This window comes from Mytilus galloprovincialis, chromosome 3 (assembly GCF_965363235.1).
Source record: "Mytilus galloprovincialis chromosome 3, xbMytGall1.hap1.1, whole genome shotgun sequence".
Classification (NCBI taxonomy): Eukaryota; Metazoa; Mollusca; class Bivalvia; order Mytilida; family Mytilidae; genus Mytilus; species Mytilus galloprovincialis.
The window spans coordinates 47,611,921-47,680,008 of NC_134840.1; the positions used below are offsets into that span (position 1 = coordinate 47,611,921).

The 68,088-nt window shown below is 32.9% G+C and overlaps 1 protein-coding gene across 1 annotated transcript; it reads right to left on the reverse strand.

Annotated features, from left to right (window-relative positions):
* Positions 1 to 21,815: 21,815 nt before the first annotated feature.
* Positions 21,816 to 43,024, reverse strand: LOC143066443 (uncharacterized). Its single transcript, XM_076239368.1, has 6 exons — positions 42,890 to 43,024; positions 27,912 to 27,982; positions 26,955 to 27,063; positions 24,529 to 24,611; positions 22,894 to 22,995; positions 21,816 to 22,449 (listed from the first exon to the last, which is right to left on the reverse strand). Exons 1-6 carry the CDS (start codon positions 43,009 to 43,011, stop codon positions 21,941 to 21,943), a joined length of 996 nt encoding a protein of 331 aa, XP_076095483.1. The 5' UTR covers positions 43,012 to 43,024; the 3' UTR covers positions 21,816 to 21,940.
* Between the last annotated feature and the right edge of the window lie 25,064 nt (positions 43,025 to 68,088).

Below are 68,088 nucleotides of genomic sequence, written 5' to 3' on the forward strand. Positions count from 1 at the left end.
ACATTGGTCTGACCAATTCCGAGAAATAGCATGGACAAAATGTGTGGAAGAATAAAAATAATAAAAAGAAAAAAAAGAAACGTAGAATAACAATATGTCACCCCAACTCCGTTGAGGGTGCCATAACAAAGAAACATAAGAAAAGCAATATGTCACCCGACATTGTCGATCGGGTGACATAACTAATGTCAAGCACAACTTCTACAATTAGAGATACCACATACTTATTTGTGTATATCGGGGACAGACGGACACCAAAGTAAGGTGATCTATAAGCTTTTGACAAGTAACTAAATTTGCGCTGAATTTCCACCTTTTTATTTCAAGTATAATATGTTGTACTCTTTGAGAATTTTTCGCCTTCAAAGTTTTTAGACTACACGTGTAAGTACAAAATGTCGATAAAATACATTTATAGCACTCAAACTATGAATATGCTTATTGACCTGCATAAACTTCTGACCAGCAATATTAATCTATTCATGTATTTAAGGCTTAGCCTGCAAAATCCAAAGAGTTTAACAGTGCTGACACTTTCTATACCTGAATATATGTTATTCAATAAAGTTGAAGGCAAAGCAAATAAACAAACAAAATATGGGTAGAAAATAGCGGCTACAGTTCACTTCGAATGTCTTATATGATAGCAAGAAAGTACAAACCAAATACAGTATGACCCGGCGTCAATACAGAAAAGGATAATAACCCCTTAATCTTTTGTAACCCGCCAAACATTTTTGACTGTGACTAATCATGCTATTTTAATGTATCATGTAAACATTAATTTCAAGATAAATGTTCATAGTCAAAATTAAAGTTTTATGCATTCCTGGACGACAAACTAATAACGCATATTGACAGTTCTATTTTCACTTTGCTGGTATCTCAATATCCTGTTAATAGTACTAGCCATTCACTAAAATTATCAATAACATAGAGTCCTCGAAAATATGATCCAACAAGCAAATCCATCGGGTTATCTCGTCATCTATTTAGTCCAATAGCATTATGAATCCGGTTTTTTTCTGAAAGCCTGAAAATTTTTTAAAGCATACAAAATAAATTGTTTGTAGATTGCGAAGATGTTGAAACTTCAATGATATACAAGAATAGCTTGTTTAATATAAGACTGATGAATCACAGGATGTTTATAAGTTACTTGTTGAATGATGTAATAGTTTTTAACGAAAAATTAATGAAATATCTTTGAAATGTTGACAAAATAGTTTTACATTAATATATTTGTGTGTAGATGCATAAAACGTTGTTTTGTGAATTGACTGATACATCAAGTCGAATATCAATCTGCTAATTCAATCATTCTCTCTTCATTTGATATGTTGTTATTGTGCTATTGCAAACTTCAAATCCCCATTGGTGGGTCCATATTTGCTTTATATTAGGTAAGAACAGTTCGATTAATGAATAAATAGTTTCATAGATTACTTTACACTGTTTCAACACCAAAAAGTATCAATTGATGGACAGATAAAATTACGCTCTACGCTTGAGTCATGCAGAGGGGAACTTTCATATATACAATTTCATGTACGCGCAAAAGTGGTTATATCTTATAGTCGAGCCCAAACTGCCAAAGGCAGCTCGAATAAACTACCTAGCAAGAAATATAGTTAATTCAAAATACAAATGTTTGACTTCATTATTGTGAAGTTTTCGTGTGGGAAAATCAATCGAATTAATCAATGTGTTTTCTATTTATCATCTTGTTAAGAGGTACTAGCTGTCAAATTCATGTTCACCGCGATATGACTCAAATTCTCAAATCTCATTTATAACCATGTAAAACATTTATCTAAATTATAAAAAGTCTAAAATAAACAATTTATAGGCCATGGGCTCGATAATATGTAACTTCAATTCCTGTGTTTTTTTAGTCTTGACTATCGAGTTGACCCCCGAAGACCTCTGATGGTCAAATAGAGAATCAAACATAAATAGAAATAGAAATAAAAAGCAAACTGATGTCATAATTTTGTTTTCTATGGTTGTTTAATTTTATACTAAACATTAAAAATATATATTAATCATCGGGTTAACCTGTATAAGTATGATTTTTGTGGATCGAATTAGTCACAATCAAATGATTGTTATTCTCGTGGTGATTGGTCTGTTTCTGTGTGTGTTGCGTTTCGATGTTGTGTCGTTGTTCTCCTCTTATATTTAATGCGTTTCGCTCGGTTTTGGTTTGTTACCCCGATTTTGTTTTTTGTCCATGGATTTATGAGTTTTGAACAGCGGTATACTACTGTTGCCTTTATTTATTCATCTTTGTTTCACTTTCAATGTTGACATTTAATATCTTTAAATACTCGAACACGCACAATACATACGTTATTCATCTCTAGCTAAGGGGTTTAATTGAAGTTCACATGAATACGGATTCAATGAGGTCGAGTTATTCTCTTGCAAGTGAATAATTCATCATCAATTTTTCTCAACTTACTTTGACAATATGGAACCATACTGGCTGCGTAAAATCGAATTAATATTTCACTATTTCCCTTGTTTTAATGATTGAACAAAAAAAATAATACTTTAAGTGTTTAAGATATATTTCTCGTAGCTAGTGTCCTTTAAGAATATTTCTATCAAACATTCAAATACGATTTTCGTATCATTAAACCTTACATCGATTTCTGTATGACCAGTATATCTATGAATTCTTTGTGCGAATTATCAATATAGCTCACATTCTTTGGTCTATGACTGGGATTTGTTATTCGCTTCATCGATTTATAACTATTGAACAGCGGTATACTACCGTTGCCTTTATCTTTCCTGATAGGATTTAACGTTTCATTAAAATGTTTTGGAAGTTATTGGAAGCAGTATCTTGTATTTCAAGTTTTTGTAGTGTATAAATAAACACATGATTTTATTATTGATTGATGATGTTTAGAATAACAATGCAAAAATAAAGACAGGAAAAAAACCTGATTAAGAAATAGATAAAAAAAAAACACTTTAAAACCGGAAATTTTTCCATTTAAACTTTTGTATTGTTTGCTTCTTGTTTTCTTCAATTATTTACAGCAAACTAATTGATATAAAATTACTTATGATATGTTCTACTATTTTATGTACACATGATATTTGATTTGCCTTTTAAATAAGTCTTCAATAGGGTAATGCGTTTCCTAGCACTTCGGTACTTAACCTGGCATAGTATATACCTTGCTCAATTCAAACTTGAATGTAGTTTTCTGTTATGATTAGCTTAGTTTTTGTTTGTTTTGTTTTTTGTTTTGTTTTTGGTTTCTGCTTGTGACGCATACACTCTAAATCATTCTAGTCTTGTAATATTTTGTATTAATAATAACCGCTGTTATTGCAAATGTGGTGTTTTTTTTACTAAATTAAATATTTTTTTGTCAATCATAACTAGTTATCTGTTGTTATTTTATCACATGTAGAATTAATACTTTATTTGCAAGAAACATACACATGATATGGCAAACGAAAATATTGTGACAAATCTGTACTGATAATTGTTATTATTTAACCTATTATTTATTGTATATTACATATATCTATTTGAATATTGCCGGGTGGTCAACTTCCCGAGAGTGCACAAACACTGATAAATGCATTGACTTTCATACTCATGATTTAAACTATTTGTACTTTGCAAGCGATAAGGGCCAGTTTTATATGTATATCTTGGTAATGTTTACCTACGAAATACTTTGATTATCCAGTCATATAGTGATTTATTTTGACAAATATCGTCGTGAGATTCAACTTGTTTACATCTGCCATGACACCGTTCTGTACTTTCACTTTGCGATCTTAATATCATTATTTGTTTAAGTTAACACTTTATCAATGCAGATAAAGTGCGTATTTATTATGTTTGTGCCTCCTTTTTAATTAACATTGTGTTTATTTATGATAGAACAGGGTTTTCATTGATCTCATTTAAGCATTATATCTTATGCGTAAGGTTATGTAAATTACACCCAAGTTCATACGCCGTATCGAGAAAGGAATTTACTGTCCGTTTAAGGTAAGTAAGTAAGTAAGTAATTTTTATTGGTTTAAAATCCAAAATTACAGGATTGATACCAAGACAATACAAATTTGTTATACACAAACATACAAACATATATATATCATACCAATTTCATAAACATTATATGAGGAGGTGGTACCACAAAGTTGATTAGTGCTTAATAAAGCATTTCTAGAAATGTACATGTCGCTTATAAATTTAACAATAATTCTAATTATATCAGTCTCAACACACGTATATAAAAATTTAAATCTTGCTTCATTAGTCATATTTAAAAAAGAGGGAACTATTTCACTAATTTTGGAAAACAGTTGGTCTCTAATTATATTTAGTTTTGTACATTCTAAAGTGAAATGAAATTCATCTTCAACTTCTAAGAGGCACAAAGGACAGATTCTTTCTTCTACAGGGGTTTTAGTGTGACGCCCTTGTTCAATTCTAAGAACACTATTACTAATACGAATTTTAGCAAAATGCCCTATTACTTTTCTGTCTATATTTAACAACAAATAGTTTTCCAATTTATAATTTTCTTTAAGCTGTCTATATGTTCTCAGCTTATTACCATGTATTGATTTATTATCACAAAATATATTTTCTTTCCAATAATTAAGATATCTATCATTAAGTTTGGTATGAATTGCATATAATAAACGCCTTTTTGAAATAGTATCATGATTTTTCCAAACATGTGAAAAATTTAATGTAGCAAGTAACTGTTCAATCTTTTTAGCAAATCCATTGGTTAATTGCAGGTTGGAACAATATACATCTTTTAGTAAACAATTGTTATCAGATTTGATCACATGCAACCAGAAGCCAATTGACAGTTTTAAAGCTTCTATAAAAACTGGATACATACCAAGTTCAGCTAGTACTGCTAAATTGACAGCTGATTTATTTACTCCAATTAAAGTTTTTGCAAATTTAATTTGGACTTTGATGGTAGCCAATGACCAATATTTTGACTCTAGATTTGTAATATCTTTTATCATATATAGAGACCAAACTTCACTACAGTAAAGAAGTATAGGTTTAACACAAGCATCAAAAAGCTTTAAGTGAGGTAATACATTGATATCTTCAAAAAATAACAGTTTTCTAATACAAAATATAGCTTTTGAGGCTTTTTTACAAAGAAGTCTCACTGCTTCTGTAAAACTACCAGATGGTTTAAACAGTATACCCAAATGTAATTATATTCTGTACAGTGTTCCAAAATATTGTCACTAAAAACAAACTTGTCTTTTGTAAGTTTTTTACCTGATTTGTTAAAAATCATAACTTTCGTTTTGTCAAGATTTACTGTTAAATCCCAACTAGTGCAATATAAACTAAGCTTGTCAAGGCATTTTTGTAAGCCATTAGCCGATTCAGAAATAAGGACTAAATCATCAGCGTATAACAGACATGATATATCACTATCATTTAACTTGGGTGGTTCACATGTTGAGTCAAAAATAGATGGTAAATCATTAATATATAAAGAAAATAATATAGGACTTAAAATACACCCTTGTTTTACCCCAACTGAGGAATTAAAATAATCAGTGATACTTTCCGAGATCTTTACCGAGTACAAAACCTCTTTATACATATCTTTCATTATACTAAAAAAGGGACCATCTATGTTGTAATAAGACAATTTGTAAAGGAGGGCATCTCTGTTAATAGTATCAAATGCCTTCCTGAAATCAATGAAACAGGCATATATCTTTTTTGATGATTTAAATGCTTTATCAATTATAGTTTTTAGAGTTAAAATATGATCACTTGTTCGACTTCCCTTTCTGAATCCAATTTACTCACGACAAATAAGTTCATTTCCTTCAAGATACTTTTCTAATCTGTTATGTAAAACTTTTAGAAATTTTTTCCTAAACAACTTGAAAGGGCTATACCTCGGTAATTAGATGGATCATTAAAACACCCACCCTTGAAAATGGGCTTAATAAAGAATTTTCTCCATAAAGTTGGGTAGATACCAGACTTAAGTATAAGATTAAACAATTTTACATAAACATCAATATTCATATAACAAGATATTTGTAACATTTCATTTGTAATACAATCTGAACCACTTGCTTTATTATTCTTTAAAGATTTTGCTGCAATAACCACCTCCTCAGTTGTAATAGAACTGTTTAACATCTTAGTACATGTGTTACAATCTTTAAAAGTAGTATACTCTTTCTTATCATTACAAACATTTTTATCATAATCAGTATTCATTAATTTATTAAAATATTTAAACCATTCTTTAGGTTGTATGTTAGAACTAGGATCCTTGAAGTTCTCCTTTTTTAGTTTCTAAATTGTTTTCCAAAAATCATTTGGACAACTGTTATTTGAATCTATAATCTTTTTTATCATTTTATGTCTAAATTGTCTATATTTTTTCCTTATAAGTTTATACAGTTCCTTTTTATTATATAATACTTTGTGTCTAAGACTGTCATTCCAGGGCTCAGTACATAATTTTCTAGTCAGACTCTTTAGGGACCTATATTTAAATTCACATTCATTATCATAATATGGCTTTTTTATTTTTCTTCGTTTACTTCTCTTGGTTTTACCAGGGGTCTTATTAGTATTACTTAAAAAAGCAGCATTGTATAATATTGATGATATACTAGAGACTGTATCATTAACACTTTGAGTTACATTGGAATTACATGTATTATTCGCCTCTTTTTTTTGGGTTAAATTATCTACATCAGAATTAATAGTTCCAAAGTTCACTTTCAACATATTGGACTTAAAAATTTCTTCTCGTTTAGTAGTCCATTTAACTCTTCTAAGAGTTGGCTTAACATAATTATCACATGACTTATTTACTAATTGAGAATGTATAGTTATTGAAATTGAACAGTGATCAGATATTGTTGGTTCAAATTGTCCTACACTAAAATTGACAATATTTGGTAAAAATTCAGATGAACATAAACAATAGTCATCAATTGACACAGCATTATGATTATAGAAAGTGATTTTACCTTTTGAATCACCGAGAGTTCTTCCATTAAGAATTCTTAATTGAGATTCTTTGCATAAGTCAAGTATTAATTTTCCATAGTTATTAGTTTTTTTGTGTACTTGAGTATTTCTAAATTTGTATACACTATCTGCAACATAATTAGTGGGAAGAAAGTTGTCCAAACTGTCATCTACTTCATTTGTTATGAAATCTAACTCTTTACAGTTTATATGTGCATTTAGGTCTCCCATAAGGATTACATCCCCTGATATACTATATTTCGCAATATCTGCTTCAAGTTTCTCAAAAATTTGTTTATCAAAATTTGTTCTTAATGTGTAAGATGAGTTTGAAGGAGGAATATATAAAAAACATAAAAATACATTTCTATCAAAACTTAAAAATGTCTTGTCTAGTTTAAACCACATTATATCATCCATTGTTTTATCCATCAACTTTACACCTGATAATATTTCCTTCTTAAAAAATGTAGCTAAACCACCTCTTACTTTATTTGAATCAGATGATCTACAGTTTACAAAACATTTATTACCATCATAGTTTAAAATCTCATTGGTGGGGATATGCGTTTCTGAAAGACCAACAATATCTGCAGTCATAATTTGACAAATATTATCATCATCTAGTTTACAAACTCTGTTACCACTTATTCTTTTAAATAATCCATTAACATTCCAAGAGCTAATAGATAATTGCTTTGAAACTTTTATACACATGATCAAAATCTAAATTTGAATTAACCATTCAAAATGCACAGGGGTCGGTGAACTGTAAAACAGATAGAGAGAGAAATTAAATATAGCATTATGTAGAAATGTCCTTTTAGTTTCATTAGCTTTTAAACATAATTCGGACAAGAAGGGCAAAGGGAGGACAACTTGATAATGTTTCTTTATCTAAGAATAACGAAATCTGATTGTCTTCTCGAACGTTTCAAGCCAAAAGACGTAAGAAACGTTGCTTTTGATTGGACGATTAGATGTTTACTCTAACGTCATAGTAAGTGCCAAAAGACATAAATAGGAGCCTGTAGACAAACATGTCATTCTGAATCAATCTCTTGAACCGTCAACTACTTTTTATATATTGACCACCCGATTTATTGCTTTATCTGTTGAATGATGAATGGGTATTTGATGTTTATTATATTGAAAGAAGAAGTCAAAATACTGTTGAAATAAATATCATTGTTATGTTTATTACAAATCTGTTTCTCCACACTGCCGTCGATTCCACTCCTCCTGAATGATGGTTAAACAGTTTATAGTAACCCTAGGTTTGTTACAGTTTGGTGTCAGAAGTGGGATGACAAAAATAATTGTCATCCAGTGATCGAAAACCTCGCCTGTGATTTATATGTTTGAATTAAGAATCTTATTTTTTCAACGCATTTAGTGAACTGGTTATAATTTTCAATGTCTGATGAATCTGATTCAGAAATTGAGTTTAATATGGATAAAAGTGAAACAGTCGAGAAAAATAATGAAGCAAAGCAGGGACAAGGTGATATTGAAAGTGCATTTAATAACAACGTACGAGACGACATGGATAGACAGAGAAATACAGTAGAGATGGAAAGGAATTTTGAAGGTGAACCAGGTGTTTCGTATTTTGAAAATAATAGCGGTCATGAACGAAAAGGAGGAAATGCATCATGATTTTGCGGTGAACAGTTGCCGATTGTTGGACATCCTGCTACAATTCGTCCAGATGCTTATAGTGGATCAGATGGTTGGGAAGAATATTTTTCGCATTTTCAAGATTGTGCAGAACTCGGCAGATGGAGTACGGAAGATCGAGTATTGACACTTGCTGCAGGTTTAAAGGGCCCTGCACGAACTTTTTATACGAGTCTTCCTACACATGAACGCCGACCTTATAGTATACTTGTGCAACGCTTAGAAGAAAGATTCGGAAGTGCCCGTCAACAAAACCGATGGTTATCACGTTTTGAAATGAGAACGCAAAATTCGGTTGAAACAGTTGCTGCTCTCGGTGATGACCTCCGCCAGATGGTACAAAAAGCTTATTGTAATTTAGATTCATTGGCACAAGAAGTGTTAGCGCTCAATCAGTTATACAAGTCGATTCCTATAGAAATGAAATGTCGATGCGTAGATCGAGAATGTAAAACGGTCGCTGACGCTGTGGATATAATTGGAAGATATGAGGCTGTTTTAGGGGAGTCAAGTCAAAAGAAAACTAGTGTCCGCTAAGTTTCTTCTGAAAATTGTAGTGAAAATAAATTAGATATGGAATGGCAAAATAATGGTGACCCAAATGTCAGATTGATTTCCCAACAGCCAAATAATGATAGTACAATTCAAATGCTTTTAAGTAGAATGGATAAGTTAAAAATCGAATATGAACAACCGAGTTAACTTTAGATTTTGTCACAAAAATTGCCAAAAACCGGAGTAATACACAGAATCAAAGGACCTGCTTCATTTGTGACTCGCCTGATCATTTTTATAGACAATGTTCTATGTCTAATGGTCATGAATTTAGGGAGAATAAACCCCCGAATTCATAGAATTTTAGAAATGTCAGACCAAATACAACTATGGAAACGGTTCAGTGAGACAACCGTCCGTTTATTCAATAGGTCGGGAGTTGACGGTTACAGAAGTCGTATTTTATGTTAATTAAATGATTTTAAATATGTTGGAAATGAAATTCAGACTGCAATTATAAATAGCAGAATAAATCAAATAGGGGGTCAAGAAAAATAACAGATAATGGATTTTATATGCATGGTTCAGTTTATGGACAAACATAAGAGAACTCTGGCAAAAATATGTTTTATGAAAATAATGTGGTTATTTGTGATATTACCTTGGTAAAATTTTAGAACAAGATTTATTATTTAATTTCGTGCAGTACCAATAAATTACGGAATATTGAAGTGACAAAGAAAGCAGGAAAAGTATTTCACATAGATAGACTCGCAGAATATAATGGAAACGATATCACAAAATGGTTTAAAGTGATAAAAGAAAGTGTCTCATAATCTAGCAAGAAGTAAAGTTAAAACCAAAGAAGAGGACAAGACGCCATTCAAAATTTATTGTGCTTATGTGTTTAAATGTGTATCACTCGTTATTTTTATTTTTTTATGAATAAGATTATTCATGTGTTGAGATATAGTGTATATGAAGAAGTATTGGTGCAGTGTTGTGAATGCATTCAGTAGTTATGTGATATTTCTAGAAACGCAGCCCAGATTTGCCTAAAGGGACTGATCACCCCAGAGTTGGTTGAAAAGAGGGAGTTTACTAGAAAATTTGGTGGAATATTGTGATATTTCCAAGGTAGTTAATAATTATAGTTGCAGCGTCAACAGAAGTTATTATTTGATGTTAAAGTGATACTGTGTTTTTGTAGATAAGTTGAAGAAATTCGTGAATGTTTCTAGTGTTTCTCTATGGTTTTTAAAATGTGTCCGATGTCTTATCAGAAATTGCTATGAGTGTAATAGTGAAAATTATCTACAGATGACAGAAATATGATTTCCCTGAAGACACAGACGTGTGGATGATATATTAAACAGTGTGAATATATTCCATTAAAGACTAAAGAACACAGAGACTAAGTAAACAAAAATAAAAGTACTGGTATACTGTTACCTCCAGAAAATACAGGAGTATTTTAAGACTTGGGTGGGGGAAATTGTGACAAATCTGGACTGATAATTGTTATTATTTAACCTATTAATTATTGTATATTACATATATCTATTTGAATATTGCCGGGTGGTCAACTTCTCGAAAGTGCACAAACACTGATAAATGCATTGACTTTCATACTCATGATTTAAACTATTTGTACTTTGCAAGCGATAAGGGCCAGTTTTATATGTACATCTTGGTAATGTTTACCTACGAAATACTTTAATTATCCCGTCATATAGTGATTTATTTTGACAAATATCGTCGTGAGATTCAACTTGTTTACATCTGCCATGACACCGTTCTGTACTTTCACTTTGCGATCTCAATATCATTATTTGTTTAAGTTAACACTTTATCAATGCAGATAAAGTGCGTATTTATTATGTTTGTGCCTCCTTTTTAATTAACATTGTGTTTATTTATGATAGAACAGGGTTTTCATTGATCTCATTTAAGCATTATATCTTATGCGTAAGGATATGAAAATTACACCCAAGTTCATACGCCGTATCGAGAAAGGAATTTACTGTCCGTTTAAATATAGCATTATGTAGAAATGTCCTTTTAGTTTCATTTGCTTTTAAACATAATTCGGACAAGAAGGACAAAGGGAGGACAACTTGATAATGTTTCTTTATCTAAGAATAACGAAATCCGATTGTCTTCTTGAACGTTTCAAGCCAAAAGACGTAAGAAACGTTGCTTTTGATTGGACGATTAGATGTTTACTCTAACGTCATAGTAAGTGCCAAAAGACATAAATAGGAGCCTGTAGACAAACATGTCATTCTGAATCAATCTCTTGAACCGTCAACTACCTTTTGTATTGACCACCCGATTTATTGCTTTATCTGTTGAATGTGTATTTGATGTTCATTATATTGCAAGAAGAAGTCAAAATACTGTTGAAATAAATATCATTGTTATGTTTATTACAAATCTGTTTCTTCACACTGCCGTCGATTCCACTCCTCCTGAATGATGGTTAAACAGTTTATAGTAACCCTAGGTTTGTTACAATATATACAATATATGACAAACAAAAGACAGCAGAGAACATTAGTTACAGAGTATACAATATTGTCTTACCTCTTATACATTTCTAGGAATGTGATTGGTTAAAAGCGTTCGCGGGAAGACCGTGTATATTTGATATTAGGTTAGTAGGGAGGCGGGGCTTATTTCATACACGGTTAGTAGTGGAGTTACGTCCTTTATATTCCATATTAGGTAGTAGGGAGGCTGAGCTTATTTCATACACGGTTGGTAGTGGTGTTACGTCCCTTCATAAAAACAAAACGGAATAGAGAAAAATCTTAAAGGTTTCAACAGACGGAGAAATTGATGATTAAGATTGAAATAAATTCATTAAACACATTTAAACCTAACAAGTTGTTATAGTTGGCTATTCTTATAGGATCAATGGAAGTAGTTTCTTAATGCTAACAGTATTGAAGACTGGCTTGCTCATTTTGATAGATCACAAGTTTAAATTTTACACGTTAAGATAGTCGGTAAAATACATTCGTTACATAGTGTGCTAGTGACGTAATACGGTATATATGGGTATGTAAATTCCATATGAGGATTCGAGCTTCGCTCTCATCCCATATGGAATTTAATGACCCCATATATACCGTATTAGGTCACTAGCACACTATGTAACTAATAATATTATGACAATATATGTGATCTAATTTTCCAAGCTGCATTTAAAAAATTGCATAGTTTTACTGTCAGAGATTTAGAATGAGCTTGTAATAAATGATCTAACTTGTGCCGATTTTGCCAAGAACAATAGAATAAAGGTTTAAATATCTATACGCTGGACATGATAAAACAAAATGATATTCGTCCTCTAAAACATTCATATTGCAATATATACAAATTATATTTTCTCTTTGAGTATTTAGATAACGACTAACTTCAACATCTAATCTAAGTGTGCCGCTACGCGATTTTGTTGATGTAGATACATTACAACGAAAATGTAAGTATTTTTCAAAACCAAATACTAGTTTATATCGTTTATAAATACAAAGTTTGTTTCATTCTTCTAAAGTTGTATTCCAGCTTTGTAAAAATTGATCTTTAACACGTGTTTTATACAATCAAATGATAATTTACTAGTATCTTGTGAAATCCATACATCATAAAAATCCATTAGTCCATTGCCTGGCATAATCCTCGACTGAATCCATCAACATTTTTAAGTTGTATTTCCAATTGATGGGTTAATGCTCACGTTATTTCGGACCTTTCGATAACACACTTCGCAGGGAAGTGTTATTGACAATGTTGAGGTCACCGGTAATAACATGGCTAGCCGAATTATATGTGAATTGGAAACTAGCACAAGTGCAATCAGGAGGTGTATACTTGAAGTCGTCAATATTGAGATCCTGCAAAACGTGTTTGTAATTGAAAATTTAGTTGCAATAGGTTTGGTATAGGTATAAGAAATGATTGGTACAGACTGATCTTTGAAATAAGGAGGTATTTTCGACTGAACTCATTTATGATGAAGGATGTTGCCTAAGTTGACGCCATCGAGACCTTTGTTGGCAAAGGAAAGATTAAGAAAAGATCTTTTCTATTTTTCATCTTTTCCAATGCGAACTGGTTTGAAAAGACTGTGACTTGCAATATATCCGAAATGAGAGCTGTAAGTTTGTATTGGTTTGAATAAGGGTTTGTAACAGAGGTTTCCAAACACAAATTGAACAGAGAATGAAGTTTTGAAAGGGGTAATGAATAAAGTTTCGTGCGAATGTGATGAATAGCTAACGGCTTTTGTATAAATGGCAGCAAGTCATCATGCAGAGTAGGTGATGTATAATGACGATGGCCATGACTGCGTCTATGTCGAGGAGAAGATTTGAATTTTATTCATCACATTAACCGAGCTACACGAAGGACTAGATATAATACCTATACCATCAATTTTGTCATTGCAACCATATGGTGTCGCAGTTTCCAATTGTCTAATCCAGTAATCCTCTTTTTGTCTACGGTGAGGCGTTGTAAGACGAGGATTGTTAGTGCTGTGGTATATTTTTCGATAATGCGAACTGTCATAGAAACGATGGAATGCTCAGGGCGGATAAAAATGCTGGTTAAGAATGTCATTAGCATTGAGGTTAACGTCTGATATATGTCCGCACATACGTTTGTTTATCTTTCCTTTCGTTTCACCGACGTATACCAATCCGCAAAGGTTACACTCTAATCCGTAGACGACATTTATCGGTTTACAATTCAGATCATCGTAACTTCTGGTAAAATATGACTTCTTAGTTAAATTGCTCGTGAATTGATCATCTGTTATTGAAATTTTATTATTAAACGTTTTGCAGCCTTTGGTCTCGCATTTCGAAATGCGACAGTGTTTTTCTGAGTCATAAAAATCCAAAATGTCTTTAAGGAGAACTGAACATGGCTGTATATGTGTAATATTGATAGTGTCACTAGTATGATGATCTGTATGAGTCATGTTTGAGATATTTGTTATGTCTGGTGATGAGGGGACATCTGCCGTATTAGACGACACCGTGTCCATGGTGACGTCTGTTTCGGATCTTTTTATACTGGGCGACGTCCGAGTCAGTATCCTGTTTGATCTTCGTAAATTCATGCAGTTTTGCTACTGGTCGGATGATGTACTTGGGGACTAAATGTCTTCATATACAATATGAGGTTTATTAGTTACAATATGAATCCAATATTTCAGGATTTTATATTTTCTCGAAATATGCAATGGCAAGTGTCCAAGTTTACCATATAAAAAATGTGTAAGGACTTCTTTACCAAGTTTCAAAATAAGTCTACAAAATCTTTTATATATAAGCTATATCACCAGCACGATGAAAACCCCATTTTCAGACCCATAATTTAAAACGGATCCAACCACACTATCGAATAGAAAAAAAATTGTTGTTCAGTATTCACATATATTTGTTTCAGTGAATTTATTAGTGAAGATAACGCCCTTGATCCTTGTTGAGAGAAACGCTTTTGAGTTTGCAAAAATTTTCCATTATAGTGGAGCAACACACTGAGGTATACATATCAATTCACAATTTACAATTCTCTGTCATTGTAATAACAACGGTTTAAAAAAGGCCTCCATCCATTTCGAAAAACAACAACTTTTGTTATCTTCGTTTTTACTTCTATGTTCCTTTTATTACAATATAATAATAATTTATTCAGTAAATGCTGCAACACATTCGTCGATTTTCCAAAAGGTACAGTATCACAGAAAAAAGGCAATTAGAAACATGAATACTTAACAAGAACGATTGTTCGCATTGTTTTATTAATTTTTACTAGTTTACACGTGATTCATTCTTAATTTTAATATTCAAAAAGAACTTCTAACGTTTTACAGATTCCCCCAAGGCATAAATGATTTTAGTTAAGTTTTGTTAGTTTAAGTTGGTGTCAATAAGGTTCATGATTTGGACTTTTAATGGTTTTTTTTTTTTTAGAAAGGATTGAATCATTAACCGACTCTACCTAAAAATCTGACCTATACGTATGGCTGACATGAAAGTCTTCTTTGCGAAATTAATTTCATTTTTTTTTAAATTTCTTATTATGAAATGTATTTTTGCACTTATATTTAATGGAGTCATTCATAGGCGAGTGACATTGTCGGAAAAGACGCTTAGTTTTTTTTTACTTTAATGCAACCACCTAAGACACAGCTGATTTTTTTTTAACAAGTTATGAGCTGATGCGTCAGGCATTTTACTTTGATTTGCTATTCTATTCTCTTGCGGGTTAAATGTGAAATTTAACGGATTTGGGGCCATGGTCCTGCGAAGATAGCTCAAAGCTACCAAATGAAACACGCAATCAAGACATCAACTTATTTTAGTATATCTTCTATTTCTACTTATACTTCTTAGTAAACAACTTCATAAGGTGACCATCCTGTCAGTGTTTGGTGTGCGCTTGCATCCAATCTCCTAGAGGTCTTTGGTAAATGAACGCATTTATGATGCTGGTCTTGCAAGGTTGTATACAAAATAAATCATCAGCTATTAGGCTTTTACAACTGTGAATTTAAGCATAGAAGCATTTAGTGTGTTCCTCATTACAGAATCATACGTATTTTGGAAGTCTGTTCAAGCTCATTTTTTTTTATGATTCAATATTGATTCAAAATAAAATTGGTGGAAGTATCTAGTAGATAAGGATCTATCTGCAAAATAAACACATAATTGAAACTTTTGTCTAGATTTGTGTACCCTCGCGTTAGAGACAAAACTTCCTCTTCTTTTAAAATATATACATGTACCATTAAGCAGCTCGATGATAAGTTACTGTTACATATATTACAAAACATAATCAATATAGTGAGGTAAAGCAGCTTATATGCACCTGTACTTGATGGTTGTTATTTTTTTTAGCTAATCAGTTTTGTACTTTATTTGTCTTTTGTTCTATTTTGTTTAGAGTGTCATTCATGAGTAACTTGGAGACAAAAAGCGCGTCTGACGCACACAATTCTAAGTCTGAGCTCTCAGTCATACATTTAACTTACAACTCGGAGTACAAAATTTGTTCTCGAAACACCGAGGCAACAGAGGGGCGAAAGACACCAGAGGAACAGTCACACTCATAAATCGAAAATAAACTGACAACGCCAAGGCTAAAAATTAAAAGTCAAACAGACAAATAATAGTACACAAGACACAAAATAGAAACTAAACACGAACCCAACCAAACACTGGGGGTGATCGCAGGTGCTCCGGAAGGGCAAGCAGATCCTGCTTCACATGTGACACCCATAATGTTGCTTATGTTATTACAAGCCCGGTAAATAGTCTAATACTGTAGGTCATAATCGTGGTGAAAAGGGAAGTAAATTGTAGTTACGACAAAAGGAGCATATCCGATATCATCTGTGAAACGGTTATTCATAACGGTCAACCAACTCATGATGGCGTCTGTAAAATTAACGAATTAACGAAGTGATGATTTCAACTTCACTATTTGGAACTCTTAGTTTAATAGCATCTTATGAGCAGCAACCCTCTATCAAAGAAATCATGAAAGAAAATACAGGCCCGGTATATTGTATCAATTAGGAGATATACTCCGTATGCAGGCGCTGCTGGAGTGTTGCTACATAATAGTTATCAAAGGTACCAGGATTATATTTTACCAATATACAGCAATATACCAGCTTCACCTGCATATGGAATATACATTTCCCAACTTATTCGGTATTCAAGAGCTTGCAGCTCCTACTCAGACTTTGTAAAACGTCACCAATGTCTGAGCAGAAAGTTGATGAACCAGGGGTATGTCAAAGAACGTCTCGTCCTTTTTCTAAAAAAGTTCATCGGAAGGTACCCAGAACTTGTTGATAAATATTCCGTATCATCTTTACAAATAATACACAATGGTCTTGAAGTATAGATTTTGAGTACTGACGGTGTTTATCATCCTAATAACGTGTTATATTATTCTTTTATTTGTCTTTATTAATATTACTTTTACTGTTAAGTCTGTTTTTGAGATATCCTTTTTGACGTAACTCTGTGCTTATGTATCCCATCATACTTCGAACGACAAAATTATTGTATGATGTGACTCTGTACCTATGTATCTTGTCATACTTTGAATGACAAATTTTTTTAATTTATTAATAGTACTTTTACTGTTAACCAACTTTTTTTGTGATATACATTTGACGTGACTCTGTGCTTATGTATCCCGTCATACTTTGAACCACACTACTATTTTATTTATTATTACTTTATACCGTTTAGTCAGTTTTTGTTATATCTATTTTGCGTGACCGTATTTATGCATCCTGTCATACTTTGAACGACAAAATTATTTCATGTCTACCTGTGCGAATTTCAAACGCGCAATTTTACACCAGTACTCAAAACCCTCCTTCCTTGATGGGTGCATTTTACATAGACAAATAAAATCGTTTAATATAATCAAAATGAGGATGTTAATTTGATGTATGCCATTTTGTGCTTCTTCGTTACATTTGTTGTTTTTAAAGTGATTAAGATGATAACACAATGTTGACTGATGTACCCCTATTTTTGACATTTTTAACTATTGTGTCTGTTTGTTTTGTTCACGCATCGGTGACAATATAATGGAATGTGATACGACTGTCATACAAGTGAGAGGTTTAGCTAGCTATAAAACCAGGTTCAATCCACCATTTTCTACATTTGAAAATGCCTGTACCAAGTCAGGAATATTACAGTTCTTGTCCATTCGTTTTTTATGCGTTTGTTATTTGATTTTGCCATGTGATTATGAACTTTCCGAATTGATTTTCCTCTGAGTTCAGTATTTTTGTGATTTTACTTTTTAGTACGCCAGACGCGCGTTTCGTCTACATAAGACTCATCAGTGACGCTCATATCAAAATAGTTATAAACCAAACAAAAACAAAGTTGAAGAGCATTGAGGATCCAAAATTCCAAAAAGTTGTGCCAAATACGGCTAAGGTTATCTATGCCTGGGATAAGAAAATCCTTAGTTTTTCGAAAAATTCAAAGTTTTGTAAACAGGAAATTTATAAAAATGACCACATAATTGATATTCATGTCAACACCGAAGTGCTGACTACTGGGCTGGTGATACCCTCGGGGACGAAACGTCCACCAGCAGAGGCATAGACACAGTGGTGTAAATAGTTATCAAAGGTACCAGGATTATAATTTAGTACGCCAGAAAAAAAGAATAAAATACAGTTGTGAAGCTGAAATCATCTCTTTTGTCGTATAGTTTTGTTTTCAACCTACCCTCATTGTCAATTTCTAGATGTAAGTCAAGATATGGGGCAGACTTAACTGTATCTGTTGTATCCTTTATCTCTAATTCGATCGAATAGTTGCGTTTAACATAGTCAACAAATTTTGAATTATTTAGTGAGATAACATCATCTATATAGCGGAAAGTAAAGTGAAAGGATATTGCTAACTTCTGATCTTTTTTCCTAAGAAGTTCCTGTATGAAGTCAGCTTCGTAATAATGAAGAAACAAGTCGGCAGGAAGAGGGGCACAATTGGTTCCCATTGAAATGCCTAAAGTCTATTGAAAAACATGACCTCCAAGTGTAACAAATAGGTTGTCAATCAAGAAATATAGCATATTGATAATGTCAGATTCAGAGATTTTTTAGTTTGAAACAGAGTGATTCTCTACAAAGTAGGAGTTATCCCCCCCCCCCCCCAAAGACAAGATACTTGTTTCTAGGTTGTCTTCTTTTTTATAAAACAAAGCAATACCAACTCTTTCAATTTGTCTTTAAGCTTGGATTGGGGAATCCTTGTGTAAATTGAAGAAAAGTCAAATGTTTTAAAACTATTTCAAGATAAGAGAGTCTTAGATTGTATGAACTCTGAAAGATCTTTGGAACTTTTTAGTATCCACATCTGATTAACGCCACCTTTAGAATAGGCAGTTTCACAATAACTTTGAAGCACGGCTTTGATTGCTGATAAAATTTAGAAAGTGGTCTGTGAAGCACTTTGAAGACCCAGCAATATGCCGTTGTTTGTAAGACACTTATGTAGTTTATGTATCCGATACAGTGATGGAGGATCCAGTTCTTCATCTTTGGTTGAAATTCCAAATGAACATAGAACAGACCTATCCAGGATTTCCTCATTGGTAAGTGTCGTGAGGGTATATGTTGAGTTTCCAAGTGAATTGTCAATACCTAATTCATTTATCAAGCAGTTTATGTAATGAGATTTACCAACAAAAACTATGTTGTTTGGGGCTTTATCTGCGGGGGCAACAACATATTTGTCATGGAGGTAGGACAGGTGTTTTGCAATATTTTGGTCTTTAAAGATTAACGTAGCATGGGTATTGATAGACTAAGTTTCTTAATACTGATTTGTATCAACGGCCTCACAGCCTCAATCCATTCGGAAAGAGTATATACATCTGCTTTCTCGCGTTCAGCCCATTGCCTATCAAAATCCAACAGTATTAAGAAGATGTATTTCCAATTGATGGATTTAGGCTCACGATATTTTGGACCTTTGGATAACACATTTCGTACGAGAAAGTAATTGACAATATTGTGGTCTTCCTTCGGTAATAACGTGGCCAGCCGGATAATATGTGAATTGGGAACTAGTACAGGTGCAATCAGGAGATTTAGATTTAAGTCGTCAATATTGAGATCTTGCAAAAAGTGTTTGTAACTGAATATTTTAGTTGCAATCGGTCGAGTAAAGGTTTTAGGAATTATTTGAACAGATTGATCTTTAAAATAAGGAGGTATTTTCGACTGAACTAATTTGTGATAAAGGATATTGACTAAGTTGGCGCCATCGAGACCTTTGTTGGCAAAGAAAAGTTTTAGAAAAGATCTGTTCTCTCTTTTATTGTTTCCAATGCAAATCGATTTGAAAGAAAATTCTGTGACTTACAACATCCGAAATGATAGCTGTAAGTTTGTATTGGTTTGAATGAAGGTTTGTAACAGTGGTTTCCAAATATAAATTGAAAAGAGAAGTTTTGAAAGGGGTAATTTTTCGTGCGAATGAGATGAATACCTAACGGACTTTGTATAAATGGCATTGACAGAAACATCATGCAGAGTGTTTTGTTCTGATTGGTTAATTTTCCAAGCTTGAGTACTGGATTGGATAATTCGACCACAGTACAGAAATATCATTAGCAAGAACAAATTTCCTCAAGTTTCTGTCTCTTGTAGATAAATAATATATGATGGTCACTAAACCAAGGGCAAGCAAAAAATACTGTCTTACCCTGCATAATGCAATTTTAGCGTTTGTTTTTTTTTTCTCTAAAAATGCAAGTTGACCGTCAGCGTGGAAAGCTATTTTACATAAAACCCTATGAAAAAGACATAAATAGATGTTAAACCTGGTATTTTTTGTTAGCTATTATTTGTGTGTTTCTCTGTCCTATATGTTCTCTCGTTTATTTGTATTGTAGTCCTGTCATGTAATGTTGTCATTTTAATGTTATATTTAACATTGACATAAAAGCGGGAGGTTTGGCATGCAACAAAACCAGGTTCAACCCACATTTTCATGTTGTGTTTCTGTTGTGTCGTTGTTCTCCTCTTATATTTGATACGTTTTCCTAAGTTTTAGTTTGTAAACCGGATTTTTTTTCTCCATCGATTTATTAGTTTCGAACAGCAGTATACTACTGTTGCCTTCATGTGTTACTACTATTATCCACAATGAACTATGACTACACTTGTTTTTTTTTTAAATAAATATCTAGACCAGTCAGGTTCCTCCTGCAGTTCTACTTCTATCATTCTTCATACATAATTTTAGAACATGTCTGACTGAAAAAACTGGGGGAATTAAAATCAGCAGTTTAAACGTTAAACAAAGAATCAAAGTTTTCCGAAGAAATAGACTTTTACTACTTTTACTCTTGAAGGGGCACAAGCTGTCAAATTCATGTCCACTGATTTGACTCAAATTCTCATATTTGATTTATAACATACTAAAACGTATATCAAAATTACAATAAGTCTAAAATAAACAGTTAGCAAAGCATGTATTCAATAATATATATCAGAATTTCATGTGTATTTTAGTCTCGACACCATCTAATTAACAATCGAGATTACCAGTGAATATTAACGACGATCACATAAACAAATATACACATAAACAAAAATTTAAATGATGGCGACCTCGTGCAATTGGATTTTTAAAGGTCTGTTTGATTTCATGTTATAGGTTTTTAAAAAAAAATAATTGACGTTTTTACCTGAAGAAGAATGATTTTGTTGATTGAATCAGTCAACGAAATGGTTCAACTTTGTTTCACTTTCAATGTTGACATTCTTTTCTTTTTTATGGTTGAACACGAATTATGAATGCGTTACCAATCTATAGCTAATGGGTTAAATTGAAGGTCTCATGAATACGAATTCAATGAGGTCGAATTATACACTTGCAAGTGAATAATTCATCAGCGATATTTCTTTGCTAATTTTGACAAAATTGAACTCAATTGATTGCTAAAAACGAAATCTTATTTTTTTGTTTTATCTTTATAAATGATGCATCCAAACGAAGTAATATTTTTTCATATCTCGTAGCTAGTTCCCCTTTGATAGACTTCCTACACTGTGTTTGTAATGATATACGATGTTTAAAATCACTAACAACTTTCTGTTTAAATAAGAAGATTTAATAGTTGTTCTAATCTGTAAAAATATGCCACAAAGTATAAATGTGTTTAGTTGGTATATGAACATGCATTTTCATTGTCAACTTGTAATGTCGTGTATGGATGAAGATAATCTTCATTTTTGTTTGCAATACATTCACCAAAAGACTCCTGGCTATCGTCGGATAGAGAATCGGCGTATTCTAAGTCTGCATCTTTTTGAGTGGACACACTAGCTCCACAAATGGAATTGTTTTCCGTGTTCGAGTTGTTAAGAGACTTTTCGCTGTCGTCTGTCACACTCAAGTAAGACGGTGAATGGCCAGCTGAAGACGGAATGTCTTCTATTTCGTCGTCTATTTCATTGTAGATACTTTCATTGTAGATACTTTCATTGGGTAGCACTGGAAGTGACATTTCAACAGCGCTTACTTCAGTCGGAGATGAAAGCAGTTGACGAGATGGTCTTTCTCGCTTAATCTTCTTACAAACTAATCTCAACGCCGCGAAACAAAATACAAGCCAACCAACTAAACCACCTGCTATCACCAGATAATACATAAATTTTGTGTTTGCATCTGAAAGAAGAGGCAATTATATTCAGTATTCATGTATCATTGACCATATATCTCGTAAAAGATAATAATTATAAAAGTACCCATGTCAAGTAAATATGTTCGAAATGTCCTACTTTGTTAATCTGCATTTGTCTGTATACCCATAAATAAAAAAAGCAAATATGTTAACATTCTTCCCTTCGACAAAATAGAAATGAAAAGATGTGGTCTGATTGACTCATAGATAATTTCCCAACAGACACCAAATGACGTAAACTATAGCAACTATATGTCATTATACAGCCTTCAACAATGACCAATAACATTTTCGCATAGTAAGCTATACAAACCCCCGATATGGGAAATGTAAATTAATTTATACGAGAAACCGTAACTGCTTTTTAATTAATAAGAATTAACACAACTTAATTATATATTCTACCTAATAATATATATAGCAATAACCTGTATGTTTCGTTGTGTCCTCTGTTTCTTTTTGTTCTGTAGAGAAAGGAAATGCGGTACTGCTTTCACTCTTTTTGAATCCACGGTAAGTTGCACTAAAGTCTACAATGATGCAAATAAAAATTGATAGCGTTTGGTATAAAAATATAAAAAAATGAAAAGAACTTCGCTGTTATAATGTGTCAATCGAACATTTATGTCGTAATACTTTTTGCTATCGAAATCATCAAGATAATATCGAAGAAAATAAATATTGGGTCAATTAAAAAATTAAAAGTCAATGATTTTACTCTATTGATAATTTCAAGCTACATGAAGCAGTCATGAACTTTGCCAGAGGGGCATATGCAACATAAATAATATGCCTCAAGCCTTATTTTCCAAGTTTGGTCCATAAATTAATGGCCCTGTGGTTTCAGAGGTGAAAATATTAAGAAAATAGAAATAAAATGGACTGATTTAAACTTAAAACAATAAAATAAATAATAAAAAAATGCAGAAAGCAACTCATGAAAACATTTGACTACAGTATTAACACATAAAAATTCGGTGGACTTCGTTCGAAATTTCAACCTTAAACTTGATTAGTAGTGTAACAGTGCAACATGGCTTGACACCGCCGATCGCACAAGCAAAGTTAGAATTAAAAAAAGAAAATGATACATTTTATGTTAAGTGCGTCCGGATCGACGATCAAGCCAAACAAAATCTTAGGTTGTTTAAATAACATATTGAATACTTGAAAATACTGTATGGCCAAAATTGACCTAAAATAAATACTAAATCCATCTAATGTGCATGAGGAGATAAGATCCTTAGTTTCTTTACAATGTCTATATTTATGAACGAAGGACTATAGAAAGGTATGTTAGCATGTCAAAGCAAATAATAATTGCTTATCATTGACTTGCAAGGAATAACAACCTTATTTGCGTCCGTATTCCAACAGCCTTCTGTTTAGACTCGGAACGATTTGGTGCTTGACATTGCCTATGACGCACATATCTATTGTCGAAAACTAAACTTATATGTTTTTGGTTTATATAAGTATTTGTATATGTATGTGTCTGTGTACGTCGACAATATAAATTCTGGATTTTAACTCAACGGAGAAAGAGCATCCATTGACGTGTTGGAGAGCTGTTTGAAAGCTATCATCTGACTTTGTGCACCCATATACAACGAATGACATAAACCAAGTAAGACTTGGCACTATAAATAAAAATAGAAAGGAACCAGTCACAAAAAAAGTTCTCCAAGTTATAATTAGACAACGTGCAGCCCAGAAGAACAAGCCAGCGGCTAGTATTTCTGTACAAGGGGATTAACGGTTTGGTCCTAGTTACTAGTATAAGACTTCGTTAAAAGTAAACAAAAAGGATTAGCCAATATAGTGAACAATTTAGTGAAGAACAATTCAAATGCAATGAATAAAACTCAATACAAATCTGATCAATTCAAGACTGTAATCCATTGAAACCAGCTGAAGGAAGACATATAAGTGCTGCATCATACTATAGTCCTATATGCCATTGCTGATCTTACCGAAGTGTCTTTCTACCATCTTTTGATAAAAGATGTGTTGTACATTGTTGTCGCATATACAGTTACAAAAGTTTTGATCGCTCAACTTACTTTGAATATAACTTTCTTCCTCTGTATTTGGTCTTATTGTCACAGCTGAAGAAACGTCGATGCAGCCAAACTGACGATTACATCTAAATAAGTAGATAATTATGTATCGTTAAATTTTTTTTTAAAATTATAAGAAACGTTTAAAAAATATTTGGTATTGGTAAGGCATAGAAAGGAGGTACTAGGGAAGTTTTCATAGGAGAAAAATAAAAAGTACAATGTATTCATTGTAGTATGGTTGGTTGTATTTTTCAATAATTTTTGAATATGTAAAAGGTTGCACATTTCTATTTTGGTTACTTTAGTTCAAATGCATTTCATGAAATTAAATGTAATTCCCTTTTATGAGAAATGAATTAAAGGAAAAGGTTTAAACAATTATTAATACTCACACTTTAAATTGGTCAGTGAAAAATGTAAAATCAGATCAGCTAGCTTTATTATCCGAAACGTGTTCTTGACAAGGGAAATAAAAGAAGTAGAAGAGGGGACAGGAATTGGGTCAAGTTGAAAAAAGAGTACTTGATAAAACAATGAAAGATTTGATCTTATTTAACAACAAACCATTGGAAAACATGCTGTGGTAATGCAGTTTTTATTCAAGATTCAGCTTAGGGGTTACAAAAGTTACGGATCTTTCTCGGGAAAACAATTAGCTGTGTCTTAGATTCAAAACATACAATTAAAGAATATTTTTATATGTTTTATGATAATAAGAAATGCGCTATATTTCGGCATCTGTATATAGTGTAAAGTAAAATAACAAAACAATAAAACGAACTCCGAGGAGAATTCAAAATGGATAGTCACTAATCACAATTTTTAATGATAAACCAAAACGCTCAAAAACATCAAACGAGTGGATGAAAACTGTCATATTCCTGACTTGGTACATGCGTTAGAAAACATCTTTATACTTTCAATATTTACGATAGTATCTCAAACCTATTATTCATTGAATGGTTTACAAATAAGATATACTGAGCGTCAATAGAAACGCAACCATCACATGTATTTTTAATAAGTTTAAAAATTTAAATCGATTACGAGTATCTTCTTTGGAAGTTGACCAATTGATTCTTGGATTTTGAGGATTACTAAAAATTTGGATTCAGAACAATTCTAACTTTTTTTTTAGAGATTTTTTGATTTTCATGTTTTAACGTTTATAATTTACACAAAAAGGAAATTTGCATGTTGAATGACAAATTTTCACCATAACGATCAACATGCCATCCAGATTAACAGTTGCCATTGCATTTGGTCAAGTGTGGTCACATTTGGACAAAAAAAATATGAGATTAGATTTTTACCCCTATTGGCCCGAGACAACAGTTGTTTCGTAGTGGATTTCGTTTAAGACAAAAATTAGAATTAAAAACATCGCACCTGCGCTTTTACAGTGTGGTTCGCTACTTTTTAGACAAATTATATCAAATTTAAAGAAAACTTCATCAACTCCAACTCAAATAAAGGCAACAGTTGTAAACCGTTGTTCAAAAGATTTTAATCGTTGAGAGAATACAAATCCAGGTTACAAACTAAAACCGAGGGAAACACATCATCTACATCTATTAGAGGAAAACAAAAGAACAACAAAAACACTGAAGTGAAACAAAAAAAACCTACTAAACAACATACATAGAAACGAACTTTTAGATAATAACTGCCATATTCCTGACTTGGCAAAGGACATTTTAAGAAAAAATGGTGGGTTGAAAATATGGACCATTTTGTGTTAAGTTAGAAAGGAATATGAAAAAAAATTGCAAGTAACAAACTGTCCACACCAGGGAATTTGTAGACAACGAAAATCAAAGGACACTGTCTCTGTTTCCAGACCTATTCAGAATGCACTTGTGTAAAATTAAAAAAAAAAATATGAATTTAAAACTGATACGATATGTCTAAATGTCATGTACATCATAAAATACCATGTGTACGGCAATAATAAACTTAAAAGCTCAAAACCGTATTTTCGCTTCATAGATGTAAGAAATCGTATGAGTGTCAATTAATGAGACAACTCTGTATCCAAGTCATAATTTGTAAAAGTAAAACCATTATAGGTCAAAGAACGATCTTCAACACGGAGCCTTAATTGGCTCACACCGAACAGTAAGCTATAAATGGCCCTAAAAACGACTATAATGTAAAACCATTCAAACGGGAAACCCAACGGTCTAATCTATATATTAAAGACTTAGAAACAAAAAACACTTATCGACAAAGAACAACTAATAATAGCAGGGTCCTGACTTAGGACAGGTGCAAACAAATACTTTAACATGTATAGTTAGTCAAGGAATTGTATCTTGATTTAGATACTCCACAGTCATGTGATTTCTGTCAGTAACAACATTTGTCATGTATAATTCTCATAAATTACTCAACTGTATATAAATCTAAAGCGAAAGAGAACTTACTTTTGTTTCAAACTGCAAATGCATTTATGTTTACATATTTCTCCGTATGTGTTCGGTGGACAAGGAACACATGTTACGCTATCTAAAGTTATACTTCCTGGACTACATGCTGAAATTATATTATAAGATAAGTTCATTTAAGAATTGAATGCTTCTTTTTGTAAATTCAATGGGGTGTTAAAGCGTTGGCCAGAGTATATTTTGTATGATGCGCGGAAGCGCCTCTTCTAAAAATGAACGCACGATCAACGCTTTAACAACCCTATGAAATTACCAAAAGAAGCATACAATACTTATAATCATTTTTTTCCGCTGTAATCATAAAAACACGATCACTATCGAGTTATTTTTTTATTTACCTGCATTTGCACTTTATTGTGGAAACGTGCGTCATCATGTATGTTACTATTCATCCAATTCATTTTTAAATGAAGAATGGCGCGATATGGCTGTTAGCCAATCAAATTAACGTATAATAATGAAACACTAATCAAATGTGCACTAACACATTAACAGTGGAAAAATTGCTATATACCAACAAGCACTCGTTCAATTGTATATTATTGGGTACATTGAATTTGTTTATCACATTTTACAAGTGAGAGGTTTGGTTATAAAACCAGATGTAAACTACTATTTTCTGCGTAAGGACATGTCTGTACCAATTGAGGAATATGGTAGTTTTCCGTATGTTTGATGTGTTTGAGCTTTTGATTTTGCCATTAGTTAAAGGACTTTCCGTTTTGAATTTTCCTTGTGGTTTGTTTTTTTGGTTGTTTTACTTTTAAAGTAGCAAAGAATGCAAATTTTGGAATATTAAATTTGTTTAAAATACACTATAAAATCTAATTAAACAAATAAATTTTAATGCTAGTATTCATAGATTGTTTTATAAAAATTTTGATTATTGTTATTTTTTCGTTAGTGGGTGCATATTTGATAAATCTATAACATTACCTTTACATTTGCCTTTGTCATAGTAATAATTCAGACAGCAGTATTGAATTTTCTGTTTATTTATCGTCTTCCTATAGTTAGGAAAAATGTCTTAATGTAATAATTTAAAATTGTGTTGAACAATAACCTTCAAAAGTTAAAAATTATGATACGATTTTAATCTGCATATTATATCCTCGAATCAAACTGTGAAAAGGGTAAAAAGTCCATTCAGTCAATTTTGATACGAAAAGTAAAATACTTCTATTATGGCTCTTAGAACTCAAATGTTGGAGAACCATTTTTATCGAAAAAGATTATGTAGTACTTTTAAACAAATGAAGGCACCAGCCCAGTAGTCAGCATTTCGATGTTAACATGAATATCAAATATATGGTCATCTATTTTAATATAAATTAACTGTTTGCAAAAGTAAGAATTATTCGAAATACTAAGGTTTTTCTTATTCCAGGTATAGGTTACCTTAGCCGTATTTGGTACAACTTTTTGAATTTTGGTCCTCAATGCTCTTCAACTTTATACTTAGGTGTATCAAAATTATAAGACTGGTACCTATGATGACTGTATGATATGATCTTATTCATTTAGTAAATATTTATATTGTCTTCATTTTTTTTTTATCTCTAACCAAACTAATGTTAACTCAACTCTACATTACCATCTATAATTACTTTTTTTCATTTTGCATAAAAATCTCTAAACCTTTAGTTATATTGTTTTTGGAGTTTTAGAGTATAAAGTACTTGTACAATTAGCAGAAGTAATCATATGGTCTAGATACACATAGAGACTGAAGGTATCTTTGAGAACTTCCGCCTATCATTTAGCTTGGGCTTGATTTTTTATTTGTAAGTGTCGAGATACCATATAATCGCGAAAATATGCATGCTTAACAGAGTTGTTTTCATGTTGACTTCTGGAACTTCTAAAAGGGGCACTAGCTGTCAAATTCATGCAAACCGATTTGACTAAAATCCTTATATTTGATTTATAACAATGTAAACCATTTATCTAAAATATAAAAAGTCTAAAATAAACAATTAACAGGGCAAGGGCTCGTGACTATAAAAATTCGTTTCGTGTGTATTATAGTCTAGATGTCATCTAATTAACTATCAAGTTGACCTCCGAAGACCTCTGATGGTCATATAACCGATATAAACATAAAAATAGATAGAAAAAGGAAGTGGACTCGTGCAATTGAATTTTTCTACGTCTGTTTAATTTCATATTTTAGATTAAAAATATATGTGAATCATCGTTTTTAGCTTTATATGAAAGATTTTTGTGGATCAAATCAGTCAATCAAATTATTTACCTTTGTTTCCCTTTCAGTGTTGACATTATTTCCTTTGAATAACTTAACACGCACAATGCATGCGTTATCAATCTAAATTGAAGTTAACATGAATACGGGTTCAATGGGGTCGAATTATTCACTTGCAAGTGAATCATTCATCATCAATGTTTCTTAGCTTGTTTTGACAAAATTGAACCACATTGGCCGCTAAAAGCGAACTATTATTTCACTATTTCACTTTCATTCATGTCATATGAAACGAGTGACAGGTGAAAAATAATGTTTATCCAATTCTTGAACCAATGCATGTTTTTATCATAAAGTTAGTCCTATGTGCAATATTTTATAATTTTTTAGGCATCAATATCGTATAATCGTTAAACAATTCTCTTGGTCTGTTATGATGTGAAAATATGACAGCTAATTAATTGTCGTGTTTTGAACTCTAAATTTATCGATTGTCACCTTTGTAAACAATCAACAAAGAAGCATGGATGTTGATGACATGTACAATAAGATACTAGTTTTAACCAGTTAAAAAACATATTTCAAGGACAGATCCATGCGTAATGCAATCACCGGATTTTTACGAGAAAAGTCACGCTAAGTTCGCTGCATACAGAACAAATATAAAATAATTGTATACTGGAAGCAAACAGTTAAAAAAAAGTTAATTTCTTCATGATTTGGAAAAAATATAGAATTTTCTTGATTCTCTTTTATAATAAAAACTAGCCATTTAGTTTTAAAAAAAACATACGCATAATTTTTTTTAATTTTAAGTTTCATATGACTTTAATGATTGAAAACAAATCATATTTTAAATTTTTATATACTTCGTAGCTAGTGCCTCTTTAATTAAAGGGCACTAGCTGTCAAATTCATGTTCATCGATTTTAATCAAATTCTCCTATTTTATTGATAACAATGTAAAACATTTATTCAAACTATTAAAAGTCTAAAATAAATAATAAACAGGGCACGAGCATGAAAATACGTAGCTTCTTTTCGTGTGTATTTGAGTCCAGACGCCATCTAATTTATTATTAAGTTGACCTCTAAAGTCATGCAATGTCCATATAAGCGATGTAAACATAAATATAGATATAAATAGATTAAGCAAACTCGTGCTGTTGGATTATTCTAGGTCTATTTAATTTCATATTATAGATGAAAAATACATGTTTATCATCGTTTTAACCTGTATAAGAAAGATCTTTTGTGGATCGAATCAGTCAATCAAATGATTTATCTTTGTTTCACTTTTAATGTTGACATTCTTTTCCTTTTAACAACTTTACACATATAATTCACGTGTTATCCATCTCAAGCTAAGGGGTTAAATTGAAGTTCACATGAATACGGAATCAATGAGGTCGAATCATTCACTTGCAAGTGAGTGAATAATTCATAATCAAAGGTTTTTTTTAGCTTATTTTGACAAAATTAAACCATACTGGCTGCTAAAAGCTAATTATTATTTCACTATTTGCATTTCATTATTGATTGAGCAAAAAAAATGATATTATTTTTTTACAAATGTCAACGCTAGTGCCCCTTTAAGAAATGTTAAATTAGTTTGAAGAACAGTGGGTAAACTATTTACTAGTATGTTATGTGCAAAAGGCGGCTTCTTTAATACGGTAAAATCGTCAATGAAAAAACAAACATATTATTAATTGTTTTATGCTTTTGAAAACTAGCGGTCATGCAGTAACTGTGTGTCCTCTCAAATCAAACTTTCTTGTTTATATGACCTGTTGATACTATTAGTAATACACACATTTTGTTATTTAATATTTACTTATTCAGGGTTCAACTTATATCTTGTCTACATACCAGCTTTGGTAAGTGTTTGGTTGGTATAATAACTATTATCAATTTTCACTACTTCGTTTTATGATCAACAATAGTATTTATTTTCCATTTGAAGTGTAACAACATTTACCTGTGTGATATTATTACAAATGGCGGATTTTTGTTCAAGCTTATTTTTTGTTTTTCTGTTATTGTTTCACATTTCACAGCGGTAAAATACTGTAACTTTAATTATTCATCCCTTATTTTGTTGATTTTGTATTTACATTGTATCATAGATCTAATGTATTCGTTCAATGTTTGTCCACTTGTGTTAACACTTACCAAAAAAAAAGCCCCGCGGCAAACATTTCACCATGCAAATGAAGGTTGCGGCAAGCTTGATGCAAACATAACTATGCAAATTAGATTTGCCACAAGCTTGCGGCAATTGTTTGCTGCAAGCTTGCGACAATTGTTTGAGCCAAACTTGCGACAAACTTGCAGGTACTACACATATACCAATATCATGTGCATATTCAATTTATCTTTTTCAAATTACACAGCAACAATCAATTCAAAAGTCAATTCCTGTCTGTATACAAACAGGCATTGAAAGAATTCTTGCAAACTTATGAGATTGAAAGAAATACAAACATGCATTTGAGTTTTGAAAAAGGGAGCAGGGGTCATTCTCAAATGACATCATATACCTGTATTAAGAAATGAAAAAGGGTAAATCTCAAATGTATTGAGTATAAAGCTAGGTAATAATTGCATTACAGAATTGAACTTAATTTTAATAAACATGGTACAGTACATCAGTTACAAAATCCAAACTTTTAATAGCTAAAGATTTTCAAACACACATACATGTATATATAGTTGCTTACTTAATTATGTATGGTGAAGACATTAATTATTTTATCAAAACATGCAGTTCTATGAATTATTTGTACTTGCAAAATTACATACTGAATATCCTATATTATTGAACCAAATCTGGTAAATGCCTCCGTTATCCGAAGAACCATTCGAAAGCTGCGAGAATACAGTGGCATCCATGTACACTCCCTATCGGGATTAATGAAGATGTGTCAATAACGTATAATTATACGACAATTATTTTTACAAGGACGATCAATCCACACCCAACACAAAGGGAATGCTAGGACACCGGGAAGTCTGTTATAATGGTTGAGGAAGCCGAAGTACTCGGTGAGAACCACCGTGTCACTCGGCGGGAACAGACAAACCAGGGAGATATCAGAAGATTGATCTCCAGGTCAAAGAAGGGAACAACTTTGACCAACCGAGGCCCCAAAGTACCCATTCTAATTTAAACTCCTGTCTGGGTACCAGAGATGTGTGTGAGAGGGTGAACATTACCCTTCTGATGTACTGATATTTTTAACACCCAGAGTGAGAATCGAACTCGGGACCTTCAGCACTGTAGCCATCGGTCTTAACCAATTAACCGCGAACTCACACAGTATGGGTCTTGTGATTGAGTTAAACCATTTCCATTGATATTTTATAGTGTGTCTTTCTATGTTGTGATGTTACACTATTGTTTCAGCTAGATAAGGGTGAAGGTTTGGTATCATCAAAACATTTAAACCCTCTGCAATTATTTCCACCTGTCCTAAGTCAGGAATCTGATGTTCAGTAGTTGTGTTTCTCGTTTCTTGTTTTTTTATATAGATTAGATCGTTGGTTTAGACGTAAGTTAGACATCACGTGACTATTGTGACGTATACTAGCTGCCATTTTTTTTTATATTGCCCCATATAAAATGCATAGGTGCTTCAATAAAATAACATTCCATCGATTCTCAATCCATTCAATCCATCAGTCACGTCTCAGTCATTACAGCTGAACGGACGTGCTGGGCCAGCTCCCCTTTACCCGCTATCTTCGATGAGGGTTTACTTTTTGATGCTCAACGACTTGCTACTTTAGATGACATAAACCAATCCAACGCTGTACATTAAACGTTGTAGTTGGCGTATTCCCGCGTTAGCATGCACTCCAAAACCCATTGTAGATGTGGGAGTGTTATGCCGATTAACGTCCGAGGGCTGTATCCTTTGCAAATCTATTAAGTATATTAAAACATATATCTGGTAAAGAATTCTACTTAAAACAGTTTAATATCAGAGCAAATTCTGTCAAACATCGATTTAAAAAAGTGATTTTTTTACGGGATTTTTCAAAATGGCAGGTGATGTATCAAATCAAGTATTTGTATAGTAAGACTTTCTTTGATTAAGTTTTAATTTTTTCATGCAAAATCTCTGCTGTTTCTATTATTTTCTTTGGTGGTATTTTGATATGATTGCTTTCAAAATTTCTTGATTAAAAAACATTATTTTAACTGTGACACGAGCACATTTATTTTGACAGATATCTAGGATATATAATATACTGTTACCAGAAAATAGTTAACAATAAAATCTATCATAATTCTTTCCTATTCTTTTTTTAAAGGTGTTTTTCCTGTTTTCTGTATAAGTTATTTTTCTTTAGAATTAAATTTATACATTCCTTTTAGAACAAACAAATGTTTTCGTCCCAAGAGAAAAAAAACCAATGCCCAACAATTATTATAGTAAGTAAAGTAAAGTAAGTCAATAGTTTATCAAAGTGTCACATATTGATTGACATAAATATTATAGATACATATAATATTTTTAGAATAAGTGTTTCCTTGTTTAAAGAAAATAATCTCAAAACTGAATTGTGGGTTTTTGTCCTGTAACTTTTTGTCCCGTGACTTTTTTGTCCCTGACTTTTTGTCCTGTGACCTTCTGTTGTCAGGTAGACGTGCAAACGAAAAGCAACCGGGTGACATTAAACATCCTGTGTATATGTTACAGTAAATAGGTGAAATTAGGAATTACATGTAATTACTAAAATTTAGGCTGCATATTATCACCGTTATTATTTAATATTTTCAGAAATAACTTAATTGATGACATCAAGAGATTAGATATTGGTATAAATGTAAATGGTGAAAAGATTTGTATATTATTATATGAAGATGATGTAGTATTATTAGCCGAAAATGAAAATGACCTTCAAAGAGTATTAGATGTTTTAAGTATATGTTATAATGTAAATGACTAAGTTGTAAATATGGACAAGTAAAAAATTGTTCATTTTAGAACACAATCTGTGACACAAACAAATTTTGAATTTATGTTGAACGGAAACCAGTTAGATATTGTATCCAAATATATGTATCTTGGTTTATTATTAAATGAGTTTTTGAATTATAACGAGATGGCGAAAATTGTAGCAAAATCAGCCAGCAGATCATAAGGTTTACTAATTGCTAAATGCAAAGCAAATGGTGGTTTTGAATATTCTACTTTTACTAAGCTTTTTGACACTCTTCTTATGTCTGTAATTGAATATGGTGCTGCGATATGGGGAAGTAAAGAAAACTCTTGTATAATTGCTGTAAAAAATGGGGCAATGCGTTTTTTTATGGGTGTTGGAAAGTACACACCTAATTTAGCCCTATATGGTGATATGGGTTGGATGCCATGTATTGTAAAACATTGGACATAAATAAAATTGAGAATGGAAATGGGGAATGTGCCAAAGAGACAACAACTCGACCATAGAAAAAAACAACAGCAGAAGGTCACCAACAGGTCTTCAATGTAGCGAGAAATTCCCGCACCCGGAGGCGGCGGGGTTAAACATGTTTGTGAGATCTCAACCCTCCCCCTATACCTCTAGCCAATGTAGAAAAGTAAACGCATAACAATACGCACATTAAAATTCAGTTCAAGAGAAGTCCGAGTCTGATGTCCGAGTCATTTATAGTAGATTTACTAAAATGTGTAATAATAGAATAAACAAAAAAGTTTTTATTTGGGCAAATAATATATGCAATAATAGACTGAAACATTGGAATTTCAGAGTACACACAAAGTTTAAAAAAGTTGATATGGAACATTTTTGTAATACTAATTTGATTATTGATAAACATGTAATAAAATATATTGAAAATATCTGTTTCAATAGATTTAAAGAGCAATGGTATATTGATTTAATGTCAAACGAGCGTAGAAAACTACGTAGATTCAGATTCAGATTCAATATTTTATTTGAGTCTCACCACTTGTAAGACATATAATACAATCATCATAATATATGCTTGAATAAAACAATAATTTTATAAATTAAAATACAAGTGCCATTTTATAAAGAATTATGAGAGACTATAGGAATCAATATAAATAAAGGCAACAGTAGTATACCGCTGTTCAAAACTCATAAATCCATGGACAAAAAACAAAATCGGGGTAACAAACTAAAACCGAGGGAAACGCATTAAATATAAGAGGAGAACAACGACATAACACCGAAACGTAACACACACAGAAACGGACCAAGCATCAGACAAAACACCACGAGAATAACAAATATAACATGAAAACCAAATACATGAATTTGGGATAGATTATAACTATATATTTATCATGTCTATAAACACATTTTTGTTATGTAAAACCATACAACTACAATTATCATGTCTATAAAAGTTTATAAAAACATAACCATCAATCCAGCATATAAAAACTATTTCTTCTACTTAAAATGTTAAAACAGGTCTTGGCAACCACATCAAAACGATCAGTATTTTTAAAAAGATATATAAACTTATCATCATCAGATAAAATATTAAAATCACCATTCCTTCTTTTAACTTCATAAAATAAACTTTCACGTAAATCTGCATATAGAGGACAATCTAAAATAACATGTTTCTCATCTTCAATTTTATCATTGCACACAAAGCAAACTCTTTCATTTACAGTTTTATTTTCATAGCGACCTGTTTCTATTCGCAAGTGGGCAACGCCACACCTAAATCTAGCAAATGCACTTCTGTGTCGTATTGAAATGTTCTTCCTAAAATACATCTCTGTTTCAAAAACATCTTTAAACAATTTATAAGTGCGTAATTTTTTTCCAACATTTTGTGACAATATTCTATTATGCCAATTATCTTATAATTTTCAAATAAAAAATCTTCTTACTGTGTAATAACATTTTTATGCAACACATTTTCGAAATTAGTGTATAAATCTACATGACACTCTCTAAACTTTGTCAAAATTCCATAACACCAGTTTTTCTTTTTATTAATAGCGTTTCTAAATGCCCATTGAAACACTTTATAATTCACCCTATCTGTTAATATAACATTACATCTAGCTCAATGCCTAAAACCACAACTCCACTGCTTCACACATGGAGGTTTCCAACCCATATCCCCATTAATGGCATCACTAGGTGTATATTCACCAAGACCCGTAAAAAAACGGATAGCTCTGTGCTGGACAGCATTAATACAAGAAAAATATCTGGTGCCCCATATGGCTGCACCATAACTTATGACTGACCAGACTATTCCTCGTTTTTTTATATAGATTAGACCGTTGGTTTTCCCGTTTGAATGGTTTTGGGGCCCTTTATAGCTTGTTGTTCGTTGTGAGCTAAGGCTCCGTGTTGAAGGCCGTACATTGACCTATAATGGTTTACTGTTTTTAAATTGTTATTTGGATGGAGAGTTGTCTCATTGGCACTCACACCACATCTTCCTATATCTATAAGCTATCAAAAAGTTTGGTATATGTATTAAAGTGGAAACCTCCATGTGCTTTACTCTTTACAATCAGTAAACTTAATGCTCTCCCTGCTGACCTAACTACAGATTTTGCCATTCATTATAATCAAGATATTCAGTTAATAATCAGCCAAGATATTGATATTTTAGTACAATACACAATTGTTTTTCACCAAGTAAAAATATTACATTTGTTGGTTGTACAGAGGGATTTCTAAAATGCACAATCTTTGTCTTTTCAAAGTTAGCATTCAATAATTTATCTTCACACCATATTATTAAGAATATCTAGCATTAATTGTACATCATTTTCATTTTCAGCAATTAAAAATACAATGTCATCGGCATATAATAAAATACCATTTTTTTCACCATCGATATCAATACCGATGTCTAGACCTTTTATATCTGTGACTAAACTGTTTATAAAAATATTGAACAATATATGTGATAAAACACACCATTGTTTTAAGCCTGAGTTAACACTGAACCACTCAGTTAAGTTTCCATTCAATTTAATTGCACATTCAACCTGAGAGTAAATCGTTTTGATAATATTTTGAAAATTTTGAACTAATTCCAAGATCATTTAAATCTTTAAATAATAAACTCCTGTTCACTGTATCATAAGCTTTCTTAAAATCTACAAAGACAGCAAAAGTTGACATTTTTTTTTCAATTTCCTTCTCTCAGTAATTGACGTAGTTGTGCTTAAATAATCAATAGTACTTCTACTTTTACGAAACCCTTTTTGTTCATCATGTAAAATATCTCTATGATCTAACCAATTTACCAATCTATTGTTTAAAATACTACAATATAATTTATAGGCACAAGGTGCAAAAGTTATTCCCCGATAAGACAAAGGATCCCTGGGATCCGATGTAGAACACTATAGGATAGGTGCGATAATACCTTTACACCATACAGACGGAATTTTACCAAATCAAAAACATAAATAATTTATGCAAAACATGTAATAACAAATTATTTTTAAACAATTCTACAGGTATCAAATCGATCCCTGGCGCTTTTCCATTTTTAGCTTGCATTAATACTTTTAGCACTTCATCAATACTAATTCCACAATCTAAATCAACATCCAAAATATTATTTGACATATTTTCATTTACATTAGTTACAGCATCACAATTCAGAAGATTTTCATAAGAAGTTTTCCATTTATTTAAAATAATGTTAGTGTCAGAGCAAATTGAACCATCTTCTAGTACAACTTCCATGGGTATGGTCTTCTGTCTTTCACTACCGACACCAATCTTGCCAATGAGCTCTAATAACCTCAAAATTGCCAAATAAAGTTAATTTCCCATACGGTACAATGCAGTAATCAACGACTGATGCCCCTCTTGTTGAAACATATGTAAAATCATTATGTAAAGAGTTCCTTCCATTTCAGATGCAACAGTTAACATTACTAAGAAAATCACACAAAATATCTCCGTACGTGTTGTGAGTAAAATCTACAACTTGTCGCTCGGGTAAATTATCAATTCCCGTTATAAAATCCGGTAAATCTGCAACCCGACTGTTCCAGTCTCCACATAGGTAAAAAGGACTACCATTTGGAATTGTATAGATATCTGATGTAAGCGAATCTTAAAATTCATGAATGTTTACCATGTTTACTGACCGTGCAGAATTTTCCGGCGATAGATAAACCACACAAATATAAAAACAAGACTCTGTGTTATTTCTTTCGGAAAAGCGTATATATATAATTCCATCAACTAAATCGTTTATTTTAGTAACATTATAATCTGATAAAACATCATTTCTCACCAATAAACCAACGCCTCCTGAGCCTGCTCTAGCACGCACGTGTAATTGTTTACGGTTATTTCGTATCCATGTGTAGCCATTGATGACGATACCGGCTTGTCCAATCAGATGAGTTTCAGCTAGTCCTAATATATGCAAATTACATTTCTCAATCGTACAGCAAGCAAATTATTGTTATCACTATTTACATATTTTATCCACCCGTTTCTGTTCCAAAACCCGCAGGATAACTAGTAATGTTTACCACGTGATTGGTTAAAACCTCCTCGTCCACGTTTGTTACCGTCTCCGAAACTTCGCCCTTCATTTGTGTATTCCCCGTGTCGATTGACCTGTTGTGAATAATTATGTGTACGGCTGTGTGTAGACTGACCACGTTGGTCATTGGTCCGAAACGAATTGTAATCACTGTTTACACTTTCCTGTTTCCTAATCACACGTCCTGATTTAATTGTGTAGTCGTTTTCTTTGCCAAAGGCCTTTAAATATAAACGATGTTACTATTGATTATCCTTTGCTTTAATGGTAAATCGTTTTCAATAAAAACATTTGAATACTTGGACGAATTCTTTAACGATCTCTTTTCTTTCAGCACTGACTTTTTATGAATAAGATTTTGAAACGACGTTACTACGATACCCGGCCTGTTGTCTGATCTACTAGGTTTTCTAATCACAAATTTAATTTCAATATTTGCAATTTTAGGCCATCCTTCAAAAGACCAGTAACTTTTGACAATAGTATCGAGTTATCATTTTATTCCCGTTTATTGAAGGGTAGATTTTTTACAATAACACTTAAATGATGTCGGTCAACCTACAGTTGTTAATGTCTGTGTCATTTTGGTCTTTTGTGGATAGTTGTTTCATTGGCAATCATACCACATCTTCTTTTTTATACTCCCTACTAGAATTATTGCTTTTTGGGGTACCTGCCGAAAACACTTTAGCATATGATTTTTCTAGTGACATAACTTTTTCTTTAATTTCCTTAACTTTTGTTGACATTTGAGCTTTTAACTGCCATACTTCTTTTTGGACTCTGTCGTGTATGACTGTGTTGAATTTTACAGTGAGACATTTTTCGACATTTCCCTCGATTTCACACATTCGGTTCTCTAACCTGGTGGCTAAACTATTGAAATTATCAGATAAGTTGTTTATCATGTTCATAAGGGCACTGAGTTGAATATTATCGTAAGCTGGTGTAGGCATAGATATGGGTGAGCTTATGTGATAGTGAAAGTGTCTTGTTCACATCTGCTACTGCAGTTAATGTCGTAAATGTACTCACATTATTATATTTGTCTTGAGCAAGTTCTACCAATGGACTGGGCGCCTTTACTGTTTTCACAAAGTCTATCGCTCCAAATTGACTCAGCGGATTCCCATCCAAGAACTGCATAAAACTTGAATCAACGTGATTTAAGATCATATTACCAATATATATTCTCAAAGTTTGCAATATAAAGTTGAAGGATAGTTGATATTTGGATGAAACTATTGATTTTCAACACAAAATTTTCTCGTACCAAAAAACACAACTTGTCACCTTGATCACGTGATTGTAGCACTTACAGACTTTTCAAAAATGAATTTGGCGAAGAAAAATATTTATTAAAAATTATACCTGGTAAATATTGGAGTGCCTATGCCAAATTTAGAAGTGGTACTGCTACTTTGAAAATTGAGACTGGAAGGTATGAAGGTCTTTTAGTTGAATAAAGGCAACAGTAGTATACCGATGTTCAAACTCATAAATCCAAAGACAAAAAACAAAATCGGGGTAACAAACTAAAACTGAGGGAAACGCATTAAATATAAGAGGAGAACAACAACACAACACTACAATGTAACACACACAGAAACGTACCAAGCAACAGACAAAATCCCACGAGAATAACAAATATAACATCAAAACCCAAATACATGAATTTGGGATAGACAACTACCGTGACACGTCTTATCGCAATGTGAATTTACACTCAAAAATAAGAGAAAACAAACGACGCAACGTTAAAATGTAACACATACAGAAACGAACTATAATGTAACAATGGCCATATTCCTGACTTGGTACAGGACATTTTGAAAGAAAAAAATGGCGGGTTGAACCTGGTTTTGTGGCATGCCAAACCTCCCCTTTTATAGCCATGTAAAATATAACATTAAGATGACAACTCAACACTACAGGACTACAATATACATAAATTGGAGAATACAATTGACAAAGAAACACACGAACAACAGCCAACAAAAGGCAACAAGTTGAACATTTTAATACGCCAATAGTGCATTTTAAATAGAATTTGTTATACATTGTAACAGTATTGGTGATGAAAATCTTTTAATTGAAGATGAAAAACATATATAAATGAAATGTCCTGTGTATAAATATTTGCGTTGTTATTTGTTTTATCAAACATCTCTTTTATACTGCCAAAATCTGTAATGACATTTTATTGAAAAGAAAATGTATTTTATATAGCTAATTTTAGTGTAAATAATGTATATACATTTTAGATAGTCTCTCATAACTCTTTTTAGAGTGGCTCTTGTATGTTTTATGATGTTGTTTTATTAACTTTTGTATGTTTTATATAATGAAGAGGTGAGACTCAAATAAAATATTGTCTTGTCTTGTAATTCCCGATGCACGTAATTCTTAAAACAGTCCAGTAATTACAAGTAATTACTAACTTTAAAATGAATTTTTACACCTATTAAATAACTGTTAAAACAATGTTGTAATATGGTCAACTGATCAAAAGTTATGGTATACTAACTAGAATATCAGTGAGTACTCTTAAAAAGTGATCAGCCTAAAATGTACCATTTTGCTGTAGGTGCATTAGCTACGAGATTTAATAAAAAAAAAAGATTTTTGTTGTTGTTAAATCATTAATGAAATTGATATAGTGAAATTATATTTCACTTTTAGCAGCCTATCTGTTTCTATTTTGTTAAATAAGCTGAGAAACATGGTTGATGAGTCGTGCACTTGCAAGTTAATAATTGGACCTCATTGAATACTGATTCATGTGACCTTCAATTCAGTCCCTAGCTTGAGATGGGTTACAGAGGAATTCAGCTAACAAAATTGTAAGGGTTTCGCATAACCCAGTGTCTCGCTTACTTTTGCTGTGAGTCGCAGGCCCAACAAAAATAGGGAAAAAAATATTAAAATTCTCTCTAGATACTATCTTTTCACTATTTCTGTAAGAAGTTTCTGTCCAAATTTGGTAAAAATTCAGGATGGTTTATGAAAACTAATAAATGTTTAAAAAAACTTTAACTGCAGAGTGTATGTTATGTTAACTGGAAAAAAACTAGTCCGTTTATAAGTAATAAACGAGAAAAGGATATTTTTTTTTTTCAAACTTTACTTCTGGATATTATCTTATGATCACAAACAAGCTTCTGTCGAAGTTTGGTAGAAATCCAGGATATTTTGAGAAAGTTATTAAAATTTTTAAAAAAATATATGTATTACAAGAGTTTAAATTTTGTGATATATAAAAGTTTTCATGTACAAATAAATATCTTCTCTCCCCCGTGCAAATGGTTTTTGTCACATCAGAAGAAATGTGTATCATAACAAACTTTAAGAAAATGTGAATATTATGAAAACTTTTATAAAAAAATAATTTTTGCTTAAAAAGATAATCAAATATTTATGTTTCCTTAATTACTTTATAGAAGTATTCTGATTCAAATTTTAATTTAAATGGATTTTTTTTTAATTCATAGTAAATTAAACGCGATTTCATATCATATGATTTTATTATTCATTCTTTTAAATTCATTATTTTAAGCAAAATCCAGGCATCCAATAAATCGATATTGAAAGTTTAACTTGTATAAAAAAAAATCTTCATTGTCCTCCTGTACATATTTGATCAAAGTTAAGAAAAATAAACGGCATGGTACTATGCAAACGGGTGAGATGCATAACATGCACATCTCGGTAATGCATTGCTGAAATGTAATGTAAATGAAGTTGTTGTTGAATTACGAATGACATATCAATTCGTTATTGTCGTTGCACTCTCCGAATATTAAAAAAAATCCCAACTCTTCACCTGGAATATACAGTGCAAACGAAATGGGAAAACACTAGTTTTGATACCTCGTCAAAAAAATATATCACTTTAAAATCATAATTTCGAAGCAAGAACTGAAATTTCCGATGCATCGGCAGATCAAATTTAAAAAAAAACATAGTACGTACAGTACACGTATATTTATATTCTGTACAGTAACTAATTATGTTGATTTGTGCTTGTCTTAGACAAGCTATACCGATATCCCTTTTTCTTGCTACCATTCCAGAGACTGAACATTCACGGTGGTCTTCACTGAATGGCATGCACTATAAGTTGTTCCCTTCGAACTTTTGGTACATATAACTACAATAACTGAAACATATTCTTACCAACAAACGTTTGGTCCAGTGTATTCTTTTCCATGACTATTACAGCAAAGTAGAACACAGGTAAGAATTTTGAAATAAAGGTATAAAGTAGAACCATAGCGATCCATGCTGGACATTTTCATATGATTTCAGTGCATATATATGCACATTGACACCAGAGTACAATAAGGAAATATCTATTTATACTGGATTATTCTATTTAACGGAAGAGACTCTTGAAATAAATTGTCGATTACAAAAAATAACCATCAAAGCACCGGAAATATTGCACAATCAACAATTTTCTAAAATTTCCAATTGTTTTTTATATGTTTTTATTGACATTCATTTTGAATAACTTTTGTATTTATATAAACTAAAACCTTATTGTTTCTTCTTTTGTCAACAATAACACGAAAGTCTTGAGTAATGGCAACGAGATTAATGCCAGTAGGTGCATAAAATCAATATAGGATAAGTCGCTATTAAAACTTGATAAATTCTACGAAAGCAATTTTAAAATCAAGCACTTTAATTTACATCAGTAATTAATTAGAAGAATTTCTAGTTATCTGGTGACATATAAGAGACTTCTCCTAGCATTTTTGGTTATGTAATTACTTATTGATTTTAAAATACAATAATGAACTTTGTATATCCAAAAGTTTTACTGGTGAGTCTTGTGTGGACAAGGCGCGTTTTTGGCGTATTGAATTTTAAACCTGATGCTTTTTGTTATTCATTAATCATGTGTTTCTTTGTTTAATACGTTCTCCTATTTATTTGTATTGTAGTCCTGTAATATTATGTTGTCATTTCAATGTTATATTTAACCTTGCCATTAAAGTGCGAGGTTTGGCATGCCATAAAACCAGGTTCAACCCACCATTTTTTCCTTTAAAAATGTCATGTACTAAGTCAGGAATATGGCCATTGTTATATTATAGTTCGTTTCTGTGTGTGTTACAATTTAACGTTGCGTCGTTTGTTTTCTCTTATTTTTGAGTGTAAATTGACATTGCGATAAGACGTGTGACGGTACTTGTCTATCCCAAATTCTTGTATTTGGTTTTGATGTTATATTTGTTATTCTGTAGGGATTTTGTCTGATGCTTGGTCCGTTTCTGTTTGTGCTACATTGTAGTGTTGTGTCGTTGTTCTCCTCTTATATCTATGCGTTTGTTTGTTACCCCGATTTTGTTTTTTGTCCATGGATTGATGAGTTTGAACAGCGGTATACTGCTGTTGCCTTTATTTATCTTGACTTCGTTACCAATATTGCCTTTTTGTCTGTTGACAATTTTTATCAAAAATTTTACGTTTGTTTGCAAATATATGACGCAAGTTCTTCTTATCCTGGTTATGGCTTCTATTCCATTTACGTTCGGCTTTGCATATTTCATTCCAGAGCGCAGTGAGGTTATCGTTCCACCAGTTTTTTTTTCAATTTCCTACATTTATCATTAAGACCATTCAAGTGAACCACCTTTCGTTTATTAAGTTTAGAGTTCATTTCGTCATGAATAATTGTGACCAAATCATTATATTTATCGTCCAGTTCTTTCTGGTTAATTCCTGATAATTTTAAGTTCTGCATAAACTGATTTAATTTTCCAACTATTTCAACGTCTGCCATCCACTCATTATGTATATTGCGAGTGTCAAATTTAGTACTTTTATTCGGTTCTGTATGTAACTTGTCGCCGGGTGCTACTTTGTCATTCAAATAAACTTGTGTACTAAAAGTCCAGCATAATAATGAATGGTCAGGTATATGTTTAGGTTCATACTCCCCAATTTTAAATATACTATCAATTAACTGTTGAGCTCTAATAACCTCAAAATTGCCAAATAAAGTTAATTTCTCATACGGTACATTGCAGTAATCAACGACTGATTGTTGAAACATATGTAAAATCATTATGTAAAGAGTTCCTTCCATTTAAGATGCAACAGTTAACATTAGAGGTCGGACATTTAAAGACGTATCAACCGTATCATATACGTTGACGTATCCGCATCTGCAGATGTATACCAAAAAACAGTATGTAATCTCGAGCTTTAATTTTATGTACTTTCAATAATGCAAATGGGCAACTGATTAATTTCTAATGCAAAAAATAACACAAGTAGGAAATATCGAGTTTTTGTGGAACATGTAATCCGACTTTTAAAGATATTCCGGATAGCTGGAACAACTAGTTTACAGGCATGATAGGAGTGAATACGGTAAAATCGTTTATTTGTGTGCTAACTTGTGCTCATGTAGAACCAAATTGTTATTTGACAAATAGAGTGATACTCAGTACTGTTTTATTAAATGTACATGTATTTATATGACATCTGAAGACAACTCGTGTTTCTATTACCTCTTATGATAACATCGCAAATGAACAATATTCAAAGTTCCTTACATGTATATAAGTAGTGCATTTGATTTTGTGTGTGTGTTTATTTGTGTAAGATCTTGAAATATTTTTTAACTTGATTATTAAATGATTGTGTACGATATTCGTGTACCTGCCCTACATTGACTCCTTTTTAAGGTTCATGTGGACCCTTTGGCTAAAATGGCTGCATTTTCACCTGAAAATTTAATCTGAGTACAGAAAAACCTGTGCATCTAGAAAAGTTTTAAGACATGAACCTTAAGGGCATGTAAAAGTAGTTGATAGACCCCCTTATTATTATTTTTACAAAACACCACTATTGCAAATTTTAAAAGTGAATGTTTGATTGATTCGAACGTAAGATGTTCTTAAGCTCGGGATCACATAATAATTTTAGATAATCTGCAGATGCGTATACGTCAATGTATACGATACGGTTGATACGTTTTTAAATGACCGACCTCTATTACTAAGAAAACACACAAAATATCTCCGTACGTGTTGTGAGTAAAATCTACAACTTTTCGCTCAGGTAAATTATCAATTCCCGTTATAAAATCCGGTATATCTTCAACCCGACTGTTCCAGTCTCCACATAAGTAAAAAGGACTACCATTTGGAATTGTATATATATATCTGAAGTAAGCGAATCTAAAAATTCATGAATGTTTACCATGTTTACTGACCGTGCAGAATTTTCCGGTGGTAGATAAACCACACAAATTTAAAAACAAGACTCTGTGTTATTTCTTTCGGAAAAGCGTATCCATATAATTCCATCAACTAAATCGTTTATTTTAGTAACATTATAATCTGATAAAACATCATTTCTCACCAATAAACCAACGCCTCCTGAGCCTGCTCTAGCACGCACGTGTAATTGTTTACAGTTATTTCCTATCCATGTGTAGCCATTGACGACGATACCGGCTTGTCCAATCAGATGAGTTTCAGCTAGCCCTAATATACGCAAATTACATTTCGCAATACATGCAGCAAGCAAACTATTTTTATCACTATTTACATATTTACTCCACCCGTTTCTGTTCCAAAACCCGCAGGATAACTAGTAATGTTTACCACGTGATTGCTTAAAACCTCCTCGTCAACGTAGGTTAACGTCTCCGAAACTCCGCCCTTAATTTGTGTATTCCCCGTGTCGATTGACCTGTTCTGAATAATTATGTGTACGGCTGTGTGTAGACTGACCACGTTGGTCATTGGTCCGAAACGAATTGTAATCACTGTTTACACTTTCCTGTTTCCTAATCACACGTCCTGATTCAATTGTGTAGTCGTTTTCTTTGCCAAAGGCCTTTAAAGATAAACGATTGTTACTATTTATTATCCTTTGCTGTAACAGTAAATCGTTTTCAATAAAAAAAACATTTGAACACTTGGACGAATTCTTTAACGATCTCTTTTCTTTCAGCACTTACTTTTTATTAATAAGATATTCAAAGGAAATTACTACGATACCCGGCCTGTTGTTTGATCTACTAGATTTTCTAATCACAGATTTAATTCCAACATTTGCAATTTTAGGCCATCCTTCAAAAGACCAGTAACTTGTGACATTAGTATCGAGTTATCATTTTATTCCCGTTTAATGAAGTGTAGATTTTTTACAATAATATTTAAATGATGTCGGTAAACCTCCCTACTAGAATTATTTTTTTGGGGGGTACTTGACGAAAGTACTTCAGCATATGATTTTTCTAGTGACATAACTTTTTCTTTAATTTCCTTAACTTTTGTTGACATTTGAGCTTTTAATTGACATATACTTCATTTTGGACTCTGTCGTGTATGACTGTGTTGAAATTTACAGTGAGACGTTTTTCGACATTTCCCTCGATTTCATACATTCTGTTCTCTAACCTGGTGACTACACTATTGAAATTATCAGATAACTTGTTTATCATGTTCACAATGGCACTGAGTTGAATACTATCGTAATCTGGTGTAGGCATAGATGTGGGTAAACTCGAACACTTCATCTTTTTATTGTCGACTAATATTTCTTCAGAATCCGATTCTGATAGGTGACGTTTTCTGAGTAGCTTATGTGATGGTGAAAGTGTCTTGTGCACATCTGCTACTGCAGTTAATGTCGTAAATGTACTCAAATTTTTATGTTTGTCTTAAGCAAGTTCTACCAACGGACTGGGCGCCATTACTGTTTTCACAAAGTCTATCGCTCCAAATTGACTCGGCGGATTCCCATCCAAGAACTGCATAAAACTTGAATCAACGTGATTTAAGATCATATTACCAATATATATTCTCAAAGTTTGCAATATAAAGTTCAATGATAGTTGATATTTGGATGAAACTATTGATTTTCAACACAAAATTTTCTCGTACCAAAAAACACAAATTGACACCTTGATCATGTGATTGTAGCACTTACAGCCTGTTCAAAAATGAATTTGGTGAAGAAAAATATTTATTAAAAATTATACCTGGTAAATATATGAGTGCCTATGCCAAATTTAGAAGTGGTACTGCTCCTTTGAAGTTTGGGACTGGAAGGTATGAAGGTCTTTTAATTGAAAATAGAATTTGTTATAACATTATTTGTAATGAAAATCTTTTAATTGAAGATGAAAAACGTGTATTAATGAATTGTCCTGTGTATGAATATTTGCGTTGTTATTTGTTTTATCAAACATCTCTTTTATACTGTCAAAATCTGGATTGACATTTTATTGAAAAGAAAATGTATTCTATATAACTAATTTAAGTGTAAATAATGTATTTACATTTCAGATAGTCTCTCATAACTCTTTTTAGAGTGGCTGTTGTGTGTTTTATGATGTTGTTTTATTAACTTTTTGTATGTTTTATATAATGAAGAGGTGAGACTCAAATAAAATATTGTTTTGTCTTGTTTTGTCTTGTCTTGTAATTCCCGATGTACTTAGTAAATACACGTAATTCCTAAAACAGTCCAGCATTTACAAGTAATTACTAATTTTAAAATGAATTTTTACACTTATTTAATAACTGTTAAAACAATGTTGTAATATGGTCAACTGATCAAAAGTTATGGTAGTACTATATCGGAACAATTATTATCTTTTGAAAGCAGTAGGGAAGGAAGAGGAGTTTGTATCGGTTTCAGGGCATATTAAGAAGCGGGGAACTGTAAATGTGAAGAAAAATGAGTCAAATGATGCTATAGGAAAGCCAACTACAATGAAAGCTACACTCAAAACTACTCTTGTGGGTCAGGGTATAGACAGAATGGTTCTACAGCTAAAAACAATGTTAGTAAGAGAAAAACACAAAACTTTAATAACAATCGAAGAGAGCAATGTTGGCCCCTATTCGTGGTAGAACATGGTAATACCGATGCGGGTTATGGAACATAAATGAATGGTCAAAGAATGTAAATAGTGACAAAAACATTTTAATTGATGCATGTTTAAAAAACTTAGATCTTCATATGATAGGGATAGTAGAAACACATTTGTTGAATCATGGTATTTGCATTGATAATTATAAATGGTATGGCAATAACCGCAAGCTAATCCATATCCGTGCAAAGACAGGCTCAGGAGGGGTTGGCCTTTTAGTGAAAGAGGAACTACTAACTACTTTCAACATTGACATTGAAGACGACTCAACGGATGAGATAATCTGGATAAAATTTGTAGAGAAAATCAACGCTAGTAATAAATTTTATGTTAGTGTTGTGTATTTACCGCCTGAATTTTCTGCACGTTCAACAAATGCTAATGAATTCTTTGATACACTTATGTCTCAAATTTACTCTATTCCGAATGGATGTCCGTTTTATATTTGTGGTGATTTTAATAGCAGGATTGGAGATATGGAGGATTATATTCCATGGATAGATAATTTGCCAGAGCGTGAAGTTATTGATTTTAAGGCAAATATAGCTATGGAGAATTTTTTTGTGAATTTTTATCCAATGTTAATTGTTGTGTATTGAATGGTCGTAATCATATAAGTAATGACTACATATATGTATCAACAAGAGGCTCATCAGTAGTTGATTTTTGTATCACCCCATTTGAAAATATAAATAGTTTTAAAATATTTGAAGTCATTCGTGCAAGTGAGTTAGCAAATAAAAGTTTAACAACAGGATCAATAGAGCCAAAATACATCCCGGATCATTCAGTTTTATGCTGGGAATTTGAAAGTGCAGTATGTGAAAATACCAAAATTAAGCAAATTTTAAAAAGTCATGATAATAGAAGTAATCATGTTGCTTATAATGTTAAAAATATTTCTGATACTTGGATGACTGATGAAAATAGTATTAATCTTATTAATTCATGTATTGCAAATATAGAAAGTTGTAATGGAATTCAAGTTGAATTAGATAATATATATAATGATTTTATTAATGTTATACATAATGAGATGAATGATAAATTGGACAAAAAGATAAAAAATTATGAACAGTGTAAATAACAAAAAGTGCCGCTTTAAAAAACGATGGTGGACCGATGAACTAACTGTAAAATGGAATCAGGTATGCCTGGCAGAAAAACAGTATTTACATTGTACCAAAGTAAACAGTAACTGTATTTACGACAAATTTATGTTAGTAAGCGAAACGTATTTGATAAACTAGTTCAACAAAGTAAACGACAGTATTGGCACAGTTGTCAAGAAGAACTTGTAAATTTAAACAAAAATGATCCAAGAACATTTTGGCGTAAAATAGCCCGATCCAGATAACAATAAGAATTTTGGTGTTGAAAATTTAATTGTAAAGAATGATATTTTTTGTGATGATTTAGATGATTATATATCTTTTGATGAAGTTTATAAGGTAGCAATGGCAGCAAAAAATGGGAAAAGCCCAGGTGTAGATTGTATTCAGGCAGAATTATGCAAAAATTATGCAGTTATTTTGACTTTAACTAAATTCCTTGTTTTCAAAATTCCAATAGGGAACATACTTTACATAATTGTATAAATAAACCAATTTTTCAAGACTTTTCGGCCATTGGCCTTCTTCAGTTCTTTATTTTTCCTCTCAACTACATGGATGACATTGCATTTGTATTTCCTTTTCAATCATCGAAAAGATGTAAAAGATAAATGTCCTTGGAAACGTCATGACGTCATAATACTTTAACGTCACAAAAACATGACGTCACAATACTTTTGTATGAATTAAAGTTAAATTATATAAGTTTTAATCAATTAAAGTCATTCCTCTTTAACGTTAACTCCAAATGGTCTAATTGTATTTAGTTTTTGCATCCATTGTGCCTCAATATATCTCCTGTAATTTGCGGATTTATCATAAATTTGTTGCAGAACCTGAACTGTGATGTCCTCTTTACAATGATCCTCTTGGTTAAAATGTTCCCCCACAGCTGTATCTCTATGATGTCTGATGTCTGCAAGATGCTCTTTTATTCTTTCGTTGAGTGATCTTTCTGTTTCTCCAACATATAGACATAATGGTTACATTTTTCACAGTGAAGTCCATAAATAAGGTTTACTAGTTGACATCCATGAATGTTCTTTTTGAGGTTGAATGATTTATCTCCGAGTATAATTTTTTCTTCATTTCTTTCAATATCGCAAACTTCACATTCTTCTTTACATGTTTTGTTGCTGCTGTAGTTGGTACTTTTTTTGGTTATCTTATTTAGTTTTCCATGTACAATTATGTCTGCTAAGTTACAATCTCGTCGATAAGCTACCAGTGGTGGTTCTGGAAATATTTCTTTCATCAAGTTACAGTTATGTAAAATATTAATTCTTTTTTTCACAATGTCATGAATATCAGGTAGTAAATCAGTAAATGTTACAACAAGAGGTATATGCGTTCTGATGTTTTTTTAATTTTATTTTTTCTCTGTAATAGCTCTTTTCTATTTAAGTTGTCTGCTCTTTTCAGTTGGTTTTCAGTAAATTTTCCATTGTAGCCTCTTTTTCGCAGTTGTAATTTTAGTTCTTGTCTATGTTTTTGATAGATCTAGTCATCTTCATTTTCACAAATTCTTCTTAATCGTAATGCTAAACCGTACGGAATTGCCCTTTTTACATTTTTTGGATGGCATGATTTGCTGTGAACATATATATGTTTATCAGTTGGCTTTGTATAAAGATCTGTCGTTAATTTACCATTTTTTATTTTCACAAGTGTATCTAAGAATTCAATCTGATTGCTGTTGTACCTAAGTTCCAACTTTATTTTGTCATTTATTGAGTTTGCAAAGTCCATAAATTCTTTGAGTTTTTGTTCGCCATGAGTCCAAATTCCAAAACCATCATCAATGAAGCGTTTATAAAACAATGGTTTCTCTTCGAATTTTTCCAGTGCTTTGTCCCATTGTCGCATATAAGTACACGCAAAAAATTTTCCTAGTTTTGACCCTATAGCCACACCTTCATTTTGCAGAAAATCTCTGTCAATCAATCTGAAGTTATTCTCCTCTAAAACTAATTTTATCATTTGTAGGATATCATTGGTTGGTATTTCTTTATTTTTTCTGGTGTCAAGAGCTTTTTTTACATGCTTTTAATTATTCCTTCTTCTCTAGGAATAGATGGTTATAATTTTACTACATCGAAACAAAACAATATGCTGTTTTTTTGGTATTGGCTGTTTTACTTTTGAAAGTTTATCTAAAAAATCGGTAGTATCTCTTATATAACTTAGTTGATAACATAGTTGTCTAGTTCCTTTTATGCTTTTTCTGCATTTTTTTCAGTGGCAGTACCTATATATCCCATTAACTATTGTTCTGTATGGTTTGTTCTGTTTGTGGATTTTTTGGTTGCCTTTTAATTTTACTGGATGTGGATGTTTTGGTATCAAATAAGTTTTCATTTCCCCAGAAATTGATCCCTCTTTTTTCATTCTATTTACTAATGATTTTACCTTTTTTGTAATTTGATGTGTCGTGTTTTGCCCTGTCTCAGAATAAGTATCATTGTTTGTTATTTCCTCTTCTAGTTTCTTAAAATATTCTTCTTTGTTGATAACTACTATTCCTGATCCTTTATCTGCCTGTCGTATAACTATATCATCATCTTGCAAAATATCCTTAAGAGCGTTTTCTTCTTTCGTTGTAAGATTTATTGATTTGCGCTGTTTCATACCATTCATGACATCTCCTTTAACTACCTCTATGTAAATATCTAACCAGATGTTTTTTCCTGGTTTTGGTGTAAAATCTTTATTTTTTCTACGTTTTTTGATGCATTCTGATTTCTCTTTAATTTCTTCATGTTCCTTGATGTTGTAAAAAATATTCTTTCAACTAAATTGTTTGATATTTGTTTTAAAATTGGCAAAGTTCCAAATATGTGGAATAAAGATATTATTACTCCTATAACTAAATGTTCAACTACAGATCCTAGAGATCCTTTATCATATAGAGGTATTACCTTAGCACCTTGTGCATATAAGTTTTATTGTGGCGTTTTAAATAAAAGGTTAACTGAGTGGTTAGACGAAAGGGAGATAATAAACGATGAACAAAATGGGTTTACTAAAGGTAGAAGTACAATAGATCATATCAGTACATTAACATCCGTTATTGAAACTAGAAAAAAATGTAAGCTGTCAACATTTGTATCTTTCATTAATTTTAAGAAAGCTTATGATTCTATTGATAGAGTTTTGTTATTTAATAAATTAGGAAAACTGGGTGTTAGTTCAAAATTTATGTATGCTTTCAAGGCTATTTATTCTAATGTAGAATGTAGTGTCAGATTATATGGTAACATGACTGAATGGTTCAATGTAAATACTGGTTTAAAACAAGGCTGTGTATTGTCAACAGTAATTAATGTTTAATATATTTATAAATGATTTAATTGATGATATAAAATTGTAAGACATTGGTATTAATATTGATGGTGAAAAATGATCTATCTTGCTGTATGCCGATGACATAGTTTTATTAGCAGAAAATGCTGAGGATTTACAAAAATTTTTAGATGTTTTAAATGTATGGTGTAATCATAATAGTTTTAAAAAAAAAATAAGAAAAATCAAATGTTATACATTTTAGAAATCCTTCTGTAGCCAGATCAGATTTTCAGTTCAGTTTAAATGATGAAAATATTGAGTATGTTTCAAGTTACCAATACTTAGGTTTATTGTTAAAAGAGTTTTTAGACTACTAGTTAATTTCAAAAGCTGTAGCCAGGTCAGCAAGTAGGGCATTAGGTTTACTTATTGTTAAATGTAAAGCACATGGTGGTTTTCGGCACAATATCTGCACAAAGCTATTTGATACGATGGTTTGGTCAGTCATAAATTATGGCTTGTCTATTTGGGGCACGAGAGATTTCTCGTGCATCACTGAAGTACAGAATCGCGCCATGCGTTTTTACATGGGACCGGTGTGGGTAAATATTCTCCAAACGATGCTGATGATATGTCAGGTGATATGGGCTGGAAACCACCATGTGTTAAACAGTGGACAAATATTTTTAGACACTGGTCCAAATGTACAAAAATTGACAATAATAGAATTAATTATAAAGTTTTTAAATGGTCAGTGATGAAAGGTAGCTGTAAATTAAAAAATTGGTGCTACAAAGTAATGGAGATTTTGAAATCCTTTGATTTTGAAAGATACTGTAAAATAAATGAAAATGATCTTGATAGTTATAGTATATCTCAGTTAGAAGAGAAAATGTTTGATAAATATGAAAAAGACTGGTGTACAAGAATTTTTTCATATAGTACTGGTTGTAAATTGAGAACATATAAACTTTTTAAACATACTTATAACACTGAGCAATATTTGCTACAGAAAATGCCACTGCGCCATTGTAGTGCTTTTTCAAAGTTTAGATGTGGTGTAGCACTATTAAAAATTGAAACTGGTCGATATGAAAAGAAAAATCTAGACGAAAGAGTCTGTTTTAACTGCAATATTTTAGAAGATGAAAAACATGTACTTTTAAATTGTCCGTTGTATGAAGATCTAAGACATGCTCTTTTTATTGATATATTGTGTCATAATGATATGTTTTTAAACTTGTCTGATAAATAAAAGTTTATATCTATAATACTAAAATTACGAGGTCCAATTTGTCAGCCGTCATCACGTAAAAACGACGAATCAAAGAATTCAACCTAATATATAACTAATATAGTACAAAGGTGTAGATTAAAAATTACGCCACTACAGGCCCTTTTGTTTTCCACGTAATTAATATTGCCAATAATAAGAACTTCCGGGTCGAGTCCGATACCGATACCAATAGTATATTCACCTGTTACCGCTTACCTTATCTGTACGTTCCGCATCTGACAGGCGCACCACCAAACGGTGTATTCAGGATTAATATGCTATATAGTATTACAAGGGTCATAATCACAGGGTTGACACTACTTAATTGTCAAATTGTTACCTATTGTAGTATTTCAATCAGTTAGACTTTCTAAGATAACAATACGAATACTAAAAATCTGGACTAAAATAAGGCGTATCTATAGGTACAGTTTTCAATCTGTTAGCGGGCATGACGTAAAACAGCGAATCAAAGAATTCAATATTTATAACTAATATAGGACAATACTGTTGATTAAAAAATACGCCATTCCAGGACCTTTTGTTTTCCAAATAATTAATATTATCAATAATTGATAAGTTCCAGTTCGACGGGTTCAAACAGAAAGATTTGAAAGCAGAGAAAACTGTGTATCTTATAATCAGCATGACTTTATCAGATGACAATACTAATACTAAAATAAGGCTTGCGCATAGTTATATACTTTAATTCAGTCATTGAGCCGCGATATACGGGTGTGTTCTAGTATATGTTTAAAAATACCAATATCAGTCTATGGAAGAAGCGTATCGATAAAAACTTTTCTTATATCACATAGCGATATTGTCTAATATCAATTGTAAATATGCAGACATTCCATGCGGAAAATGTTGTTTTCGGCAACGAAAAATTAAGAAAATACTAATTTTAAAACTTATAGTTCAAATATAAACAACAATTGAGTCTAAATATACATGCAGAAGTTAGTTAGAAGCTTACGTTTATGTCAGTGTAAAATTTGAAGTGCTGTGTTTTTCTTATATACATAAATAAACAATGCGATACTTTTAAAATATCATAGCGGTGTTTTTGTTATATCAATATTAGTACCGATTAGTATTAATATTAGACTGTTGTAACCATATTTTGACAATTTTACCTATTATGTCTGTTTTGTTCACGCATCGTTGTAAATATGACAGAATTTGATGAGACTGTCATACACGTGAGAGGTGAAGTGCTATAAAACCAGGTTCAATCCACCATTTTTCAAAATTTGAAAATGCCAGTACCGAGTCAGAAATATGACAGTTGTTATCCATTCGTTTGGTGTGTTTTATCATTTGATTATACCATTTGATAAGGGACTTTCTGATTTGAATTTTCCTCGGAGTTCAGTATTTTGTTTAATTTTACTTCTTAGTAGTATTGTATGTAAATAAGCAGTTTTAAGACCATTGCTTAAATTCAAATTGTTTTTGGTAACATCTTACAAATTTCTCAATTGGTTTCGGAAGCAAATCTAATCAAATAAGAGTTTAATAAACAATGCCGTATTCAAATAATCAAATAGCTAAGTATCAATATGATTGACCTGTACTTTTGAATCTCCTTTTTTTTTTAAATTAGACCGTTGGTTTTTCTGTTTGAATGGTTTAACACTAGCAATGTTCTTGTTCCTATATAGCGTGGTGTTCGCTGTGAGCCAAGGCTCCGTGTTTAAGGACCTACTTTGATCTATAATGGTTTACTTTAGACAAATTATTACTTTGATGGAAAGTTGTCTCATTCGAACTCATGCACCATCTTCTTATATCTATAAATCTTTAAAATTTCCCCTTATAAATAACTGCTTTCCAGTCCTCCAACTGAACAATCTAAATTTATGAATATAGAAAAGATATATAGATATAGGAAGATGTGGTGTGAGTGCCAATGAGACAACTCTCCATCCAAATAACAATTTAAAAAAAAGTAAACCATGATTATAGGTCAATGTACGGCCTTCAATGCGGAGCCTTGGCTCACACCGAACAACAAGCTATAAAGGGCCCCAAAATTACTAGTGTAAAACTATTCAAACGAGAAAACCAACGGTCTAATCTATTTTAAAAAAACGAGAAACGAGAAACACGTATATATTACATAAACAAACGACAACTACTTTACATACATCAGATTCCTGACTTTGAAAACGTAAATTAATACACAATGAACGAACTTGAACGAATATACACATTTCTAACGTCAAAAGACATTTACATCTTATTTATTTGTGTTCTAAACATTTGTTTTAGTACTCATTGAAGAAATGAATTTATAACAAGCGATACGGATTGTTATTTTGCACTAAGAAAAGTTCGCGTATTTATACGATCGGTTACTAGCCAAAAACGAAAGTAAAATCTCTGTGGCAACAATACATCGGAATACCCTCACGGTCATCGCGATGTAAAAGAGCGTCCAGGCGGCGAGCTGATCATGTTCATAGAGATATCGATTTACCAACGGGGAAAAGTCTTTGGTATCCAAAAAGAACTGTCTTCCTTCTAAATATCTTTTGCTATGTTAATAATAAATTTATTTTCTGTTTGACAAGATTTTTGATTTTCGTTGTGTCTCAAGTTGTCCAATTTTTATAGTCTGAGGCTACTCAGTTGGTATCTTCAAAGAGCGGGACATCAGCATTTGTACATTTTAATTGTTTTGGATTATTCATTTTACCATTTGAATATTCATTGTAATTTGGAGCTGTATTGGATTGGATTGTTTGAATGAATGTTTCTTTTAAGTAATGATATTTTTTGTCTATTTCGATATTACCATGGTGGGTAGACTATAGCAGTGTGACCAGTAAATTAGAATCTAATAGGTCGGTAGACGTATTTGCAACCGCTTTTAAATTCCGCCATTGCATCATCACTTCAAATAGAATTATAAAAAAGAAGATGTGGTAAGATTGCCAATGAAACAACTGTCCACAAGAGACCAAAATAACGCAGACATTAACAATTATAGGTCGCTGTACGGCCTTCAACAATGAGCAAAGCCCATACCGCATAGTCAGCTATAAAAGGCCCCGATAAGACAATGTAAAACAATTCAAACGAGAAAATAACGGCCTTATTATATTAAAGAAAAATGAACGAAAACCAAATATGTAACACATAACCAAACGACAACCACTGAATTACAGGCTCCTGACTTGGGAAAGGCACATACATGTACATAAATAATGTGGCGGGGTTAAACATGTTAGTTGGTTAAACCATGTGATTGAAAATAATAGACTGAACAGGTTGTTAACACTTTCAACTATCAATAGGGTCAAGCAACATTTTCGGAATGATAAGTTCATGTAAGCGTTAATTGTGTTACAGTTACGAAATTTTAGTGATGTTGATCCTAAAACATTGAACTGGTCATGATCTAAGTTTGTGAATTATGTTTGCAGTTTTCTTGACATGCATTGTGACGTGTCATCGTATTGATTCTATATTAGAAAACTATAGCAGTTATATTAGAAAAGTATCGCATTCATAAATTTTTGATATTAAAAAATCATCGCTATGATATAAGACAAATATCGCATTGATATTCTAAAATATAGCAGTATCGTTGACTTATAGGTGATTTTGGCGTAGCAAACAATTGAATTCATCTCAATTGCATTCCACTGAATTTGCTACATGATATTTATAGAATGTGTACATCTACAAATGATAAATCGTGCATTTATGTTTCATTTATTCAATAATTCAATTTTCTCGTTTAAATACACCTTGCTTGTTATTACATAAAATAACTCATGAAAATTATACACCAGACGTATGTCATGTTAAATGTCACCCTGTTTTAAGAAAAGAGTCATTACTTTATACCGAGAAATTTGCCTTTCTTCGTACAAATGCTAACATTCGTCTGAAATGTCCCACAATGCAACTCGTTGATATTAGACAATATCGCTCGTTGATATAAGAAAAGCTTTTATCGAATCGCTTCTTTCATAGACTGAATATGTGTAATAAAAGATTTTTGTTGTTGTTAAATCATTAATCAAATTGATGTAGTGAAATTATATTTCACTTTCAGCAGCCTATCTGTTTTTATTTTGTTAAATAAGCTGAGAAATACGGTTGATGAGTCGTGCACTTGCAAGGTGATAATTGGACCTCATTGAATACATATTCATTTGACCTTCAATTCAGTCCCTTGGAGATGGGTTACAGATGAATTCAGCTATCAAAATTGTAACTAGTGTGGATATAGCCGGCGTTAATATTCATGAGGCTAGCCGTCAATAATATTCATGAGATCAAAACCGCGTTCGATGAAATGTTTTGGGTAGTTATTAGATTGTGACAATAAAATAACTTTTGCTGTTAATATCCAATATGGTTATGCTATTTATAGCAATATAAAGTAATTAGGAAATAGTAAGCCAATAGGTGTCTTCTGCAAGGTCCGCGTCATTTAAAATGAAAGTAAATGAAAAGGTTAATTGCATTGCCTCACACAACACAAAACAATTATGAACATTAAAATGTTGTTATTTTTGAATCAATGTAAACTATAGTAATTAAAACAAGATGATTAAATATAGGGTAATTAAATGGAATTAATTGTCATATGGGCATTCCATAATCTGTTCGTTGTCTACAAATATAGTCCAATTCTAAAACTAAAATATACAATACATACGATAGTATCACACAATTAAAAAGATCAGAAAAACAAGAAACATAGTTTATTGAAGGAATATAATAAACAGAAAAATAGAAACTGTCAATTACTATTTCAATGACATAATTCTTCAAAATTACGGAGATCAATAAGAGTCTTTAATCTCAACATTACCAGTCCATTTAATTGCCTCTAAAATGGCCCATAGCACTTATGCCCTAGACCCGTACGAGTTAGTCAGAAAAGGATAAGGGGGGTAACCTGGTATATCACAAATTCGAAAATGAACTATTGCCGGCTGGCCAAACGAAGAGATTCTCCACGTGGGCAATGATACCAGAGGAAGAGGTACTTATTGCCTTTAAAATGGCCCATAGCACTTATACCCTAGACCCGTACGAGTTTGTCAGTAGAGGGTTCAAAGGGGGGATATGGTATCCCGGATACAACAAATTCGAACTGAACTATTGCCGGCTGGCCAATCTAAGAGATTCTCCACATCGACCATTATACCAGAGGTAGAGGTTGGTATTGCCTCTAAAATGGCCCAGAGCACTTATGTCCTAGACCCGTACGAGCGTCAGAAAAGGATAAGGGGGGTAACCTGGTATATCACAAATTCGAAAATGAACTATTGCCGGCTGGCCAAACGAAGAGATTCTCCACGTGGGCAATGATACCAGAGGAAGAGGTACTTATTGCCTTTAAAATGGCCCATAGCACTTATACCCTAGACCCGTACGAGTTTGTCAGTAGAGGGTTCAAAGGGGGGGATATGGTATCCCGGATACAACGAATTCGAACTGAACTATTGCAGGCTGGCCAAACTAAGAGATTCTCCACATCGACCATTATACCAGAGGTAGCGGTTGGTATTGCCTCTAAAATGGTCCATAGCACTTATGCCCTAGACCCGTACGAGCTAGTCAGAAAAGGATAAGGGGGGTACCCTGGTATATCACAAATTCGAAAATGAACTATTGCCGGCTGGCCAAACGAAGAGATTCTCCACGTGGGCAATGATACCAGAGGAAGAGGTACTTATTCCCTTTAAAATGGCCCATAGCACTTATACCCTAGACCCGTACGAGTTTGTCAGTAGAGGGTTCAAAGGGGGGGATATGGTATCCCGGATACAACGAATTCGAACTGAACTATTGCAGGCTGGCCAAACTAAGAGATTCTCCACATCGACCATTATACCAGAGGTAGCCGTTGGTATTGCCTCTAAAATGATCCATAGCACTTATGCCCTAGACCCGTACGAGCTAGTCAGAAAAGGATAAGGGGGGTAACCTGGTATATCACAAATTCGAAAATGAACTATTGCCGGCTGGCCAAACGAAGAGATTCTCCACGTGGGCAATGATACCAGAGGAAGAGGTACTTATTCCCTTTAAAATGGCCCATAGCACTTATACCCTAGACCCATACGAGTTTGTCAGTAGAGGGTTCAAAGGGGGGGATATGGTATCCCGGATACAACGAATTCGAACTGAACTATTGCCGGTTGGCCAAACTAAGAGATTCTCCACATCGACCATTATACCAGAGGTAGAGGTTGGTATTGCCTCTAAAATGGTCCATAGCACTTATGCCCTAGACCCGTACGAGTTAGTCAGAAAAGGATAAGGGGGGTAACCTGGTATATCACAAATTCGAAAATGAACTATTGCCGGCTGGCCAAACGAAGAGATTCTCCACGTGGGCAATGATACCAGAGGAAGAGGTACTTATTGCCTTTAAAATGGCCCATAGCACTTATACCCTAGATCCGTACGAGTTTGTCAGTAGAGGGTTCAAAGGGGGGATATGGTATCCCGGATACAACAAATTCGAACTGAACTATTGCCGGCTGGCCAATCTAAGAGATTCTCCACATCGACCATTATACCAGAGGTAGAGGTTGGTATTGCCTCTAAAATGGCCCATAGCACTTATGCCCTAGACCCGTACGAGTTAGTCAGAAAAGGATAAGGGGGTACCCTGGTATATCACAAATTCGAAAATGAACTATTGCCGGCTGGCCAAACGAACAGATTCTCCACGTGGACAATGATACCAGAGGAAGAGGTACTTATTGCCTTTAAAATGGCCCATAGCACTTATACCCTAGACCCGTACGAGTTTGTCAGTAGAGGGTTCAAAGGGGGGATATGGTATTCCGGATACAACGAATTCGAAATGAACTATTGCCGGCTGGCCAAACTAAAAGGTTCTCCACATCGACCATTATACCAGACGTAGAGGTTGGTATTGCCTCTAAAATGGTCCATAGCACTTATGCCCTAGACCCGTACGAGCTAGTCAGAAAAGGATAAGGGGGGTAACCTGGTATATCACAAATTCGAAAATGAACTATTGCCGGCTGGCCAAACGAAGAGATTCTCCACGTGGGCAATGATACCAGAGGAAGAGGTACTTATTGCCTTTAAAATGGCCCATAGCACTTATACCCTAGACCCGTACGAGTTTGTCAGTAGAGGGTTCAAAGGGGGGGGTATGGTATCCCGGATACAACGAATTCGAACTGAACTATTGCAGGCTGGCCAAACTAAGAGATTCTCCACATCGACCATTATACCAGAGGTAGAGGTTGGTATTGCCTCTAAAATGGTCCATAGCACTTATGCCCTAGACCCGTACGAGCTAGTCAGAAAAGGATAAGGGGCGTAACCTGGTATATCACAAATTCGAAAATGAACTATTGCCGGCTGGCCAAACGAAGAGATTCTCCACGTGGGCAATGATACCAGAGGAAGAAGTACTTATTGCCTTTAAAAAGGGCCATAGCACTTATACCCTAGACCCGTACAAGTTTGTCAGTAGAGGGTTCAAAGGGGGGGGATATGGTATCCCGATACAACGAATTCGAACTGAACTATTGCCGGCTGGCCAAACTAAGAGATTCTCCACATCGACCATTATACCAGAGGTAGAGGTTGGTATTGCCTCTAAAATGGTCCATAGCACTTATGCCCTAGACCCGTACGAGTTAGTCAGAAAAGGATAAGGGGGGTAACCTGGTATATCACAAATTCGAAAATGAACTATTGCCGGCTTGCCAAACGAAGAGATTCTCCAAGTGGGCAATGATACCAGAGGAAGAGGTACTTATTGCCTTTAAAATGGCCCATAGCACTTATACCCTAGACCCGTACGAGTTTGTCAGTAGAGGGTTCAAAGGGGGGATATGGTATCCCGGATACAACGAATTCGAACTGAACTATTGCCGGCTGGCCAATCTAAGAGATTCTCCACATCGACCATTATACCAGAGGTAGAGGTTGGTATTGCCTCTAAAATGGCCCAGAGCACTTATGCCCTAGACCCGTACGAGTTAGTCAGAAAAGGATAAGGGGGTACCCTGGTATATCACAAATTCGAAAATGAACTATTGTCGGCTGGCCAAACGAACAGATTCTCCACGTGGGCAATGATACCAGAGGAAGAAGTACTTATTGCCTTTAAAATGGCCCATAGCACTTATACCTTAGACCCGTACGAGTTTGTCAGTAGAGGGTTCAAAGGGGGGATATGGTATCCCGGATACAACGAATTCGAACTGAACTATTGCCGGCTGGCCAAACTAAGAGATTCTCCACATCGACCATTATACCAGAGGTAGAGGTCGGTATTGCCTCTAAAATGGCCCATAGCACTTATGCCCTAGACCCGTACGAGTTAGTCAGAAAAGGATAAGGGGGGTAACCTGGTATATCACAAATTCGAAAATGAACTATTGCCGGCTGGCCAAACGAAGAGATTCTCCACGTGGGCAATGATACCAGAGGAAAAGGTACTTATTGACTTTAAAATGACCCAAAGCACTTATACCCTAGACCTGTATGAGTAAGTAAGTAGAGGGTTAAAAGTGGGGATATGGGATACCGGTTTACAACAAATTCGAACTGAACTATCGCCGGCTGGCCAAGCTACGAGATTCTCCACATCGACAATTATACCAGAGGTAGAAGTTGATATTGACTCTAAAATGACCCATAACACTTATGCTCTAGACCCGTACGAGTCAGTCAGCAAAGGGAAAGGGGTTTATTGAACTGTTGCCGACTAGCAAAACTAAAAGATTCTCCACTAGGGCCACGATAACAGGGACAAAGGTAGTTATTACCTTTAAAATGGATAAAAGCACTGATGCCTTAGACCCGTAAGATTTTTCAGAAGAGGGTTAAAAATGGAAATTAACTATTGTTGACTGGCCATACTAAGAGATTCTCCACGTTAGCCATTATTGGTTAACCTATCGCGGGAGTATAACGTCCGATTTATTGTACTTGTCCATTGTCGACGTCGTACTGTCAGTGACTTCGCCTTGGAATACGAATATGTATATTTAATGTACTGGCTGAACAGTTGTTGTAGTACATATTGCCTTAACTATCATCTTTATTTATGATACCGTGACCCGGATCTCGAAAAAATGAAATCAGTCAGATCGGAGAACAGAAGACAGAAGCGCTGTTACCAGACTATTCCGAAATAGAATTACCGGAGAAATAATATCTCGGAAATACGTTGTGTGTCGCTTTCTCAAAGTCGCTTGCTACAGTAATCCTTAGAGTTTTCCGAAACGTGTTTATACCAATTCAATCCACTTTTCCATAGATCCTGTATGAGCTTCTTTGTTCGTATTATGACCGGGCTAAGTATTCTAAGTGGATCGTATTTTTTCGAAGAATTTTCAAAATATCACTTTTTGTTACAATGTCTAGTATTGGAATATCACATTTAGTCCGGCGGCCACAAGTATATTTCAGACGAGTTGTGCACATCCTGATATAAGCATGAACATTGGCATAGACCTTCCTGAAATATTACTCTTTTATTTCAGATAAGAAGGCATTTGAAAAAAATGTCTCACTGCCGGTTAAATAAAAAATGGCGGACATCATACTTTAATCGGCCCAATATAGAAGGCTAGTACTGTGGATTCATTTATTTTCGTGGTTACCAATTTTCGTGGATTCAGGGAAACTTACATATTCGTGGATATTTAATTTCGTGGTTTTACCGAAGTCTACATACTAGTACAAGCCTTTGTAAAATTTGTCATTCGTTGAACATCAAATTTCATGGTTTGCCTGTACCAACGAAATCCACGAGAAATTGGTATCCCACGAATAATAATGAATCCACAGTATGTGAAAAGGATCTATCAGCATGCTGCTATAATAATATTTGGTACAAACCTTTGTTATGTAATACTTTTGGATATATTATATAGATAAAATGTCTCTTAAAACCCTACTTTCGGTAGAATCCAATATGGCGGACATTGACTAAAATAAGCTTATTTTTTAGGGAGGGGGATTGAAATGTGTTTTAACGTATTGTTACTATCATTAAATTGTACAGGAACATTTCTTTGATGCTTCCAAGGGATACAATGTATAAGATATATGTCTTAAAAATCCTTTCTTCCGGTAATATTCAAAATGGAGGACATAAATATGTCATTTTTTTATTTTGATATTTATCTTTTTTTCAAAATGTGAAGAAAGTGGGTTTTTTTGTGGTGGTCATCAACTTTAGGCTTTAATTTATCCTCTTAACCACTTATCATATTCTGTAGTTAATATTTAAATACAAAGTTAACATTTCCGGTAAAAAAAAAAACCAATATGGCGTAAATGTCAAAGATGAGTCCTCACTCCATATGTTCGATGTAGAGCTTTGGATAGATTGATTTAATCAAAATAAAATCACTTAAGTACTAAACCTTACCACTATTTGGCAAAAAAAAACTTGTAAATTCCCAGTTACCACCACATGCACACGACGCAGGGCACGGGAGACTTGATTTTCCTCATAAAAACAACCGCGACAACCTTTCTTACATCCACAATGTGCAAGCTTCTGACAACATGATGAGCCCTCAGAAAGAGTTTTTTAAAAGTGATACTCTTTGTCCCGTCGTCATCCATTAGCGCCTGGACTTGGTAGCATACGAGCCAATTTCAGGCTCGTCCCCTAAACACGTGTCTTAGTATATTGTACATTTTGCATGCTGGAAAAGACTAGACTAAGTTGATAACCTCAATTAACCTACCCTTTTGCGTAAATAGATATTTCTTGATTTGTTAACCATGCTAACCCCATACGATTATTTTTTGCTATCTTACAGTAAACACCGGTGATTTAGGCGGATCAATTATCATTCTTTAAGTTAAAGTCACATCTTCAAATGCTATCAATGTCTCCCAAACAGTCTTTTTCCCCCTTTTCAAGAAAACAGAGAACCGTATCACAACCGGAAAATGGATCACAATATTTGTGTGTGATCCCTAATCGCGAGTGCATTTGGAAGGTCATTTATATATATCTATCCAAAGCTTTTCCTCCTCTTAAACACAATCCATAGTTCGTCTACCCCTATGTCACGGAATATCGAAACAGTAATGACAGCATCATCAGTAACAACTGTTCGAATATTGACTTGTTTAATTTCGTGTTTCACTGCATCATACACATGCACCATGATTCTAGTGTCAGCCTTTTAATACATATGTATTAATATGGTGTTTAACTTGAAACGCATCACGGCGGTAGAGATAGAATATCCTGAACATGTGTTGCTACAACTGTCATATGCATCCAAGACTTTATCATAATAGTTTCATGCTTTTTAAGATAAGGGCATAATACCCTATCAGCATACTCGTTATGAAACAACTTGAAACTGTAACAGTGGATGAATGCATATATAGACAATACCGGTAGTTTGAATGCTGCCACAAGAAAAAAGAAATACACTTAGGGGTAAGAGAATACAAAGACGAATCCAGAGTCGAAACAAATCTCAAAATTGGTAAAGTTTTCGGAGAGATGACGACATTAAGAAAGAACTTTTTAGTTTTTATTCACAGGCGCTTGCTCAATAGATTTTGAGGAAGAGTTAGTTGTAGCAACAAATGCTCAGGATGTTTTGTGTTATTCACCACATGATGGTGTTTCAAGTTTAGCCCCATGTTAAAATGAATAGGCTTATACTATAGAATCAATATACAAAAAAAAAACATGTGTCTGATGCAGTGATTCACAGACTTAATTGACTCATGACTTGAACAGTCGATACTGATGCTGCTGTCATTGCTGTGTCATTATTCCGTGACATGGGGGCAGATGAACTTTGGCTTGTATTTGGAAGTGGAAAAAGCCTTAGATATAATCTATCTGTGACCTTTCAAGTGCACGTCTACTTGAAAGGGAACTTCGTTGTTGACATGGATGGCGTTTGAAGATGTGACTTAATGATTTAGAATGATGATTGATCAGCCAACATCACAAGATATGGATTTGATAATGCCATTGATAAAACGATACGTGGTTTTGTAGTAAGATCGAACAAACTTATCAGATGGGGTTTACGAAGCAAGAAAACATGTTTTTGAAAGTGGAAAGACTTATTGATGATATTTGAACGACTCGGTCTAATGTTTTTCATCATGTAAAACGTGCAATATACCATGGCAGGTGTGGATGAGTAACAAGCTTGAGATTTGGTTGATATGCTTACTATTCCAGACGCTTATAATGGCGGGGAAAATATGAAACATTGGAACCCCTTTGGACAACTCTTTGTGAGGCCTCTTCACCTTATCAGGAGCTTGTACATTATTGATGTAAAAACAAATACCGCCGCTGTCTTAGTAAATGAGGAAAATCAGCTTTCCGATTGTGAATATTTGCGGCCATAAATGATTTGTACTTTTAAAGATGTTTTAGTACTACAGTGATTTTATCTTATTTTCATCAATCTATCCAAATAAAAGCTCTATTTCGAAGATATGGATTGAGGACTCATCTTTGAAATTTACTCCAAATTGGTTTTATATACCGGAAGTGTTAGCTTTGTATTTAATCATTATCTATAGAATACAATAGGTGGTTTAGAAGATAACTTAAAGCCAAAACCAAATGGTAACTGACCAGCACAAAAAAAAACCAGTTTCTTTACATTTTGAAATTAAGTTGAATATTAAAGTAAAATAATGATGTTTCATGTCCGCCAGTTTGACTATAACCGAAAGTAATGCTTTTAAAGACATATGTCTTATGTATTGTATCCATTAGCAGCATCAAAGAAAGGTTCCTGAACAATTTAATGATAGTAGCAATACCCTCCTTTAAAAATAAGCTTATTTTAGTACAATGTCCGCCATGTCGGATTTTACCGAAAGTAGGGTTTTAAAAGACATCTAATCTATATAAAATATCCAAAAGTAGTACATAACAAAGGTTTGTTCCAAATATTATTATATCAGCATGATAAAAACCGCTTTTCACACACTTACACTAGCCTCTGATATTTGGATGATTTAAGTATGATGTCGGCCATTTAAGATTATTACCGGATGTGAGACATTTTTTTCAAATGCCTCCTTATCTTGAATAAAAGAGTAACAGCTGAGCTGAGTCTATGACAAATTTTATTCCTGTAGCATGATTTGCACAATTTTTCACAAAGCGGCCGTATTAATTTCTGGTACATCAGAACATCGAATCAGCTATTCCATAACATTCCAAGTACGTTTGTGTTTTGTCCGCATATAGTAGTACTTTTTCCGTTTTAGCTAGCTTACGTATATCCACACGGTTTGACGTCCAGGATCGTAGATAGAATCCAGTTTCCTCCATCATTGATCTCCCTTCCTTATAGTCAGCCCACCCTCGTTCTGTTAACCTAACAGAATGTTGTCCACATACAAATCAGTCATTCAAACTTTGCGAATTATGCGATGTCGACAAATGCAGTCGTAAACAATTTTGATAGGCATAGTGCTTGATTCCTTCTGTACAGGATGATAAGGAATGTAGCGATACTTTTCTTAAGTTCATCTGTTTCATCTACCTTCTCTATGAATCCTCTTCGTTCCTGTTCTTGTATAATATTTCCGTACTTCTTTAACATATCTGAGTTTTGAGTAAGTCTTTGAAGGACGTTTTCTGTCCTTCTGTTCGTGACTGCTTAATTTATAGGCAATTCATCACGTTTTCAAGGTAACATAGCGGAATATTTGTTTTCTCAGAACTCAATTGATCTGTCCTGATAGACTTAAATATATGCATTGTCGTCTTCGTCTACCTGCCTACTATTTATTCCTATTGAAT

Coding starts and splice junctions, on each gene's coding strand:
- LOC143066443 (XM_076239368.1), bottom strand. CDS start 43,011: ATGAAAATGTCCAGCATGGATCGCTATGGTTCTACTTTATACCTTTAT. Junction 24,612..26,954: donor ATTTGCAGTTTGAAACAAAA/GTAAGTTCTCTT, acceptor CTACTTATTTAG/ATGTAATCGTCAGTTTGGCT. Junction 22,996..24,528: donor GGAAGAAAGTTATATTCAAA/GTAAGTTGAGCG, acceptor GCATCATTGTAG/ACTTTAGTGCAACTTACCGT.